Source organism: Petromyzon marinus, chromosome 15 (genome assembly GCF_048934315.1).
Source record: "Petromyzon marinus isolate PM22_M1 ecotype Great Lakes invasive population chromosome 15, UKy_Petmar_22M1.pri1.0, whole genome shotgun sequence".
Lineage (NCBI taxonomy): Eukaryota > Metazoa > Chordata > Hyperoartia > Petromyzontiformes > Petromyzontidae > Petromyzon > Petromyzon marinus.
The window spans coordinates 7,131,598-7,203,686 of record NC_133681.1 but is presented as its reverse complement, the minus strand read 5'-3'; the positions used below and the strand labels follow the sequence as shown (position 1 = coordinate 7,203,686).

At 43.7% G+C, this 72,089-nt stretch overlaps 1 protein-coding gene across 2 annotated transcripts; it reads right to left on the bottom strand.

The window, feature by feature from the left end:
• Positions 1-29,962: 29,962 nt before the first annotated feature.
• LOC116942632 (KH domain-containing, RNA-binding, signal transduction-associated protein 2-like) lies at positions 29,963-67,589 on the bottom strand. Of its 2 annotated transcripts, none has more exons than XM_032954771.2 (13): positions 67,226-67,589; positions 66,614-66,742; positions 48,765-48,886; positions 47,084-47,200; positions 46,680-46,826; positions 39,252-39,394; positions 37,614-37,812; positions 36,058-36,128; positions 35,719-35,768; positions 35,156-35,242; positions 32,714-32,784; positions 32,422-32,485; positions 29,963-31,023 (listed from the first exon to the last, which is right to left on the bottom strand). In XM_032954771.2, the coding sequence occupies exons 2-11, from the start codon at positions 66,711-66,713 to the stop codon at positions 32,777-32,779; spliced, it is 1,044 nt and encodes a 347-aa protein (XP_032810662.1). In that variant the 5' UTR covers positions 66,714-66,742; positions 67,226-67,589; the 3' UTR covers positions 29,963-31,023; positions 32,422-32,485; positions 32,714-32,776. The 2 variants fall into 2 exon arrangements, with proteins under 2 accessions (XP_032810662.1, XP_032810661.1); XM_032954770.2 differs by having other exon boundaries at positions 33,925-35,242; positions 67,226-67,588.
• Between the last annotated feature and the right edge of the window lie 4,500 nt (positions 67,590-72,089).

Sequence of the window (72,089 nt, the reverse complement as noted above, 5' to 3'; positions counted from 1 at the left end):
CAGGTATTGTGGTCAATGCAAACATGACTCCTTGTAAAAAAAAAAGGTGTCAGTTTTGTTGCCAGATAAAAGGGTAAAAAAACAGTTAACTATAATCGGGTCAGAGCAGCCACGTCCTGCCTTACCCACAATGTCGAAGACAGGGACGAAAACATAGATGTAGCACTTGGGTTCCACTTCACCTACAGACAGCCCGGATCTGTGCTCGGGGCTTCCCTTTTATCTCTCTCGGCGCGGTCTGACTCCACCCTCGGCCGCACCCTACGTCCAGAATATTCCGGATGGTGCCAGGCTACACCGCACCTGTTCCCTCTCTGGCTCTGCCCTTAACCACGCCTTTTTCGGGAACTTTCTAGACGTTCTTAGCTACTCCCCCCCGTGCCCCCTCGTTCACCTTTGGCCCACATTACTCACCCCGGCCCATCACGTGCTTAACCCGGTGCCGGGGTGACTCGTTCTCAAATGGCCCCTACCACCAGCCGCCCTCCACCACACTCTTCCAGTGGCGCACTCTGTGGTGATTCCCTGCGGTGCTGGTGGAGGCTGCAATCTCCTACTCTGTCGGTAGGACTCATCAGGCTTCTTCCTGCTAGCACCCAGTACCATGCCCCTAGTGGCCCCCTGAATGATACTGCATGGTATGTTAGCCTCTGCGCCTGTTTCAACGGCACTTGGCACTACGCGCCGTAGTGATCCATTTAACATCACTACACAAGTATGTGCGTAATTTGTACGCCTTGTTTAAAATGTAGATTTTCGAGTTTACCCCCTACCATCACGAATTGACCCAAACCATGGAACTCACTCAAACAAGGCACGCGATCTTGGCAAGCAAATGCTGCCAGCTTGGGCCTTCTTTATCTTTCAATAATGAAGGTAGTGTAGAATGAAACTGATGAAAATGCATGAAACTAAATTAATAGTTTTTTATGCAAAACAACGCATGCACACGTCTTATTTACCTTTCTGGATATACAGACCATTGAGTGCAGAGGTGTTTCCCTTAAATGGCAGTGCGATAAAAACAAGTTCACCCACTTCCAACTAACTACAAAAAGGTTGTGTGCCAAATATGTATGATTCAAGCCTGGTTTTGCACAAGTTTGTATGTTGAAATTCATGAGACCTTACTTTTGTGAGATTAATTTAAACATTTGTGAAAGCAACATAAACATAATCAGCAATAACACTGCCCTAAAAAAAAGAAATCATTTTTATAATAAGTGATGATTCAGGCAATGGCCCTTATCCATAGATAAACCAGAAATCTTCTCTGCAGAGATCTGCGTGCGTTGAGTTTACTCATTTTTGTATTTGCACCGAAATGTTCACACATTTTTTTGCCTGCACCTCAGATTAGCACGGTTGACTACGTATGGTGTGAAAGAAGTTAAACATACATACAAGCTGCACGTTTTAACCGTCGACATAATAACCTAAGCGAGGAACACAACATTTTTAACATTTTGCTCCACTTTTGCAAGTAGGAAAGATCGTGATTTCTATCATACACTGGAAGCTTCTCGGATAAGTAAAACCATATATATTTAAGTCTTGAAAATACTTGAATGCTCTCAGTTTAGGTAAGAAAGCTTCGTCTAAACATAGCTATATAATGCATTTACCTCACGACAACTTAGTGCCAAACGGCTGGATAAAAAATACAATTTTATTTATATCAAAACATCTCAGCGAAGCCCTTTTTTTCTACAAATTATTTAAATATACGTGGCTGGATGTTTTATTAACCATAGCATTGTTGTTTTTTTACTGCTGAAACTGAATTATGTTTCCTTCAATAAATTCCAACTGAACATAACACGTGGAGTTTTGACGTGTGCTCAGCCCCTGTGCAAAATACTTGCTTCGATTTAGGATTTCATTCCAAGCTGGCGGGCTGAATACTGGTTGACCTTCTTGCCTTTCCACTTCATTACAGGAAAATAATAGGGGCTAAAGCTTGAGCTTTGTTGACAGAGGCCTGTTGCTATAGTGGATATCTATAGGACGCAACCAAATAAAGCCCCATGGATAATGGGAAAGGCACAGAACATCAACCGTGTTCAATGAGGTTAATGTCAGACTATTTCCAAAATATAATTTGATTAAATTTAAAGAAAGAATGGCTATATGTATAAATAGCCTCCTATAATGGTAAAACGAGTCAATTGTCTCCCTCGGTTAAAAGCATAGGATATTGTGAATTCCATTCTCTGCCCTGCATCATTTGTGGTGCATATTCCACGTTCATGTGATGTGGCAGGAACGTCACTGTGAGCCATTCACAAAGTGATGCTCACTCTAAAGTAAAACTTCAGTTAACAGTTACATCGGTTAACTGTTGTCGCGGTTAACGTTTCGCCTCCCAAAGGACCCCATGGTATCAACGAACGTTGACATTGTGATGTCACGGTACGTTTACGTTGTACACGCAGGCGCCAATTTTGGCGAATCCGAGCACTCGTAATTGAGACGGAGCCATGCCCTCAGCTAATTAGTGACGCCCATTTATGAGTTTAGACTTCGCCTGCCTTTTTTCTTATATATTTTCTGTGTTGGCAGTGGAAACAGCTCTCTTGCAGACTCAGTGATTTTTACTTATTTTAAATTTATAAGTGAATTCGATTAACAGTTATTTTGGTTCACAGTAGTCTTCGAGTAACGGATTAAAAACCTTAACCGAGGGACTACTGGACAAGAAGTTGCTCCAATAAAGATTCGAAATTGCAACCTAGATTGTGAGTTAAGGACTCTGGCTACAATGCCACTCACCTGATACTAATGCACACGATGGGTTGTTTTGTTCCATAGTATACTAAACTCCGCAGCATCTTTGTGTCTCTATTGCATTAGCATCACTTTCTAAATACTGGCACTTTCATGAAAATCTAAATATATATTTTTTATGAAACACATTACGAATAATATAAAAGTAAAGTAGATGAATAAATAGATGTTGATTTAAAATTGCTTGAGCAAGTCAAATGGGTTTTATTGAATGTAATTTATATATTTTTTATTTTGTATGCACAGAGTTTATTTCTCCAATGTTTTGAAAGGCCATGTATAATTCAATAATGCAGCTATCCTGGAATAGAGTACTCACTGCATTATTAAAATTCTGTGTGCTTATGCATCGGCATTTTTCTGCACATTCAATGCATATCTAATCGGGATTTTGTATGATCCCAAAAGACGCATGATCCTGAGTTGTGTAGACTCTTGGTTCACGGTTGTTGGGTTGGAGTGAAACCAGTTTCAATTTAAGAGCAGGTATTGGGAGCATTGAAGCAAAGCAAGGCAGTCAGCACATGGGCCCGACCTAAGTTAAAATCAGTTTTGCTTGAATGGCTGATCACAGGAGGTTGTGTCTTCAAAGGAAGAGTGTCAAGGTAAAAAGAAAACTAGTTAACCCTTTGCACACAAATCCGATGTATTTGCTTACTTGGAGTTGAGACCAAGGAAAAACATTCCCTTCCTTGAAGGCAAAGCCCTGCATGTTTAAACTGCATGTCAACTCTGAAAGTGTCAATGAGACAGAATGACCTCTTCGGTCTGTGGTTTTCTACAACTCTACATGTTGCTTTTTGTTGGGGGTCGCACCTTATGCAAAGGTATTCAGTATCTCGTGTGTGCGCACAAAAAAATATGGCAGATCACATAACTGCCCCGCACACAATAACATGCAAATGGTATCCTTTTTAAGTGGCTATGCATTACCATATAGCAGATGGAGGTGCATAAGCACACTGGAGAGGTGACAGCATTCTAAATCAAAGCATACACACACAGACATGTGTAGGGTATCACTGTGTTATTATGTAATATATATATTTTCCTGTGAAATGTTACACATACCCAACCACCGACAAGAAAAGCCATACCTCTTTTGCAGTAAGCCTCAGGTGTGGCTAAGAAAAGCCAAAGCCCTTCTCTCCTCGCTCCCTTTTCAATTACCTCACTCAAAATGGGCAGTAGGAGGTCGACTTTGAAGTGATATGGCATACTGTGTGATTATTATACAAACATCTATGACTTCAGTTCACCAACTCACACTGGCCAGTGTGGTTAAATATGGTCAAACAATCCCCATGACTGATACAAGGACTTCATCCAGCAGTGGCCTGATCAAGTGCTGCCAGTGTTTTTGTGATTAGGGTTCACCTCCATCTATCCACTGCTTGACGAAGGCCTTCCCAATACGCCGCCTTCTCTGATGGTCCTGCGATGGTAAAACTCACCTGCGTCCTGCACATGAGCTGATTGGATTGCTCCATCTTCATGGTGGGTTTCCTCTCAAGCACGTTCGCTCCTCTGGTTGCCACAGAATATAGCTCTTTGTCAATCCACTGCTGGATGAAGGCCTCCTCCTCTCCACTGTTATTTGATCATACTTTATCACACTCATTAGACCGGGTTGATGCAGGGAGAGGGCCAAGCCCAGTACAGATGTCACTCACCACGGACATTTAAACTTAGGTCGCAGGTTCAAATAGTGCAGTGTGCTAACCACTGCACAACCATTCCACTTCACACATAATATAATAACCATACAGTCCAGCATTATATAATAATAGCATAACAGCTGTCACCAAATGTAATACACAAAGTACATAATTTAATAATGCGCTCCATTGCTCGGCCTGACTTTTGGCAAACACAGCCTGACCAGGCATCATCGTTTCATCTGCGTGAGCGTGTGATTGGCTACACAGTGAGCGGTTGGGAGAGGTCGGAGGTCACCTGAGTGCGAGTGGGAGCACTCCCCATGTCAGGTGTCTTCACCAACTCCCACTCATCGACGTGTTCAAGTCTGGTCACATCTTTCTGTCAAGGTTAGCCCAGCCTGATCGCCGTCTCTATTACTTGCAACTCTGCATTTTTCATGTGCAATGGCAGCAGGATTGGTATAGTCGGAAGGAACGTGAAGAATCCAGGAACACCCAATTGATTTGTTGAAATATACATATTCTCTACATGCTTGGATATATATAGGTTTGGTGCATGCATGCATGAGCATCTGTGTGTATACGCACACAGTTGGCACTGTGATGCATCTGCCAGACATCTAAGTCGGTTAATCCACAACACCTGGGTTTTGTGATCTGCCAGGGGGCCTCTGACACTTAACATGGCCTCAAAGTGCACCTAGCCTGGCACAAGTGCTGTGGTGATGTCACCACTACTTTAGGGAATATGGCAGCTGTTGTTGTGCATAAGTGAGCATCCAATCAATTGATAGCCCCGGTGGTCTGACTGGTAGTGGTGGTGGCACCTTTGGTGCCTCTGGTGATCTTATTGGTAATCCCACTTATACAAGTAGCAGGCCTTGGTGGTCCCATCCAAAATCCTAACACTCCCAGCTGTCAAAGTTGTAGCCCGAGTGGGTGCAGTGGCAGTTTTGGTGGTCCAGGTGTTCCTGCTAGTCCTAGCGGTTCCAGTAGGCCACGCGGTAGTAGGTCTTGTAGCCCATTCCAGCCTTGTGTAGGTCTACAATCTTGTCCCTGACATCCTTGGAGAGCTCTTTGGTCTTGGCCATGGTGGAGAATTTGGAATCTGATTGATTGATTGCTTCTGTGGACAGGTGTCTTTTATATAGGTAACAAGCTGAGATTAGGAGCACTCCCTTTAAGAGTGTGCTCCTAATCTCAGCTCGTTGCCTGTATAATATACACCTGGGAGCCAGAAATCTTTCTGATTGAGAGGGGGTCAAATACGTATTTCCCTCATTAAAATGCAATCAATTTATAAAAATTTTGACATGCGTTTTTCTGGATTTTTGTTGTTGTTATTCTGTCTCTCGCTGTTCAAATAAACTTACCATTACAATTATAGACTGATAATTACTTTGTCAGCGGGCAAACGTACAAAATCAGCAGGGGATCAAATACTTTTTTCCCTCACTGTACTCATTGTAATTTAAAGGCATTCATTAATCCCCCCCTCCTTCACACGTGAAGGGCTCACAAGTGACATCATCATATCTATCCCTCTATTTAAGGGTCTAAACAGGAGGAATTCTCCATAAATCTGACTGCCTGATTATGCTAGTTGTAATTACTGGCGAAACGTCGTTCTCAGATTATAAATGTTGTAGATTTGCTCTCCAACACACCGGTGTGCTGTACTAGTGTAGTGGGCTCAACTGAGTTGCAGACGTACTCTTTGGAGGCAACACATTTATTTAACACGAACACTGGTTAAACACTATACAACATATGGTGGTGACCACTAGGCTAACTACACTAATCACACAGTAACTTGCTACCACGGACAGGATCACAGCTTGGGTCCAGGTCCACGTGTTCGAGACTCTTCTTGGACGTAGAACGTAGAACATAGGTTTCTTCAGGATTACAACAGCAGCCGATCCCTCTGGGGGCCCGGCTTATATCCTGTGTGACGGGGCTCGTTCTGCCCTTAGCCACGACCACCTTCTCGAATCGTCGAACAGGATCTCGACCCAGACACGTGATCACCCCTAGCTCCCTTTTGGGGGCCCCCGTGTAGACACCACCGGTCACGTGTCCTCTGGGGTCAACCAGAGTGCTATGGCCCCTTGCAACCCTATTCCATGGCACTCTCGCACCCTCTCCTGTAGGGGCTGGCACTGCACGCCGAGCGTGGTGCCATCCATCACTGTCACTCAGTGCTCACCGAGCCCCGCTAGGGCCAGTACTGCGTACACATCCAAGTGGTGTCTGCGATGTCAATACATCACATACCGCGGCTCTCCAGGGCCGGCATTACACAGTGACATCCGAGATTTCACGACACTAGTAACGAATTGGCATGTTCTGTTTACGTGACAAACCTTACTAATTGGCTGTGTCGGGTCGTTGCGGAATTAATGACACATTTATATATTTATGCGATCTAACCAACAAAACCTTTATTATTGTGAATATTATTTGTCATGAAAGCCTACGTGTTAAACAGGGCTAAACATGTTGCATTTACAAGCAGAACAACAAAATAGAGTTCTGCTGATATACCCATCACGCTTCGCAAACAATGTGTATTGTGTTTTATATGATATAGCTTAATCCAAATGAATTTTACTTTGTTTTCTAAAATGTATAATTTTGTATAACAGTGGCAACCGCTTAACACACATTTGTAGGAACTGGATAAAAGATTTTCGTTATCCAATATTTGTGTAACATATTGACTTCAGACACAGACTGTAGGAGGGCTTCTCATTTATTTCTCGTCGACATACAGTTGCGACTTTTGATGACACAGTCACTAAAATGTATCTCTGACTGACTATATAGCTGGCTGACTATACAGCGACAAGGGTGATTTCTGACTCTACAGCTGGCAGACTATATAGCGACTGTGACGATGTTAACTATATAATGAGACAGCTATATAGTGCCGACGACGACAGCGAGGAGACAGCAGCGACGATGATGATGAAGAAGACGATGACGACGAGGACCCCGATTTCCCCGTGCGCCCAGAACCCCATTCCACTCTCCCTTATATCCTCCAAGCGCGGCTATGCCCCTCCCCTGACCACGCCCCTCTTCTTTGATCTTTGGCCTAGTTCTTCCCCCTCTTGTGGTCACTCACATATACTTAGGCTGTGTGCTGTTTTACCACCCACGATTAGTCCTTACGGCCACCAGTCGGCGCACTGACGCTACACCTTGTGTTAACTAAAATATACAGTTATGTATTTATGCATGCAGTATAAACGTAACAGCATACTGCACATACCTATACAGTCACACGTACATCAACACAGCTTAGTACTTTTGGTCGGAAAACAAATTGCCTTCTCTGAAGTTTTAGCTGGGTGTGCCACTGGTCTCTTTGCAATGAAGCCCAAATTTGTTTTCCGACCAAAAGTACTAAGCTGTGTTGATGTACGTGTGACTGTATAGGTATGTGCAGTATGCTGTTACGTTTATACTGCATGCATAAATACATAACTGTATATTTCAGTTAACACAAGGTGTAGCGTCAGTGCGCCGACTGGTGGCCGTAAGGACTAATCGTGGGTGGTAAAACAGCACACAGCCTAAGTATATGTGAGTGACCACAAGAGGGGGAAGAACTAGGCCAAAGATCAAAGAAGAGGGGCGTGGTCAGGGGAGGGGCATAGCCGCGCTTGGAGGATATAAGGGAGAGTGGAATGGGGTTCTGGGCGCACAGGGAAATCGGGGTCCTCGTCGTCATCGTCTTCTTCATCATCATCGTCGCTGCTGTCTCCTCGCTGTCGTCGTCGGCACTATATAGCTGTCTCATTATATAGTTAACATCGTCACAGTCGCTATATAGTCTGCCAGCTGTAGAGTCAGAAATCACCCTTGTCGCTGTATAGTCAGCCAGCTATATAGTCAGTCAGAGATACATTTTAGTGACTGTGTCATCAAAAGTCGCAACTGTATGTCGACGAGAAATAAATGAGAAGCCCTCCTACAGTCTGTGTCTGAAGTCAATATGTTACACAAATATTGGATAACGAAAATCTTTTATCCAGTTCCTACAAATGTGTGTTAAGCGGTTGCCACTGTTATACAAAATTATACATTTTAGAAAACAAAGTAAAATTCATTTGGATTAAGCTATATCATATAAAACACAATACACATTGTTTGCGAAGCGTGATGGGTATATCAGCAGAACTCTATTTTGTTGTTCTGCTTGTAAATGCAACATGTTTAGCCCTGTTTAACACGTAGGCTTTCATGACAAATAATATTCACAATAATAAAGGTTTTGTTGGTTAGATTGCATAAATATATAAATGTGTCATTAATTCCGCAACGACCCGACACAGCCAATTAGTAAGGTTTGTCACGTAAACAGAACATGCCAATTCGTTACTAGTGTCGTAAAATCTCGGATGTCACTGTGTAATGCCGGCCCTGGAGAGCCGCGGTATGTGATGTATTGACATCGCAGACACCACTTGGATGTGTACGCAGTACTGGCCCTAGCGGGGCTCGGTGAGCACTGAGTGACAGTGATGGATGGCACCACGCTCGGCGTGCAGTGCCAGCCCCTACAGGAGAGGGTGCGAGAGTGCCATGGAATAGGGTTGCAAGGGGCCATAGCACTCTGGTTGACCCCAGAGGACACGTGACCGGTGGTGTCTACACGGGGGCCCCCAAAAGGGAGCTAGGGGTGATCACGTGTCTGGGTCGAGATCCTGTTCGACGATTCGAGAAGGTGGTCGTGGCTAAGGGCAGAACGAGCCCCGTCACACAGGATATAAGCCGGGCCCCCAGAGGGATCGGCTGCTGTTGTAATCCTGAAGAAACCTATGTTCTACGTTCTACGTCCAAGAAGAGTCTCGAACACGTGGACCTGGACCCAAGCTGTGATCCTGTCCGTGGTAGCAAGTTACTGTGTGATTAGTGTAGTTAGCCTAGTGGTCACCACCATATGTTGTATAGTGTTTAACCAGTGTTCGTGTTAAATAAATGTGTTGCCTTCAAAGAGTACGTCTGCAACTCAGTTGAGCCCACTACACTAGTACAGCACACCGGTGTGTTGGAGAGCAAATCTACAACATTTATAATCTGAGAACGACGTTTCGCCAGTAATTACAACTAGCATAATCAGGCAGTCAGATTTATGGAGAATTCCTCCTGTTTAGACCCTTAAATAGAGGGATAGATATGATGATGTCACTTGTGAGCCCTTCACGTGTGAAGGAGGGGGGGATTAATGAATGCCTTTAAATTACAATGAGTACAGTGAGGGAAAAAAGTATTTGATCCCCTGCTGATTTTGTACGTTTGCCCGCTGACAAAGTAATTATCAGTCTATAATTGTAATGGTAAGTTTATTTGAACAGCGAGAGACAGAATAACAACAACAAAAATCCAGAAAAACGCATGTCAAAATTTTTATAAATTGATTGCATTTTAATGAGGGAAATACGTATTTGACCCCCTCTCAATCAGAAAGATTTCTGGCTCCCAGGTGTATATTATACAGGCAACGAGCTGAGATTAGGAGCACACTCTTAAAGGGAGTGCTCCTAATCTCAGCTTGTTACCTATATAAAAGACACCTGTCCACAGAAGCAATCAATCAATCAGATTCCAAATTCTCCACCATGGCCAAGACCAAAGAGCTCTCCAAGGATGTCAAGATTGTAGACCTACACAAGGCTGGAATGGGCTACAAGACCATTGCCAAGCAGCTTGGTGAGAAGGTGACAACAGTTGGTGCGATTATTCCCAAATGGAAGAAACACAAAAGAACTGTCAATCTCCCTCGGCCTGGGGCTCCATGCAAGATCTCACTTCGTGGAGTTGCAATGATCATGAGAACGGTGAGGAATCAGCCCAGAACTACATGGGAGGGTATTGTCAATGATCTCAAGGCAGCTGGGACCATAGTCACCAAGAAAACAATTGGTAACACACTACGCCGTGAAGGACTGAAATCATGCAGCACCCACAAGGTCCCCCTGATCAAGAAAGCACATATACATGCCGGTCTGAAGTTTGCCAATTTTCATCTGAATGATTCAGAGGACAACTGGGTGAAAGTGTTGTGGTCAGATGAGACCAAAATGGAGCTCTTTGGCATCAGCTCAACTCGCCGTGTTTGGAGGAGGAGGAATGCTGCCTATGACCCCAATAACACCATCCTCACCGTCAAACATGGAGGTGGAAACATTATGCCTTGGGGGTGTTTTTCTGCTAAGGGAACAGGACAACTTCACCGCATCAAAAAGACGATGGACGGGGCCATGTACCGTCCACACCTTGGGTGAGAACCTCCTTCCCTCAGCCAGGGCATTGAAAATGGGTCGTGGATGGGTATTCCAGCACGACAATGACCCAAAACACACGGCCAAGGCAACAAAGGAGTGGCTCAAGAAGAAGCACATTAAGGTCCTGGAGTGGCCTAGCCAGTCTCCAGACCTTAATCCCATAGAAAATCTGTGGAGGGAGCTGAAGGTTCGAGTTGCCAAACGTCAGCCTCGAAACCTTAATGACTTCGAGAAGATCTGCAAAGAAGAGTGGGACAAAATCCCTCCTGAGATGTGTGCAAACCTGGTGGCCAACTACAAGAAACGGCTGACCTCTGTGATTGCCAACAAGGGTTTTACCACCAAGTACTAAGTCATGTTTTGCAGAGGGGTCAAATACTTATTTCCCTCATTAAAATGCAAATCAATTGATAACATTTTTGACATGCGTTTTTCTGGATTTTTTGTTCTTATTCTGTCTCTCACTGTTCAAATAAACCTACTATTAAAATTATAGACTGATCATTTATTTGTCAGTGGGCAAACGTACAAAATCAGCAGGGGATCAAATACTGTTTTCCCTCACTGTATCCATTACCGTTTGAGTTATCCATATGGTGAACAATATGCATTCACATTGTTCTTGTACCTCCTGTCGTTTGCCTGCACTAAAATAGCAGTCCCCGTTATTCTCTGCACAAAGGTAATCCCCATTGATGTATGGTGACCTGTAAAGGAATGCATTCAAACAATGTATTATTTGATGATTTGCTTCCTAGCAGCACTAAGCCTGTAGTTATCCAATCGATTAAAATTATTTGTATTTCTATAATTTTCTATCAATTAGTCTTGGCCAGTAATAACTAGTTTTGCACAGAACTTCATCATTATCAAAACATTTATTGAGAACTCGCGTTCGGCCATTGCTGACAGTTGTATTTTGGACAATTTTTTATTCCTTTGATATTATTTTAGTGTCTTGCTGATCATTCGCCCTGTCTGCCCAACATAGCATTTGCCACAAGAACAATTAATCCGGTACACACCTTCTATTGTAAGCTTCGGTAATGCATGTGTATTACCTTAAAATTAAACGAGACCCAACCAACACCTTGGAACGTAAGACAACGGCAATCATTGCCAAGTAATCAATTCCGAAGGAAGAGCAATACTTCATCAAACCACTGGTGTCAAAATCACCAAGACTTTATGGGAAACCAAAGATTTACAAACCTGATGTCCGATTAAGACCCATAGTTAGTACAATAGGCCCTGCCCCATACAAATAAGCACAATGCGTAATGAAACAAATACAGCGCTATATCAATAGGACCTCTTCGTTCAATAAAAACTCAGAAGATCTCCTAAATATGATTGAAGATAATGATATTCTCCATAATGATATTCTCGTAAGTTTAACATGTAGGCTTTCATGACCAATATTATTCATGAGAAAGGTTTTTGGGTTCGATCGCATAATATAAATGTGTCATAACCCTCCACTACCCAACACAGCCAGCAAAGCTGGTCACGTAAACAACGCGCCAATTAGTTACGACTTCAGCCCACCGGTGTGTTACAGAGTAAATCCACAACAATTAAATTTTGAATATGACGTTTTGCTGGTAATTACATCCAGCATCATTGTGCGATTTGCCAGAATAGTGAAGCAATCCACCTGGTTCCGGTCTTAAATAGAGCAAGATGACGTCATCACTGAACCCATCCGGTGCAGAGATCAGAGGCGGAGGAGGGGAGGGATTATTGTAATTATATGATAGATTAGTAATCAGTTAATTACCATGTGTTTCCTCTATAAGGAATTGTATTTGTTAGATGTATTACTTAATCATATGCTTCCAGGCTGCACTAAGCCTGTAGCTGTCGGAGCAGTTAAAATTATTTGTATTTCTCTCAATTTCAGTTAATTACCATGTGTTTCTTCTATAAGGAATTGTATTTGTTAGATGTATTACTTAATCATATGCTTCCAGGCCGCACTAAGCCTGTAGCTGTCGGAGCAGTTAAAATTATTTGTATTTCTCTCAATTTCAATGGATTTTCGAATTAGTTTTGACCAGTAATAATTAGGTGTACACAACACTTCAACGTGATCAAATTCAATTGAGTGTCCTAGTTTTCATGTTCTGCAACTGTCGACATTTGTGTTTGAGAGTATTTAATATTTATTTGGTGTTATTTTAGTCTTACGCTAATGTTACATTCCATCTGTCCAATATAGCATCTGCCACATAAGCAATTCATCCGATATACACCCTCTGTGGATAACTTAGGCAATTCATCTTTATTACAAGATACCAGTTTTTTATTTTATGTACCGTGCCAAATCTTACTTTGATTTTTTTTCCAAAACTCTAGCTAATTTGTAAGTCACTCCCACAACATATGGTATTTTAATTGTTTTAATAACCTGATCGCTTTCAACAGTATTACTGTTCGATCTTGGTTTTGCTTTCAATGCTCTGTTAATTTGAGCATTATTGAGCCATTTAATCGTAGCGCTTCTTTAACGTGTTTGATCTCTCTCCTCAGATTTTCACCATCTGACACTGCTTTAGCCTGATGTATGAGCGTCTTGATGAGATAGGATTTCTGTGCGGGGCGATGATGCGAATCTGCGTTCAGAAAGGCATCAGTGTGGGTTTCCTTTCGGCAAATGCTGTGTGGTGTTATTTTACCGTTTAGGCCGCATCCGAGCAAAATATCCAGGCATGTGAGTGTGTTATTTAGCTCCATTTCCATGGTGAACTGGATGGCCGGATTTTGCAAATTGAGATTATTTAGAAATGCATTAAGTGTATCTTTACCATGTGGCCAGACAACCAAAGTGTCATCCACATATCTAAACCATAAAGATGATTTTACTGTACTTGAAGCAAGTGCTCTTGGTTCAAAGTTTTCCATGTACAGATTCGCTATAGCAGGAGACAAAGGAGAGCCCATTGCTGCTCCTTCATTTTGTTGAAAGAAATCACCTCTCCATAAGAAATAAGTGTTATTTAGACAATTTAAGTGACTCGTTAACCGGAACCTTCGTGAATAAGGAAGTTACATCAAAGCTCACCAGAATATCATGAGGGTTAAGTTTAATTTATTTAGAACATCTTGTGAATGTGTTGCTATCCAACACACTGGTGTACTAGTAACGAATTGGCATGTTCTGTTTACGTGACAAATCTTACTTATTGGCTGTGTTGGGTGGTGACAGGTTTAATGACACATTTATATTTACGTGATGTAACCCAAAAAACCCTATATTATGGGTGGATTTCTTTTTCACCTACTCTGTTCATATTCAACAATAACTCCACCAATATTTAATAAAAACAAGGTAAATACAGCAATAAATCCATGCATTTGATCCTTCTTTGAATATCTGTATTTCTCTGTTTATCTTGTTGTTTTGCTTTGTTTTATTCTGGGGTTCATTTGCAATAGAAACTTTGGGCTCTTAAATTGGAAACAAAATGATACTGAACACTTTTAGGTAACATTTTAAAGCTATTTTCAATTATTCTAATAATTTCACAACAAAACTATTTTTAAAAAAATATCTATGTACGTAAAAATGAATTGTCACTTCAACTTACATGTACAGATATATGGGATAAGCTAATGGATTTGCACTTTGAGTATATAGTCGTTAAGAGAGGATAACTGATGATGTGTCCATTACAGATGAAGCTCTGTGGACCCAGCAGCCTCTGCACAGGCTGTAGAAATACCTCTAAAGATTGCTCCTTTAACACGTGAAAAATGATGATAATTATGAACGACCCCTGATACATATCAGCATGCAGTTGTGTCTCTTATAGCCCCTCTGGGTTGTTTTACTTGGCTGATGTTCCATCTCCCTGGCACGTTTTCCATCCTTTCTCAGCGAATTGCACGACTCGAAATGGCATCCTCCTAATAAGCTGGCACGAATCCCCATCACTTCGCAATAAGCACCATTATATGCATTAGATAAGGGTTCGTTGCTTTGCTCTGATCTTTGCTGAGACCTTCATGAGTTGATAATATCAGGAAGTTTCAGGTACATTACCCATTCACAATGTTTTTCTTTTTTGTGAAAATGTACAGGTAGTCAATCGGTTTTTCATAATGAAATGTAAAATTATGTTCTGATACACGAAGCGACTTCATCATTTGTCTCTCGACTGCTGGATGATGAACTCCCCACACAGTCGCTATCCCTTATGGTGATGCAATGGCACAAATCATCTTGCACATGAACTGATATCGTCGCTCCATCTTTGTGAGAGCCGTCCTCTTGGGGCAGGCTCGCTCCTTTTGCTGCCATTCTATCGCCAATCTTGAACCCCATTCCTTATCGCGGTGTATCTGCGCTCAATTCCACTTACTCTCCTTTGCAGTGAAAAGGATGTCTCTGATTTGTCCGTGTCTCAATATCTATGTGCTCTTCTTTCTGTCTCTCTGAGTAATTCCCAGCGTGGACCTCGCCATGTTGTTTTTTTTTCTCTCCCACATTTCAACTTTTCTTCCATCTACTCTGTCAGACCCCATTTTTGTTGTCATGGTTGGCAACATCCACTATAACGGAAATCTGCATTATTCTTCAACATACATTGGTTTCATAATACATTGGTTTGTCGCATTTTTTTTGAAAATTCCATTTTCCTCTGCATTTCATCATTTTTATTCTGAATATTTATTCAGTAATTACGCTGGCTATATATATATTCTGCCATGTAATTGTCAACACTAGGCAGACAAAAGCGGCCGGGCATGGTTCTGGCCACCCAACCCCCCCTCATGTGCCATGCCACCCTTCATAGTTGCCCGTGAACTGCACTTGCCCCAACAGTCTGTTAAAGCTGTATGGCAGATTATCATAAAGATGCTCCTTAGAATGTTTGGCAGATCCCATTTGGTGTATTTTTATATGTGATTGAAAGCTGTAATTCCCATAAAAACCCATGATGAGGTGACACTGCAATATATACGTATCAAGCCTACTTCCTGGACTTCTGCTGATAGGCACCTCATTGCCTAATTGAATTGTACACCAACTTCAACATCAAAAAACGTAGGCTACTTGAAATATGTTTCGTGGAAGTGACAATTTAAATGACACAAGTCTAAAGTTAGACTTATTTGTGTGAGGTCAATAGGTCATAACGGCCAACGTTAATGACACCATCACTTCATTCTGCTGGCTACAGATTCTGTAGTAAATGTGCTAGTGGTCGCTCAGCCAGTGTCCCACCATCTGGCTCTTTTCTTTGGTCACCGACCTCTGGATGTTGCTCTAATCCCTCTCTACGAAAATTTTAAAAAATGTTGGTTATGCTGCATTGGCAGTGGTGCACAATTACAATAAAATGCTCAACTCTTTCGTCAATAATGCTTGCCTTAACATAAAAAAATGTATAATCGGTGACGTTTTGGGCAATGGCCCTACTCCAAGGCACATAAACAAAAGGACATAATCCAATACCTGCTGGATAATGATCTGCCTTCCTCCATCTTGCACTATACACGGGCTCGTTCCACAAAACACACTTCCGTAACTGGTGGCAAAAACATTACAAAAGAAAGTGCCCATATTAATGTGAACTCTGAATAGTTTCACCTCAATGCTTTATACAACTGGCCACTGGCACTAATCGTCATTGATAGATCTGGGTCAGCATTTTAAATGACACATTTTCAATTGTAGGGGGCAAGTCTCCCCACATGGACACAGCTGATGTTGACTTTCAGCCTAAAAACACTCCTCATAGTGTCTGATCTGACCAATGGGGGGAGAAAATAATATACACCCTGAAATAGCCAAAGTTTTTACATTGCCTTCTCAAGATGTGTATAAACTCTTAGAAAGCTCCACGAATTTATTCGTACGTATCCAACTCTTTACGCAAGTGGAAAAATGCAGGAGCACAAAATAAATCCATGACAAAATGGTTTACTTATTTCATGACAGCACATCTAAACATTTTTTTTCAGTTCAGCTTACTTTAAAATGCTGTTGCCAGTTGAACATTTACAACAGGGACCTGCAATTTTCTCTTATATAAGGGGAAATCTTGCAAACAATATTGGTTTATTTTCTTTATAGTGTCAAGTGCGTTTCATAAAATCTAAATCCGTCTAAATCAGCTGAGGGTAGCAAAATATATTGAAGCAAGAAAAGCTACGTGTCAACATGAACTGTATTTCATATTTATTTTGTTATTGAAAAGTTTAGTGGGAAAAATAATGAAAACTAATAATTGTAGAAGAAACGTAACTGATCTACAGAGAATCGCTCGTGGAGATGCGAGCTATAAATCCTCCAATAGATTTGAAGCCAAGTCCAGCTGATATTTTCAAAATCACGCCTCTGGGAGGCAAACCTTTGATTAAAAACAGCCATGGGTGTTGACATTATTGCTTTTCTCAGGGACTCGTATAGTCTAAATTAAGAAAACACGTTGCAACTAAATTAAGTTGCCCTTGAGAATGGCTATGTTCAGCAGACCATCGCAATGCAGATCCTCATTGTGAAATGCTTATGAAGACAAACGCTCCGTTGTTTTACTAGATTGCGTTTACGATGGCTGGATATGATGGAATGGCTGCCGCGGCAGCCAGAGGAAGCTCCGAGGCAGCGTGTTCCGTCTTCGGGTCCAACAGTCAATGACGTAAAATCTAATCACGGCAGATGAGCAGCATCGTCGCTTGATGTGGAACGGAGGGGATCCATGAAATGCCCCTTCAGTGTGTGGATGCTACTGATCCTGCAGCGCTCGTTGCAAGTACAGGCCTTTCAGAATTGATATTATGTATATATGTTGAATTTATTTCGCACCTTATGTAGCCAACTGTGCATATCGAAGGTGGGGGGGGGGGGGAAGAACAAGAAACGAAACACAAAAAAGCAGTTCAGCATAGCCAAATTGCACACACCAAATCCTTCCTCCCCTAAATAACCCACTATGCAACGTATATAGAGCACAAATGTTGCACACGTATGAAAATTATGGGGGGTTTTTTAACCAGAAATTATCAACCTTTTAATTCCTTTGCACAAGTTTAAGTTAATTTATGTGTTACATGAATGATCCCGTTTACCTTGTTTCCCATCTATGTTACAAGGGAGATACATAGTGTGTGAGCACAGCAGCAACAAAGAAAAGACAAAAAAACATTGACATTGTAGAGAACGAGTACAGGGTCCTTAAGGAAGATTCACACCTAACAAAATAGGTGTTTAACTGTCATAAACAAAATACACGCGAGTAGAAAAAACTATGCAAATATAATATGAGAGCAAGAGGTGCCAGAAGAGGTTAGGTACAGGTGCAATTAAGCTCTATATGTGAGTCTCACAGTGCAATAAAGAGAGGGGGTTGGGAGAAAGGGAGGGAGCCAAGTTGAGAATCAGCAGCGAGGCTGTTCCGTCAACGTAGAGCAGCAAACCAGAAATGCCTTTTTTAACAAAGTTTTAGCAAAAGGAATGTTTTTGCAGGAATAAGGAGGCACTTGTACGAGACCATTATGAATGCAAAACGTCCAGCTGGAATGATGGCAGAGCAAAACCTTTGTCTTGGCTAACACGTTATGCTTCATCAGAACGATAAATAATTTTCCTGCTGTAAATGTCCAAATGATGGGCCACTTTGTTAAGCTATCATTTGTGGTCAGGTCGCTTCTGAAAAATAAGTTCATAACTCAGTGAGCTTTGCCTGGTGGAATGGTTTAGTTGTCATTTGTATGTGTTTGGGTCATTTGTTGACCTTTCTTGTACTTTGCACTCCTGTCATATTTTCGTATTGTTTGTTTGTGTAACGTTCTTACCCACCCCTACTGGATATCTGTGAAGAAGGGCTTCATAGCTCATCGGATTCCTCCAGTATAAACCTAATATTCTGATTCTGAAAGAGACAGTAAGGGAATGGAAAGGACTCCAATCCTCAGGCCCGCCTGGACGTAAAATAGAATCATGAAAAAAATGTTTTGGGCCTTACATCTGTGACCATTGTTGAATGATTTGAGAGCTTGCATTGTTTTGTGCCTGTGTGTAAAAAAAACTGTATGTGTATTACATTTGTCTACACTGTTACATGTGTGTACTCTTTTATCATGTAGTAATAATATATATTTTTTTAACCATAGAACTTTATTCGTCGTGTGATTGTCATGTAGAATTCTTAATTACAGTGTTGGTTTTCATTTGTTTTAATAAGTTTAAAATATGCAGAACATTTTTAAATGTAATTGTTGTTTCTCTTGAGCTCAACCACAAAACAATGGAAACAACAGAAGCTGAAAATTATGAACATAGCAAGAGCATTCACCATCAGATGCTCATAAACTATATTTTTCAAGACTCGTTCAATGAGGTTTTGCAAATCAGTCCTTTCTCTATGCTATATTATTTGGAACCTTCATGTTTTTTTTTTGCAAAAAAATGAAGGTAACGACACCAAACCTGTGATACCACATACCAACAGGCAAAAATCCAATTTTAGGAATTGAACTTGGCTGAAGACCAATGCTATTTGTCAAGATGTATGGCAGACGGTTTATTTTGTTGGAAGTAAAATAAATTAATCCGTAATATTTATGGATATATTTCGCTTAAATGATGGCTAATCATAACATTGTAAAACTTAATTGTATCCAGTTGTACAAAACGTTACATGTTTTATGTCACCCCCAAATTGAATCCACATATAATGAATTCTTGTGAAATATTGTTCTTTGTTTTGTAACAGTTGTAACGTCTATGCTCTGCAAGGAGTGATGTATCCTTGAGGGGAGCAGTTTAAATTTTGACTTAAAGCTTTCGTGACTGCAGGAATTTATATTCATGGGTCTTTCGGTAAAGTCACGTAGATAGGTTCAAAGAAAAGAACAAAAAAATTAAAAATAGTTTTTTGTTAAAATAAAATAAAAAATAAAGTTTTTTGTTGTTGTTTTTTATTTTCTTTGAACCTATCTACGTGACTTTACCGAAAGACCCAAGAATATGGGAGCAGTTTAATATGGAGCTTCCCAAAGTGTGCATTCCTCTTTTCCTATCCAAATGTGTTGAACTACAGCCATATTCCTGGGGCGAAAATTATTGTGCCTTTTAAGCAGTGCAGGCATTAACCTAATTTGCAAGGATGGTGGACTATTTTCTTCTCAGTATGGCTCATTTTTTTAAACATTCTTGAGTATTCCATTGCACACCTTCCACCGTCTCTGTACAGAAATGTGTTTTACCGTTGCAGTTGTGGCACACAGAGCTATTCTTTACATCTCCTGATCCCATAATCAACAGCGAGCTTGGATGAAACAAACGCACTCTGCTCTGTGGTTGTTGTGTTATGAGCTGGATCGATTTTCTGTCAGGTCAACGGGACACTTATCAGACCGCATCACATGAGCAGATTTTTGTGGAATGGCCGGTTTCACCTGAGTGTTCTGTTGTTGGAGCCTGGGTTCCCCAGCGTGGTCTGAGCACTGGGAAGGGTGTCTGTATGCATGTTTTCTAAAGTCAATTCCAAAAAAACGAGAGCGGCTGTGTGACACTTACATTCGACCACAGAAAAAAACATTATTTGCAATGTTGTGAAATATCTTGCTACAAGTGTTGAGTGTGTGCTGCTTCACATTAACCGCATGCATTAATATTCAATGGTGTAAATTGATTTGAAGCTTTCGTGACTTGCAGGAATTAATCTTAGTTCTTTCGGTAAAGTCACGTAGAAATAAAAAAAAAATACGACGTTTCGATCGCAACATAAGCAACCGTCATCAGGTAGAAAACAAACCTAGTGAACTTAGAAATACAATGCAATACAACAAGGAGAGTCGGCCAACACAAGTCATAACATAGACGTTACAACTGTTACAAAGCAAATAACATTTCTTTCTTTGCTTTGTTGTGTTGGCCGACTCTCTTTGTTGTATTGCATTGTATTTCTAAGTTCACTAGGTTTTAGATTTAAAGCTTTCGTGACTGCTAGGATCCATACTCTTTGGTTCTATTGGGTAAAGTCACGTAGGTGAAAATAAAATAACAAAAAATCACGACGTTTCGGCCACAACACAAGCGGCCTTCATCAGGTGAAGGGATGAGCCTGTCTGGAGGACAGCGCTGGAGTGGAAGAAGCCACGCTTAGATCACGACATTTAAGCTGTGTGAGAAGAAGAAGACCACGGGCTTTGACAAAGGAATTAACATATAATTTAGCATTGAAATGGCTCATTGAAATAGCTAAGTTAAAGTATACACATCCGCAGAGGTGCCCCTTGACAAAGGAATTAGCATCGAATTTAGCATTTAAATAGCTGAGTGATTAGCTAGTAACTGGTCACAGAAATAGCTATGTTAAAGTCAGAGTATATACATTCACCGAGGCACCTAGTACTCATCAAACAGGATAATTTAGCGAAACACAACCACGCTCAGACATCGGACCTGTGTGCGAGCAAAGAGGTGGTGTACGTGCCGGTGGACTTGCAGTTTGGCGAGGGGGGGGGGGGGGGAGGGGGAGTTTACCTATTGATGGGGTGAAAAGGGAATTTTTAAGAGCTGCGAAAGTTTGGGGTACCACTACTCGAAAAATATACTGTACCATTGAAATTAGTTTAATGTTTAGTTCGATTTAGAACATCTTTCCAATGGTTGCTTAATTTGAAACCATCCTCTCGGTTGAAATTGTGTCTGTGTTTGTAGATCTGAATTGCTTCATGAACAAATCTCTGATAAAAGCCCGTGGGTTTGCAAATAACCTTTGAACCTTTCCTCCAGACAGGCTCGTCCCTTCACCTGATGAAGGCCACTTGTGTTGTGGCCGAAACGTCGTGATTTTTTGTTATTTTATTTTCACCTACGTGACTTTACCCAATAGAACCAAAGAGTATTCACTAGGTTTGTTTTATACCTGATAACGGTTGCTTGTGTTGCGATCAAAACGTCGTATTCTATTATTTTATTAATTTTATATCTACTTGACTTCACCGAAAGAACCAAAGAGTAATTCCTGCAGTCACGAAAGCTTCAAATCAAGCTTGAACCACCTCTACGGGGAGGATGTAAGTTTGTTTTCTCTCTCTGTGTCTCTGTTTGCCAAATTTCACACTTAACTTCTAATTTAGCAATCTTTGGAGAACGTAATCAACCAGGCAATGCGTTAACTGTGTGTTAGCCGACTCTCTGTTTTGCATTACATTACATTTCCAAAAAATTGCTAAGTTTGTTTTCTCAAACTGCCTATTTCTCTCTCTAAAATTTACCAGGGTCTCATAGGTCCATTCGCTCTTTCTCTCCCCCGGCCGCTTCGGGGTGGATTTCCACACAACTCGCTCTAAAATTTATCAGGCTTTTTTTTGTGCCAGATAAAAGGGTGGAGATTGGGCTCTAAGAAAAGCCGTCTCGGGTGTGGACCAATCAAATTCAAGGACAGTGCATATTATCAGAGTTGTCTTATTTGTTTGCATTTTGACGACTGGTGTTGTGGTTATTGCAAACATGATCCCTTGTATAAAGGTGTGAGTTTTTGTGCCAGATAAAAGGGTAAAAACCTATTACTATACTTTACCAGGCTTGTTGGGTATTTCTCTCCCCAGGCCGCCGCGGGGTGGATTTCCACACAGCTCTCTGATTGACATGCTAATTTCTCTGCTCCAGCAGACCTACCTCTCTCTTTGCTCCCCCTCTCTCCCTACAGTGAGGGAAAAAAGTATTTGATCCCCTGCTGATTTTGTACGTTTGCCCACTGACAAAGAAATGATCAGTCTATAATTTTAATGTTAGGTTTATTTGAACAGTGAGAGACAGAATAACAACAACAAAAATCCAGAAAAACGCATGTCAAAAATGTTATAAATTGATTTGCATTTTAATGAGGGAAATAAGTATTAGACCTCTCTGCAAAACATGACTTAGTACTTGGTGGCAAAACCCTTGTTGGCAATCACAGAGGTCAGACATTTCTTGTAGTTGGCCACCAGGTTTGCACACATCTCAGGAGGGATTTTGTCCCACTCCTCTTTGCAGATCTTCTCCAAGTCATTAAGGTTTCGAGGCTGACGTTTGGCAACTCGAACCTTCAGCTCCCTCCACAGATTTTCTATGGGATTAAGGTCTGGAGACTGGCTAGGCCACTCCAGGACCTTAATGTGCTTCTTCTTGAGCCACTCCTTTGTTGCCTTGACCGTGTGTTTTGGGTCATTGTCACGCTGGAATATCCATCCACGACCCATTTTCAATGCCCTGGCTGAGGGAAAGAGGTTCTCACCCAAGATTTGACGGTACATGGCCCCATCCATCGTCCCTTTGATGCGGTGAAGTTGTCCTGTCTCCTTCGCAGAAAAACACCCCCAAAGCATAGTTCCACCTCCATGTTTGACGGTGGGGATGGTGTTCTTGGGGTCATAGGCAGCATTCCTCCTCCTCCAAACACGGCGAGTTGAGTTGATGCCAAAGAGCTCCATTTTGGTCTCATCTGACCACAACACTTTCACCCAGTTGTCCTCTGAATCATTCAGATGTTCATTGGCAAACTTCAGACGTGCATGTATATGTGCTTTCTTGAGGAGGGGGACCTTGCGGGCGCTGCAGGATTTCAGTCCTTCACGGTGTAGTGTATTACCAATTGTTTTATTGGTGACTATCGTCCCAGCTGCCTTGAGATCATTGACAAGATCCTCCCGTGTAGTTCTGGGCTGATTCCTCACCGTTCTCATGATCATTGCAACTCCACGAGGTGAGATCTTGCATGGAGCCCCAGGCCGAGGGAGATTGACAGTTCTTTTGTGTTTCTTCCATTTGCGAATAATCGCACCAACTGTTGTCACCTTCTCACCAAGCTGCTTGGCAATGGTCTTGTAGCCCATTTCAGCCTTGTGTAGGTCTACAATCTTATCCCTGACATCCTTGGAGAGCTCTTTGGTCTTGGCCATGGTGGAGAGTTTGGAATCTGATTGATTGATTGCTTCTGTGGACAGGTGTCTTTTATACAGGTAACAAGATGCTCGTTACCTGTATAAAAGACACCTGGGAGCCAGAAATCTTTCTGATTGAGAGGGGGTCAAATACTTATTAAAATGCATATCAATTAATACAATTTTTGACATGCGTTTTTCTGGATGTTTTTGTTGTTATTCTGTCTCTCACTGTTCAAATAAACCTACCATTAAAATTATAGACTGATAATTTATTTGTCAGTGGGCAAACGTACAAAATCAGCAGGGGATCAAATACTTTTTTCCCTCACTGTATTTAAGGCCTCGGCATAGAGGCGTTGGGTCGTTGTGTGTGTATGTTGTGTGTCTCTCTCTGTGTGTCTCTGTGTTGTCTCTCTCTGCTTGTGAGTCTGTCTGTGTATCTCCGTATCTGTGTTTTGTCTCTCTCTCAAATTTAGCAATTTTTGGAAGAATGTAATCAACCAGGTGAGGTGCTAACTGTTGTGTTGGCCGACTCTCTTTGTTGTGTTGCATTGTGTTTCTAAGTTCACTAGGTTTGTTTTCTACCTGATGGCGGTTGCTGGTGTTGCGATCGAAACGTCGTATTCTATTCTTTAATTTATTTTCTTTCTACGTGACTTTACCGAAAGAACCAAAGAGTAATTAAATGGTGTGTTAACATTCACATAACTGTCCTCCCGGTGCTCTGGCGCAATGTCTCATGTTTTCTAAACAAATAGTGTAAATCCACCAGTTGATTTGAGATCCAATATCTAACCTCTCGAGCACGCTCGTGGTTTTATTGTACTTTATATACGGTGTATAAGAGCAGGTCAAAAGTAATGAGTGCAATACAGCAAACACATGCAACTGAGAATATTACAAATACCTATCCTTGTCTAGTGCTCATGAATGAACTGTATCCCACTTACCTGGAGAAACTTCCCGAGGAATTTCCACTGGCATTTTATTCACATTTTTATTACTGCCCCTGTTGAATACAAGGTCGAATAGACTGCTCACGCAGTGACGATGTTTAATCGCTGTCGTCATTGACGTACAACATTTGCTGTGTTGTGCGGTGGTGCTGCTCGTCTGGATTGGCAGTGCTGAACCAGTGCAGGAAATTCTGCATTCCTATGACTGGGACTTTGTTTTCAACAGATCTGACATGGATAATTGCTTTGCAATTCATGTCTGTGCCTCTGTGACAAACGTATATCGTTAGTTGCTGTCTTTTATGCAATCTCATACGCAGTGGGTTATATGTTAGCACGTGGTTCTTTTGTAATATCTATGTATTGTTTTGAGGTTCGGTGAAACCTTGGATGACTGAAGGAGTTTTCAAATAATAATAATACGCTTTTTCATATTTTAGAGAATGCAGGAGTAATGGTTTTGATGCTTGTTTTTTTTGGGATCTGATTCATACTATGTATGCATGTGGTCAACTGTAAAAAAAAAACTATCTAATTTTTGCATGGGATTGGTTGACCTCTAAATTTGCCATTATTCAATTGTTTCAGGTCTTTATGAAGATGTTATATATGTGTCGTAGGAGCCTGATAGGTCCAAAAAGTGTTTCAATCTTTAATTCTACAGTTTACTTTTATTATATATGTTAACATTTTTGTATGTAAGTTGGCTGAATGATGTTCACGGTTATTCCACCAAGCTTCGGAGATCTCCCCTTGTTTCATATTGCAAAGGGCAGTCTTTACTTGTTCAGTAGTGACATCAGGTGATTTAATTATTATTCTATTGATCAGTAAAACTATGGGAAATTATCGAATAACTGCACAATGACAGTTGCAAATTTGAACTCGGAAGGATTGCCAGGCGATTAAAAAAACGTTATATTATAACAAGGAATTTGTTGAACTGAATAACATAACTGAGTCATTTATAATGTAACAAAAGCTGAAGAGTGTGCAAATAAAGATGTAGCGATACAAACTCGAAATTTCACAGTGAAACCTGCAGAGGAGCACACGGATCGTGAAAATATCACTTGCGTTATACATTCACGAGTAATACATTCAAGTGGGCTTAGAAAGTACACATTGGGATACATTTTGATTGAATGGTGCAACGAGCAATGGAACGGCAATCAAATCAGAGGTGCTAATGGCGAGGAGATGTTACAAATAAGATCAAGTCATGTGCAAGAGTGAGACAAATTGTGGCTAGCTAGACTATAAGGGATAGTGCCGGCATAGGGACGCCTGTTAAATACACGTCGGTTTAGATAATGTGATGAATCACACTATGCAGTGTTGTTAGTCGTTTAAATAAATGTTGGAGTAACGCAGAAGTGGTTGTTATGTAATTAACGCACCTCCAGATAATGACTAACGTATACAAGGTTACAATCACCACGCCGTTGGCATGCGTTTGTAAAAATCTGCTCCGCTGAACAATGCACCCACACAACGATACCGCCAGTGCTGTGTTAGACAGTTTGTATTTGTCAAAATGTAGTCTACATTGATGCACAGCAGATACCGTTTTTTTAGATACAAATTAAGGCACCTGGGATTTGAACGAGCCAGAGGACCACCTATGGTGTATTTATTGACATGAAATGTGAACAAGTTTTATCTTTTGTCTAGAGTTGAGAACAATTCTCCCTCTCCTGGATGAAGCTACCCTTTATTTTGTCTTCCTGCAGGTGTCAATTGAGCAATGTAACAGTCACGTTTACGTGTACGATGTGATGTTATGCATTCAGAGTTATGCTAGCTATCTCTAAAGCATTGGAAATAAGCGAGCACTAAATGCCACTTCAGGTTTTTTTCTCTCTCTTTAAAACATCTATCATTGCGAGCAAAGAAATTGGTAAATGTCAACCATGGCTATACGGTGGCTCGGTTTTGGGAATACGTCGTAAAAAAGGCACTGCTACGTGCCATTGTGAAGGTTTAACTTGTCTCCCTCTGTGATTTAACCGCTTCGCCACTTTCGAACGCTCCTGAGTGGCACAGACCGGCCGACGCACGTGGCACTCAGAGGGACCCCGTCTGTGACTGCAGAGCGGCACAGTGCCATGTATCAGCGATCAGGCGTTTCTGAATGTGGCCCGTCAACCAAACCAGCGTACAAATCCTCCAGCGGACTCGGAAAAGTTTGGATCACATATGAGGAACTCAATATTTTGTAAAAAAAAAAATTCGGTTAATGAACGCTATGAATATGTAGTAATATATGTAATATATGTTATGTATGTCGCTATTGTTAACTTTCAATCACATTTCTTATGATCACTGTTACATTGATTTTATAGCATTATTTTAGTAATTTCTAGAAAGGTTTAGTTTTAGCCAGATATTTTTTTTTATGTAGTATAGAGTTAGACTTAAAATTTTTATCTAAATTGTGTTATGATTGTTATTGTGATCTAAACATCAAAATGGGATTTTTTTTCCACAGTTTAGTACGCAGCATAAAACAAATGGTGCTTTTTCTGGAAGATTGTATTGTTTTTGTAGGGGATGTCTCAATTTGTGTACAATAAATTATAAATGTATCTTGTAATTTTATTGTTTGTTGCGGTTGCACCCAAATCAAGAGCCGAATGGCTCACAGGATTATTCCAAATTAATGAAACTGAAACAAATCTTGAGCTGTTTATTTTTGTCTGCCCGTCCATCAGCAGCCATAAGTTCACATGACGGGTGAACACGGGATACATTTTGAAAAAATGGTTTAATGAGGTGACTGAGATCCTTCCGAAGCCAACACTGCTAAACACGTGGGTTTTAATTGCGGCAGTCACTCATGATAACACTCAGCTCTCACGTGTATCAAGGTAGTTTCAGCCCAAAAGACTGGATTATAAAGAGGAAACAACATCTGGAATGGGCATGCGGTGGTAGTGAGAGGGAACGAGGCTTGCTGAAGGAGTTGACCGAGGGAAGATTGTTTGGCAAAGTCCACGAGGAAGGAAGAGAACAGCGATGCTGGAGGGCGTTCAACAAGGACGGACGTACGGACAGGTGAAGAAAGCAGCGGGGGACAGAGCGACACGGAGGAGAGAATCGTGTCGCGCGCCTGTCTATGCACAGGCCATTAATAAATGAATCCCTTAATGACTGCACAAAAAATATCTATTTTCATTTAGTTCAGCATATTCGAGCTCAAAATGATCACAATGTTTGCGCCATACTGCGAGCATTGTTTTCAGGGAATGAGCGCGATGCCTCGTCTATTGCTTGCAAGTGAGTGGGATGTTAAAGTGGCAAGGAGTGGTGATGTATTTTCATCTTCCAGGGCCCCGCACTGCCGTTCGATGCGCCAATCGCTAGGCGCTCACCGTCGAACCCCAAGCACACAAATGTACCAACACATATCATGAAGCTGTACAAATCGCAGAGACGTACGGGTTCGAGGCAGTTGCGAAGAGGGGGCGGTTGCTTTAAGTTATTTTTATGAGGTGTTCGGGAGCTGCAGGGCAGAGAGCGGATTGATAGGAAAGGCAGGGTAAATGTGGTGATGAAGACACCTCACAGAGCGAGGGTGTTTTTGGCCTCACAACTTCCATTGTATATGGCCCGCAGCTACATGAAGCCTACAACTTATTAACGGCCGACAAACGAAATTTATCCTTCACAGCCCAGGCGTTGTTGCTGCACTAATTGGGTACTTGAGGGGGAATGTGTTCGACCTGGCAACAATGGCTTTCTAATGTTAGTGTCTCACGACAAGGGTGCTTTATTTTTCCATGACAAGTGCCTGAAGGTGTGTATGTGTGTTAATGGAGTGGCCCACCAAAGAAATGTTGTTATTCCTATTGGGCTCTCGGTTCAATAAAAAGTTCCCCAACCCGATTATAGTCGCTTGCAATAATGCATTGCTTCATCTATTTAACATTCTTAAGTTAGAAAAAATATGCGTAGGATTGTTTGTGAGAATCAATTGTTGGCTAAGTTATGTAAATGATATAATTATATGTTATCGTTATTTGAAGGCTCATTAAGCCAACATGACTGTACCAATGGGACAATAATACAAGAAAACAATGTGGAAAGGAAAGAGTTAAAAACGAGGCAAAAAATAATTGATTGCATCCAATCACTATCCAGAAGTGAGTCAATATATTGAATCCGTGGATTGGGGTGGGGGAGAGCTTAAATCATGATTGTTAGAAAGAAGAGGAAGGCCGTTGAGTCTTGAGCCTAGGATTGATCTAGAACTGGAGTCTGCAGCACATGCAGCCAGGAGGAGGGAAGTCTAGAATGCCGCCGGCAGCTTTGGAGAAGGAGTTACCTCCCATTTAACAGATGCTGATGGGAGGCTTCGACAGGAGAGACCTCAGTTACCGGAGCAGAGGACAAATGGAGGGGAGGGCGCGTGATGAGAGTTGCGTGAGGTGAAGTGTCCATGAAGGATATTCCGTGGAGTGCTATCCAATGCTTTGTTGGGGATCTTCCCCGCGTTCCTTGGCATGATGTTCGATGTTTTGGTCTTAGTGCTGGAAGCTCCAGTTCTCTGGATACCCATCGCAGAGATGTGCAAGCACAACCACAAAAATCCCACGTAGTAGTGGTACCATCTGTCATTGATCTGCATCTGGATTGGTAGCCAGTGAATGGAGTGTTTGTATTAGGGTGATGTGGTCATATTTACTGGTGCGGGCGAGAAGTCTGGCGGTGGAATTTTGGAATCATGTGGAGTTTCCAGGTGAGGGAATCTGGGTGGCCGTAGGGAACACAGCAGTCATATGCGATGATGGTTGAAGGGTCTCAATAGCAGAAAGGGTAAGCAAGTGACTGATCTGGGAGACGGACAGGTAGAGGTGGGAGGAGATCCTGCAGAGTGGAGAGACGTGAAAAGAATATGAGAGCTCCAAATCAATGACTCCCAAGTTTTCGGACATTTTCATCAATGTGATGTCAGAATTTAAAAGCAGAAACTGATGGCTTTACTGAGGCTATGGTGGAGTTAACGAAATTTGAGCTGGGAATAAAAACGATTACATTTTTGGTTGTTCTGTGTAGTCATATTACTCCCAGTCACTTGACGATGTGTGACAGCTGACGTAATGAAAAGCTTACACTTTTCTGCACAGGAGGTGAGGCCTTAGGTTAGAGTTTGTGGAATTCACAGGTGAATTTTGCTTCACATGAACAAAGTGTGCATGGTCTAATGATGCACGTAGTCTTATTTATTTAATTAAAATCCAAATTACAGAGTAAACACGGAATTCGCTTCCTGTAAAATTGTTCTGTCTTTGAAATAAGTATGTGTTCAGGGAGCATATCACATTCGGATATTTAAAAAAAAGAAATAACGTGAAGAATGTTATTTTAAACGTTTCATTATTTCCATGTTTTTTTTATTCGTCCGTATAATGCATTCGCTAAATAAAAACTCGCAAAAGATTTGCATTAGGTATCCTGTAACATCACTTTTCTCCTCCCCGTGTGATCACATCAAAGTGGAAAAGCAATCTGACACCTGCCGAAAGTGAGTGCAAGTGACTGCATAGATGGTCATAGCGGATTGCATAACATCATTCACGTCAACGTTTAATACAGTTTCTGCATTCGAATGATGTAAAAACTAAAACTTGAGATCAACGATATAAATTCCAAGGACTGTGTTGGGAGTTCGTATTTTCCTTCTTTTTTTGTCATAAAAATACTGTTGTATACTATACAATGTACATGATATGCAGCTTCCAAAGGTGTGCAATTACTGCACTTTCAGATACACTCATGCATCAGGTTAACAGTATTCTGTCCACAAGAAAAACACAGCGCATCCCTCCTCTGATTACACTCTCAACTATATAAAGTGTTTGACGCACAGCCAAATACAGAGCCTACAAAACACAGCACACACGTCTCCCCAACTCTCTCTCTCCCTAATTTAAATATTCCCATAACCCTCCCTTCCGTGTCAACCCCAAGTATGCATAGTCAGTTTCAAATTGTTAATGTTTATTCATGAACAGCGTGATAATGATGCTTCGTGCATTTGTAAACTTTCAAAAAGATGTTACCACTTTAAAAATATCTGTCAAATATATAGCACAATAGGCTTCCGGTGTATTCATGCTAATTGTGCTATATTGTCATACGACTGTTTAACTACAGAGTAAAAATTCACAAATTATAATCGTTAACTGCTGTACCGCTAGCTTACACGTGCAATGTTGTGTTAACAGTCTGTTACATTTTGCATCTTTATTCGTAAAAAAAACACACACTGGTGGTAGTTCATCCTGAAACACACCGTATGTATAGTTTCATTTCAGTAGCCGGTCTCAAATGATTGAACTTATTGCAAGGCTGCTTCGACGCATAACGCCGGCATCATTTCAGCATCGGTGAGGCTTCCAAAGGGCATCTTCTTCATCTTGCATGAAAACCCTGCGAAGAAAAAAAATCAATTAAATATATCTGGTTTGGCAAATGTAAATACAGACATATGCCCTACATGCAAATATGAAAGCAGACAAATACAGATTAACACGAGAGTGGCATTTATGATGAGCTCCCTAATGTGTTTGCGATGCAACATTTGGACTAAAACGTGTTTTACATCACGCCGTAGTCTTTCTCTATTTTACATGATTTTCCAGGAAGCCACTTTGAAGACGAGCTTCACGGCATGGCGGATCAATGCCACACTCCTGGTCACCGTCCTCATGTGCGTGACGTGAGGAGCGCACTTGTAGCAACACGATTAAGAGCACTGCAATCAAATGCTGTCGGAACACTGAGGCTGGCACGAGATCGTCGGTTGTATTCTGGGCAGCAACTTAAGAATAACACCGCGTCCTCGAGGCGAGCGAGTTTTGGAGGTCACCAAGGACTGCACAAAGTGGCACACAAAAAAAAGTAGTGGAATATTGTTTTTGTTTATTTATTTATTTAAGCGGACCTCGATAAAGACGTGACACTGAGTGGCTCCATCGTGTCGTATTGCAGGCAGGTGTCGTGGCCGTGATGTGGGGCTGCACTGACTGTAAAGGATTTCCAAGAAGCAAGAATCGTTTTTCCCCTTCGTGACGTGACTCCAGCGACACAATTTGGTAATAATTTGTGATTATTATATATTATTATTAATACATGTATTATATACAGAACCTGCATTTAGGGGTTTAAGAACACTTCATTTTGCTCATACATCATACAAATCCCTGCTGTAAGCCAGACCAGCGTCATAAGCAAAATATGCTCAAAACTGTGAGGTTAATTAAATATTAACACTCATTCTCCCTCCTCCAAAAAGGTTGATTGGAGGGATAAAGCATTGTGAACTGGCGCACAACAGAAATGATTGCGCCATGGTCTCCTTAGCGTCTCCCCGTAGTGCCGTGCGCTGCAGCTGTGTGGTTTCGGGAAGCAATCAGAGAGGACACTGCAGTCTCAACGTCATCGGCCTTGCAAGGTCATGTGCTCCTCAAGCAACAAAGTAGTAAAATAGTGTAAATACGTATGTTCTAAACTCAAATTACGGGACATTTAGGAGAAAACACAAAATGTATAACAGATGTATGTTTCATAAAAATGGCAGATGCCAAGCACAATAAAACAAGGCTGCGCGAATATATGGCATGTACAGTATGTTGGTAGTGATCACACTTCCAAATTAAAACGTTCAAAGTGTCACCATGTGTAAACAAGCATAGGGGTGGCGCGCATCTCTCTGTCGCGCACAGTGTAACTTACTTTGTTGGGACGAGTCAATTTGAACGATTAACTTTATTTGTAATACCAGAATTATGATTGCAGTACCACTCCATGTATTTTGTATATACTCACTTGCATACGACGAGTGAAATCCTATATGTGCATTGTCCAAACCCAGTAGGATTTATCATCTAGTCTATAATGAAAACAAAAACGACAATATCCCAAATTTACCATTTGCATTACAGCCAATGACAAAATAAACATAACTTTTTGCTATTTGCAAACTCGAAAGTAACATTTTAAAGACATAACACAATTTTCATTAAAATAAATACCGTACACAAATTTTTGTTATTGTTATCGTTCATGATAGTTCACATTTTTTTTGTACAGAATTCGTAATTTTTTCAGGCCTTCATACCTTGTAGTGCAGTCTCTGTGTTGCATGAGGAAATTCCCTGCTGTATGAGGTCATCTCAAGATATCAGATTCCTGTAAATAAAAATAGACTTGAGTGACTTCCAATTCTTCAGCACGCAAAACAGGCCAGGGAAAGATATATGGCCAATAACTACACAATTATATTTGCAGTAACAACCCATATATATATACAATTAACACCTTTTTACGTGAAATTGCACACCTTTTCAAACGTATGATCACACCTGGTGAACACAAAAATACTTGTGATTTAGATTCAAACATTTCTGATTGACGTAATTTACATCAACGGAGGTTGAAAGAGAGAAAACGTCCTTTTAATCGAATCCGTGTTTTCATGGCTTGTATAAATTATCCCATTCGTTTGTGTCAGTGTTGTGTGCATACTTATCAGCTCTATTACTGCAGCCTAACAGAGCGTTAAGCCACCATAACTGTCGCAGATTGAATTCGGAGACATGGTTATGCACCGTGGAAATTAATCGCAGCCTCTTTGTTATTTATAAAACGTTGCAACTTTTCCTTCATCACGGCTCGTCTTTAACTATCATAATCGAATAACACCCGAAGTTCACTTATCGTCCACAACATTGATGTGTTGTATATCAAGCATAAAATACTGAGCAAACATTGACGTGCAAGAATACATCATGCATCAGACTTGTAGCATGCAGACATTTGTATTGTATCCATTTAGCAAAACATCAAAGCACATATGGTTGCATTTGTAGGTGTCATGTGTCAGATAATGAAGCTAACGCCGTAGCATTACCATTGAGGATGGCGGTAAATATTGGGTTCTTTTGGTGTCTCTTCTAACATTAGCTTCGGCATGTAATGCTTTAAAACGTTAGAAGGTAAACTCACGCATACTTTAAAACGCCACTTTAGAAGGAAATTTTAAGAATTGCTATGAGCACACATTAATTCTTTTATGTACGTTTAACGTATGAAAGGTATGTTATTTATCAATTATTTATTTACTTAAAAAAAAAATGTTATAATTGTTGGGTGTTGTTATTATTATAATTGAGCGAAACCGGTCTGTAAAACTGGTGTTAAATTGTTTCAAATCAGTCTCAGTTGCTATCGGTTTAACCGTAAACAAAACAACTTTAGAGTGCAGATTTAGGGCATTTAAACAGAGCAATAAGTATTAGTAAATGGTTTATTGTACTGCATTATGGTTACCTTGCTAATGCTGGGCTGCTCAACATTTAGGGGCCATCCTTTGACTCCTTCAGATGGGCGCTACAAATCATTCCTTATGAACAGCTCACTTAAAGAGAACTTAACAAGTTATTTGTTTGAAGCATGGCATGCAACCACTTGTGTATAACTTCCCTTTGTAAGAAGCTACTTATTAACAGTTTCGCTTAAACAGAGCAAGAAAGCAATAGGTTATATTCCATATCTTACTCGAACAGTTAACATTTTAAGCACATGCTTGTATGTGTTAACATTCACTTTCTTAGAGAGGGCCAACAAATGGAATGTTTGAAAACAATTTATCTTTTTATTTTATTAATTATAATTAATTATAATATTATTTAGGAATGCTTTAGAATAAATTTAGAATTATGATGAGCTTAAAATGTTTTAGCTTTATAGTGTGACAAAACCTTCCGAGTTATATTTTTTATAACAGCATTATCTTTTTGAAGTCACAATAATACATTGTAAAAGTACAGTCCATTCCATTTAGTTTGTAGCTTTTAAACGTCTGCTTTATTTACATGTTATGTGTTTACAGCTCTCTTCCGCGTCAATGATCAGCTACAACACTTACAACAGCTAGGCAGGTATATTACTTCTAAAACTGCAGACATTGAATTTTTGCATAAAAAAATTCTAGCTTTAGTTTAAACCGTAAAAATTATATTTTACCACAACAATAAGTTCATGTTTTAAGCTGAATTTAAAGTGATTATGTACAATTTAGAGCTTTGCAGTACCACTGTACTTTAACCGGAGTAGACCGAACAACTATGTAATCAACACGTTTCATATTACCATTGAAACTGCTTATACTGCATTATGCTTCCGATTGTTCTTATAGAAAAACACAAGTCGGAGAAAAATCATCAAAAACATTGGGCACACAGTTATTTATTAAAATATATGTTTGAATGTGATGGAACACTCTGTAATGAAATGGACTAATTTTACCAAATCGAGTTCACATTGACATCGCATGGAAAAGAAGAATTATAAAAAAAACTCTAAAAACAAATACATATATCAATAACCAAGTAGAAAGGGAATAAAATACGACAATAGTGCGCCTCTGCCACTGTCTGTATCGGCCTGTGTGCGTGTGTGTGTGTGCACGCAAGAGTGCATACAAGATCGACATTGTGTGTGTCTATGTAAGTGTTGGAACAGCGGTAATGTTCGCGAGCACACGAGCATCATTATCTACCATACGGATGCTCTCTGAAAGCAGCTTTCACTGCTCTGGCTGGCAGGGCTTTCAGATGGCCATTGGACCCTGCCCAACCATTTTCTCCTACAAGGCACAGAAATGATAAAAAAAAAACAATTATTGTCTTTGCAATGCTCCACTGCTGGGCTTTACAAAACTTTCCATTTCAAATTCAGCAGCTGCTCAGATTTTATATCGCTTGAAGGTGCAGTTGCACACAAGGGACGAGCCACATTGCCGAGTGTTGCAGTTAACATAAAGCGATTTGTTAAAGCAACGTGGATATTCACTCGTTTCGGACAGACAGGAAACTTAACTCACTCGGTCGAGGACCCATTGCTGTGTCTTATGCTTAGGGTTTCCAACCATTAATAACGTTAGTCTCTTGGGCGAATATGAGCCCCCGCCGTTTTTAAACCTCCGGTCAATCGGCGTGGGTACTTATTAATGTTTTAATAGGATTACAGTGGGTTTTTTTTCTCACAACATCCTGATTCATTTGTTACTGAAGGAGCATTTTATATTCCAGCACATTCGTCTTGTTTTACCGTGGTCCTTACCGTAAGACCCGTACTCCTCTTGCCCATATCCTGCGTAGTATTCACTGGCACTGTTTCACAACAATGGGTGCGCACGCCACATTTTCACGTTCGGATTAAAAGGCACAATCGTGAACGTGCAATCGCCTAATGCAACTTATAAAATCAACATGCATTTAGAGTATTTGGCCGCTATAAATGTCCACGTGATAAGCTACTTCGTTGGGCTAGCATTTGTGATTGTCGGGTCGCTTCTGAAAAAGAGCTACATAGCTCAGTGGGCCTTACCTGGTGAAATAAAACGTAGTTTTTTAAAAATATATAATAAATATTTTGCACAAAAAAGCATGCTTTACTTGCCTTTGTGTCTGCGAGGGGAAAGTGCCGTCAAACGAATCTTCGTACTCAGCGATATATCCATTTTCGTAATCCTGACGAACATAAAAAGGGGAGAAATCTGCGTAAGGGGCCTCAAAGCAGAATGCAAGGTAAGTTTGCATATCACAACAGTGAGTTGTTGTGCATATCATTATGTTGAACAAGCCGAGTTCAAAAACCAAAGACTGTCCATGTCAATGGAATATTAACAGCAGCAATAATAGAACAGGTTTAAGACTAAAACATTATATTTACACCAACAAAAGAGTGAATCATACTTATATGGAAAGACTGTCCCAAAAAATATAGTATGCAGTGTATTATATAGCTATTGGGCATCACTAATTAACATCTACATAAGCAGTTGCCAATCATTATGAAGAGCTAAACGGTCCAATTGCTGAAAGATACAATATTCCAACTCTGATACCTGGTCCCTCCACATCAATGTTTCTCATGAGTGTTTGTTTGAACAAAGCAACCTTGGGCAAGTTCCAGTTTCACGGGGTCTCATCAACAAGCTATGGCCTCGTGCAAATGCTACCCGGTGCCCTAGCGTTTTGGACAGACAACGTCCGTGATTAACGTACAAAAAATAATAAAGTCGTTGGAATGCGCATCACACATGCTCCTATTCTGCTTCAAAGATCTATGCAAACAGTAGAAGGGAGGAATTGATCTAACTGCTCAGAGGAAATAACATTTCAACTATGTAGAGGCCCGATTTGGTGCTTTCATGACTGCAGGAATTACTCTTTGTTTTTTTCGGTAAAGTCACGTAGACTTTACCGAAAAAACCAAAGAGTATGTAGAGGCCGTCGGGAAGGTGACCCCTTAACGTGTTTATTCAAGGTGTCGTTCGAAAGGCGTGGGGAGCCTCTCATTGACTCAGCAGTGAACCCGATTTATTCTAATTGGCTGAGCAACACAACTAATTGGCGGAGAAGTGGCGGAGGGAACCTGCGGGAGGTGAGGGGCCTCAGGGTAGTTAAGACAGAAGCGGAGGGAACTCAGACTGTTTGGCTCAGGGGACTGGACACTGTGCGCATGGTCAGTATAATTTTTATTTACCAGGTAAGGCCCACTGAGGTATGCAGCTCTTTTTCAGAAGTGACCTGCCCACAAATGATAGCTCAACGAAGTGGGATGTTTCTAAATGTGGAGAGTAGGACCCGGAGAAAAATCCACACGACCACAGGGAGAGAGATATGAAAACACAAAATATACAGGCGTTAGGGTCGGGATCGAAACCCCACGACCTGCATACCAGGTGAGGTAGTTAACATCTCGCCACCACGGGCGCCCCTAATAAAAGTCGTATCCATGACTCGACTCAGGTGCGCCACACTCCCTTGCGTGAGGTAGTTAACATCTCGCCACCACGGGCGCCCCTAATAAAAGTCGTATCCATGACTCGACTCAGGTGCGCCACACTCCCTTGCGTTGTCTCCACACGGTGCCTCTCAACAAGCGCCGCTGCTCCGGCGACGCACGTCGAGCCTGGGAAACGCGGGTCGGCACCGGGCCCGTTCACTCACGTAGTCTTCCTCGTAGGCCTCCTGAGCCAACGGAGGTGGCGGGGGAGGAGGAGGCGGCGGGGGTGGCGGCGCCGCTCGGTACGCGGCTGCCGGCCGAGTTCGAGGAGGGGCCGGGGCTCCCCTGCCGACAGAGAGGGGGGGCGGGAGCCCCCGGGCCAGGGGGAGGCCCCGCGGGGCGGCCGCCACTCGCAAGACGGCCCTGGGGCCACACGGGTGAGGAGCAAACAAGGAGAGGCACACGAGGGTTCGGGTCATGATGGTAACAACAACAAAAACACAACGGCCTAATGCAGCCGCAAAGGACTGTCGTGGCAGTGCTCTCCGTAGCTTTCTCCCGACATGTCACATTGTGGCCGCGTGCTCTGCCATCTCACTCCACGTGCTGGGAGCATCTTCACGAGCTGAACTAAAAAAACGACGGACACCGTGCCGAATAATGCACGCTGCAAGCGGTGTCGCCAAATGTCACTTGAACGTCACTCCTTGTTATAAAATACTTCGAATAGCAATATCGAGCAATTGTTACTTTTTGCTATCTGGCATACTTTGACATTTTTCGGCCGACTTTTTTTGGCAACTTTCGCATGTCAAAATAATGACATCTAGCGACTTTTTGATGTTTATCTGGCGACTTCCGGCTTTGTGGATTTGACAACGCCGGTTACAACTCAAAAAACATCGGAGCTATGCAGTCCACAATTGTCCCTGTGCTCAAACAAACGTTGAGTGGTGCTCATCGCCACTGGTGGTCATTAATAGTGGGGGAAATTCTACATTCATATGGCAAGGATAACTCAATTTTAAATATATGACTTAAGTGTCCATTCGGCGGTGCTCATCTGGTAGTATTAATTATATTAAACCCGGGAAGGGCTCAGTTAGCCTTGGTTGGAGTTTGAACTCAAAATCTCATTTTCATGAGATCATTATTCTGCCAGCTGAGCTAAATCCTTACATTGGTATTATTAATTGGCCAACTTCCATGATTAAGTTCCAGAATCAGGAAGTCAGCATCAGATGTTCATACAACATAATGCAGTATAGTACCGAGACCAATATAAATTCCCAGTGCAGAATCACTGTCAATATCAGGGTTCAGATGTATATATATGAGACTGTGTTCTTTATCTCAGACCAACTCAACAATTATTCTCTTGGTTCCTTGCCTTCATATGTGTGACACGCCGATTGTTTAATTGACACGGATGTTTTGCCCACCTTTGTTCACTATTGCATAAATTTTCAGGATCTTCAATTGACGAAGTGGGTGATATATATGATTGGTCCTGGATACACCGATCACTGATGTATCCCCATTCCTTTATTTCAGTGCCTTGACTGACATTTGGTTATTTTCTGCGATAAGCTTGTGTTTTTATTTTCTTATATAGTGTGGAAATCCCTTCATTGGTAACTTATGCAAAGTAATACCTGGGATGATCATGATGACGGTCGATGATGATAACATCGATGTCTAATAATGATAATGATGATGGGTGATAATTATCATTATAATGAGAATGGCTGCTGATGATAATGATATGGATGATGATGGCTGATGATGCTATGGTAATAATACTATGGCTGATGATAATCGTGATGATGAAAGGTGATGATGATGGTGCCATGGCCGGGTACCTGCCATGCGTGGGCATGGAAGGCAGGGGGCCCCGACTGTGACCCCCTCTGCTGAGGGTGTCGGCTCCCACTTCCACGTCATCCTCGCCCTTCAAGAAGCTGAGTTCCCGCAGCTGCTCCTGACGGATCTCGTCGTTATAGTCCTGCCCACGCCACACGTGGACTCAAGCTGAGCATCGTATCTGACACGGATTCCATGGCGCACATTTTCGTTGAAAGTGCCGGATCGCACTTGTACTTGTCAAAAATATATAGCCTGTAAATGTGTTTGAACGTAATGGTCCTTGCCATTATCCCAGAGATGTGGACGCAGTTCTGGTGGACCACGTAGAAGTTGAGCTATTTTGTAATACGGCTACCGATAGATCAGTGACTTGCAGGTGGGGGTGGGGACACGACCCAGCGGTTTGTTTTGCAGAGGTCCACAGGTAGAATCAAGTGGCGGCCCTGGTTATTACTGCGGGTGTATTAATCGTAAAATACGCTTAGAATCTGCTTCACAGTGGACATTAAAGATCGCGCAACAACAATCGCAAAAGTAGGCTATTGTGTGCCAGCGTCATCCAGATTTGCCGAATTTTAAGTTACCCGCAACTTACTCAATTGGGGGAAACATAGCAATTATTACTCCCTCCTGCAAAAAGAGTAATGAGACTCAGTGATGCTTTCCTCTGTAAACAGGCATAACAATATTGAATGGCCTGTAGGAGGCAATTTTGCAGAGAGTATACCATTACCTTACAATTTGGATTTACATAGCATCTAAACGTAATTGCATCTCACGAATGTGTAATGGTGATCTTTGTTCATCAGAGGGAATTAGGAAGTATAATGTAATATTTTGCAGACAGGAGGCAGTTGTAAGCAGCAGAGAAAGAAAAGGTATTTGCATAGACGGAGATGTATGGGACTAGTCTTGCTAACATGGAAGGGGTGGGTCAGCAATTAACCTGAAGTTTCCTAACCTCTCTTGCAGAGTGCAAGTGTTATCCCCTCATTGGTGTGGGTTTTCTCCACGCACCCCCATGTCCTCCACTCATGTCCAAAAACATTGAAATATTAATTAGCCACCATACATCCCAAATAGAAAACCCTGAAAGTGTTCTTGAGACTAAGTGAGATTTTTCCTGGTCAAGTAAATAGAGAAAATGTGGAATTAGTTCATTTTATTATAATTATTATGCACTTTTTTTACAACATTATAACTTTAGCAATATAATGATTTTTTTTTCAAAACCTACATTCGGGTGAAATTACGATTTTCTGTTATGGTCACTAAAATGTTCTAAGTTTGTGATCAACATAACCCGGAATGGTGAACCTCTGATTTAATTTTCACTATCAACATTTGACTGACAATTTTTTTATACCATTTTAAACGTATGACATTGTGCTGCATTCAAACATGTGGGACGGTACAGCGTTAATGCACTTAAAGCATAAAGGGAAGCAAAACATCTAAAGAAGAGTCATTTAATGCACACAGACTGACGCTTCATCCAGCACCTATGTTTATCACGATAGACAAAAAAACATCGAAGTGCACATTATGATGCTGGGTGAGTCAACAAAATTTGCCCGTCCCGATGTTTGCATGAAAGGGTAGCGTCATATTTACAACGGGATTGTTTTGCCTCCCCCGTGTAGTTGATGTGCTTAGTAACCCCGAACCACAACTGTAAGTGTTATAGGTTCATATCCCAGTTGGGCCTCAACTCATCCTCCACATTTGGCTAAATGATTTCCAATCTGTGGGAAGTTAATAAAACAGATGTTCTATCCAAGACTGGTTCGCTCCACAGGAATGTGGAATTTCAACCACTGGCTCAGGGCTGCCATTGCAGATGAGCACCACTCTCTGATATTTTTTTAGTAAGGAGACACTTATTATATGTAAATTCTATGATTATTATCCGTTACACAGGGAAGTCTCAATTTAGTCTCAAGAATATTATTGGTAGGGTCCTGCTTCGAGATGTGGGACCTTATTTTGTTGTTGAATATGTTTCTGTGTCTGACGAAACGAAAGCACCAGAAAGCCCTGACATGCAAAGGATCCACGTTGAAAAAAGTGCACTTTTACATCAGTAACAAAAGTAACCAGGTATACCTTTGTCTTACATATCATGCTTATGTTACATCGTAACGATTCGGCCAACTTCATCATTTGATAGTCTGATATTATGCTATTAGGCTTAAATATGAATGTATTAGGTTAGGTTGTTTGGGGGCGCCTTTGGTGCCCCTCAAATCCATTTACGGCCTTCGCCCAGGAAAGTCACAAAATTTGCACACGAACGATGTCTTCACACAAGCACCCGATGCTCCGTTTTGAAGTTTTGAAATGAAACATCTTTGAATTGTATTATGTTTTGCATTAGATAATTTAATTTCTTCATTAAAAGCTTATATAATTTTACATCTGGAAGACTTAATTGAAAACGGGCGTTCGGTTCAATGCGGACTTTCACCTGTTGGGATTGCGGGATCAAGATAAGGAGACATAGAGCTAGCCGTGCGAGAAGACCGCCATCTGCAGATCGATTCCAATGTAATCGAAGGTCTGTCCCTGCAACTTCTTGATTGTGATAGCGTATGCGGGGATAATGGGAAATTGTCGTCGCAAAACAAATGACAAAGTCGTGTCGGTGGGGGTCAAGTCGATTCTGGGAATCAACACCGAATCACCTCGGTTATACTGGGAGATGATCTGTGCCTCGATGAAATTTCTCACGAACTCCTCGACAATCAGTCGCGTGCCATTGCAAAGTCCTTTCTTTGGATCGACATTCCACAGAAGCATGATGACACCCTTCTTCAGCAGCAGGACGTGTGGTGGCATTCCCGATGGCGTCTGGTCATTGAGAAACTCGATTGTAAAATGTATTGTGTCACTGGGATCTTAGCTCACGACTTAATCGGCGCTGTAGTAGATGGCGGGCTCGCCAGGCATCTGTCCGATGCTCTTGCAGTTAATTTCGAGTGTCTGTGCATTTGTCGGTGCGACACTGACTCGCTTCGAAAGGTCGTCTATAGACATATCTCCAATGCTGGCGAAGATGGATTCGATTAGATCCTCCGGTGCCACCATCTGCTCCATGATTTGAATTGTGCTCTCTTCAAAGATTCCCGGCACTGGGGGCAAGCTGCCTGTTCCAACTTTAAGCAGCCATTCGTTGTGCTCATTTTGTTCCTCGCTGCGCATGTTTGTCGTAAGTATGAGCTGCGTGAAGTTCCTCCACAACCGGCTTGCCTTGATACAGCACTCAATGATGTCCATTCACGATCCTCGCGGCACAATGGGAAGAGTCTGTCGGAAGTCGCCGCCTACAACGAAGACTTTGCCACCGAATGGTTTCTCGTTGCCCATCACCTCGCGCAAGAGCTTGTCGATGCAGTGAAGTCCATTCTTCGGCAGCATAGTAATTTCGTCGATGATGATTGAAGCTTTGCGCAGAACTTCGGCTTGTGGCGATGCAGGCCGCATGGAAGAGACTGAAGTGTCGAGCAAGGGAACTGGAAGTTTTAATCCGCTGTGAACAGTACGTCCTCCTTTGAGCATTGTTTCGGCGATGCCTGCCATTTCAAATGGCCCCAGATGTACGCCATTGTGTAGAGGAAGGTCTTGCCCGAACCTCCAGGACCATCGAGATAGAAGCATTGGTTCATCACATTCTCGTCATCGACAGCCATGATGATCTTATTGAACGCGTCGAGCTGCTTCTCGTTGGAGCAACGCGAGACGTCGTGCACCCTCGTTTGCTTCCTCAACTTGGTCATACACACCTTCTTATGGTGGGCTTCCCTTTGGTGTTGGCAAGCCAATTGCTTTGCAAGAGAATCCGTGCTGCTAAAGAACGCTGTTCATGTCGTGAAGTGCTTTGTTGATCGGGGTGTCGTCGGCATCTCTTCACATGTAGTCGAGAATTAAGTCCAATTTGTGGTCCTCCCACAGCTTAAGAGGTGATGCGGGCTAAGAGAAGCAGCAGATGAAAGTAAACATCTCACACAACTGCTTCGGCATCATGTAGGTGCCGGCATCCGTCAGGCAGCAATCCCACTCGTCGTCCGAATCAAGAAGACCTCGCGCTGAAGCTGCTGCCTTGAAGCTCTCGCACACTACTCCGTCGACGGTCCGCAGTGACTCAAAACTGGTCGCACCTCGAACATGCAACAGCAGCATTCGAAGATAGAAACGTTCTTCATATTTGATGCTGACTGTGTACATGCGGGACACGATCTTGTCGGCTCCTCTCTGCCACTTCTGCCAATTGCCTCGAACGTAGATGTAGTGCTGTGGGATGTCCGTATAGAGCCACTGGCATGCGTCTTGATCGCTTCCGTTCAGCAAGAACCACGATTCCAGCTTTGTGAGACTGGTCTGTGCTGCTAGCAGAGCTTCCTCCTCATGTCCGGCTTCAAACATTATCGTCTGTTGGTTGGGCAGATGGACTGGCAGTCTCATCACCGTGTGCGAGCGATCGTGCATCATCGACTCGAGGAGCCGCCACATTGCCTCTGTTGTACAGCACGACGTATTGATTGTCCATCAAAACGCCTCTGATTTCTGCCTGCTCAGCGTATCGACGATGGTAGAGTGGGTAGCCGCTCACATTCGGGATTGTCGTGTTTTTGAAAACTTTTGCTGCACTTTCCGTCGTTCATGCAGGGGGCGCATAGGTTTGCAGCGCCGCACGGACCGTGCATCATGCATCTCGTGACAATATCGCACAGTCGTAGATTATCCCGTGTTGGAATTTCGGCGCACACAAATTGGTCAATCTGTTCGGCAGTTGTGAACTTGTGCTGAGCTCACAGAGTCACCAAGATGTGGGCGTGTGGAAGGCCTCGATTCTGGAACTCGATGGCGTAGACGTGCGCCTTCAAGTCTCCAAACACGCTGTGTTTGGTCAGATCGTTGATGAGAGCGTCCAACTTGATTTTGAATACACGCGCCACCAAGTCGGGTCAAGCTGATGGCTGATCACCCGGTCGAAGGTTGCCGGTGATTTCTGGCCAGCTTGGATTTGCGGTGAACGTTATGAAGAGGTCGGGTGCACCCCATCTCACAAAGATCGACAATGCATCGCAGCATCGCTTTGCGCATGTTTCTCGGCGATCCCTCGAAGCTCGAAGGGAGGATGACTGCGACGCCAGCTGCAATGTTTGCATTTTGGGCTAAGTTTGCGACGTGGTCTGCGAGACCTTGGTACTGCTCTGTTCGCGGACGCTGCTGATTTTGGCAGTTATAGTTGAGATTGTTGGCCTCGACTTGCAGGTCCGAATCCACCAACCATTGTTGAGTCAACTTTCCGGCACTCATGACTAGATTGAAGTAGCCTCGAATCACCATTTCAGCTGCTTTACCCTGAAGCATGCTGACGTTGTTCCAAACTCTATACAGTTGTGCACCCTCGTAAGCCTCGCACTGTCAGTTCGGTTGCCATCCGGGCTCGCCGTACGTAAACAGAATTGCATACGTATTGAGGTTGATGAACTGCTGATTGGGATTCTGTGGATTCCTCGGGTAGATGTGAATGTCACGCTCGAACGGCGGCTCGCCATCCTCGTTGACGAAGACCATCGCGACTTCATTTGATGTTGGTGCGTTGTATCGTCGTTGATGCAACTGACTATCACGTATCAGCACCATGCTGACCAACGGAATTTCTTCTCCTGCTTGAAGTGCACGGTAAACTTCTCATGCTTCGAATTTGTGCATCAACTGGTAGCTGTTGGCGAATCTGCTGTGCCGGTGGAAAAAGCAATCAATTTCGTCCAGGATAGGTTGACAACACTGAGCATTCGCGGTATGCTCTTGATGGATCTCCGTTGCTTGCGTGCTGTCAAGCAGGTACAGCTGCACGTATTGCGGTGCTTGATTGTCAAGCAGCTGCAGGTGAGATGTGCGGTGACATGTCTGGCCGTGGACCTTGAAGACATATGAGCCTCGTTTTGGCAAATCCACGATCTTCGCTCCCATCGACGCGAAGGAGACCGTGCTGTTGTAGGATCGTATATGATCGCGGAAGTGAGCATGATTCGGACGAGTTGGATCAGTCAGCAATGCGCGGAAAATCTCAGGATATTCCAGCTCAACTCCGTTGATGCCCTTTGGCTTTAGCAACTGGAATTTACCTTTACGGCAGGACGAAATGAATTTCCGATCAACATGGCGTTCTGAGATGAAGTTCCTCGAGCCGCAGAACTGGCAGATGATGTTCAGTGGACTGAAATTGTGCGCCTCTACTCGAGTGTCATCGAAATTGATGGCTTCTTTGCGGATCGATTGTTCAGGAGTTCCTGCCGTGATCCGAAGTCGATGGGCTGCGGCATCTTCACGCCGCGACTGCGATTGCTCAGTAGTAAGTCGATTGATGTAACATTGTTGAGATTCACAATGTGCTGCACAAATTCTCTCGAGCGACTCCTGACTTTGCTTGGCCAACCATCTTTGCTTTCGTTCGTTTGCCTTTCGATGCTTGTTTGCGATGGGATCTTCGTCCTCGTCCATAATTTGTTACTGGCATTGAAAAAATCTTTAGGGAACATTATGAAGGCAAATAGAGAGAGAAGAGCAGCCGCCTCTCCTTGGCCTCTCCTCGCTCTTCTCTCTCACTTTCTCAAGCATTCATCATAGAAAGATAGATACAGTAGTGCGCTTACCAACGTAATCGAACATCTGTCCTTGCGACTTGTTGATTGTGATAGCGTATGCGGGGAGAATGGGAAATTGTGGTCGTCGCAAAACAAATGGCAAAGTTGTGTCGGTGGGGGCCAAGTCGATTCTGGGAATCGATTCTGGAAATCAACACCGAATCGCCTCGTTCTCTCTCTCTCAAGCATTCATCATGTTCACAAAAATAGATAAAGTTGGGCGTTTATATTATTATTTGAATGTATGTTTATTATCCAGTATCCACTGACTATGCAACAGGGATTTCAAAATGTTTTTTGGCCTAGCAGCAGAAGCAGTCGCTAGTTTGGAGTGCGGTTGTAAAGCGCATGTGCATAGGAGTCGCATGCTACTACAGGCTTAAATATGATATCATTAAATATTATATAAAATAAATCGTAATAAACTAATATTTAATGCATTCTTAGTCAATTGAGAATTCTCCTAAATTAGAAATAGGTAAATATTAATAAATATATATAGTATTAATAAATATTAAATACATCAAATATTCAATATGATCTAATTCAATGTCATTATGACAAAATGTTAACGTATCCACCGACTATGCAACGGGGGTTTCCAAATACTTTTTTGCTGAGGAGCAGGAGAAGTCTCTAGTTTGGAGTGTGGTTGTAAAGTGCATGCGGAGGAGTCGCACACTACTACACGCGTTCTGTCTCTCTGTTAGAAGGCTCGCACGGGGCCTGCGTACGCAATTTAAGCATGGGTCTCTCATGCGCGGTTCTTACTGGGACGAGGTACTTTTTCACTTCATCCAGGGCATGACCCATGCGACTGTAGGCCTCAGACGGTGGAGCAAACACCTCAATCAAGACGTGCAGCTCCTCGCTCAGGTGTGCGTATTTGTTTTCACCACTCTTTCTCATTTCCTCCTCCTGCCAAATAATGAAATCACGGTCAGAGTCGCGAACACGCACTACAGCGCCAGACGCCAATCGACTGCACATTTCGGTTATTATGATTTGGGTCCATGTTACATCACATCACTGTCTGAATATTTAATATATGTTTGCAAAGTCTCGCTTTATAAATGGTTGGTGTTAAAGTAAAGCGGTGGTTATGTTGTAGCTAAACGTGGTTTTTGCCAATGTGCCTGTTTAAAAAAGTCCTTATTCATGCCATTTTGACTTACCAAAGCTTTGTCCCTCATTGATCCTTTTCCCAAAATTGACATTTTGGTTCCGGTTTCTTCCTGCATTCTTTTGAGAGAATTACCTCGTGGCCCCAGCAACTTCCCCACAAAATTGAACTGCAAAGCAAAAGATAAAATATTTCAAATGAGGACACGCACAATCCAATTGTTGCTCCTCGAGATCCAGTTGCAATTGGACGTCATATGAATCCAAATTATCTCAGCATCCACGTTTTTCTTTTTTCATCCGATCTGAAATGGCTCCGTTATGAAGTTAAGCATCGAAAATAAACGGGAAAACAATCAATTAACTGTTGAAATAAATTATGCTCGGTGATTCAAAGTGTCCCTCAGCCTCACCCCACAGAAGTATGTGGATGTGTGAATGCTTTTGAGCCAGTAATATTCGTAGCGAAAGCAAGCCGTGCTCTGGCCATATTCATGAGATTGGAAACCATTAAAGCTCGATTCTGTGCATGATTGCTGGGGAAAGAGGCCATTGTACCGAACAAGGAAGAATCTCTACAGCCGCAATACCACAGGCACGCAGGTGATGAGAATGAATGCAATGCATGGTGGGATTCATATACAAATTACACATTGCATGACAACACAAATCAGGAAATGCACAGTGTTCTCTGTAAAACAAAGTAAAAAACGCGGTACTTCCCATTATCCTAGAACCACAAATTACTTATTTGATGTATAAACATTACCATATATTTCATGGACTCAGAGAACTGTTAACAAGACTTAAGACCCCATATGCAGGGACGTGGCTATTGTAACATTGCTATAGTGATGTCACTGCTCACAAAAAATAGGAAATCATGAAGTCGGGAGTGAATGAGCCACGGTGACAGTATGCATGCACGTATTCAGCATGCAGTCAGTGGCGCCTGGTCTCTATGGGCGCTGGGGCGGCACTCTACCTAACAAAAATGTTTAAACGTGAAACAAATGGCTAATTTAGGTAGTTTTCTTAATGTTTTTGACATTTTTTATTTAGATAAAATCTATTTTAAAATAATTGCAATTTTTGGCCAGGTTTCTCTGCCCCAATGGGATGCATATTCCACCACCATCTCATTGGCCAATTCAAACCAATCCCACAGACTACTGCCACCCTTTTAACAAAATGAGGCAAAAGAAGTGCAAATACATTAAAAACAAGCTTGGCCAGGAACAAGCCTGGCCAGGAACAAGCCTGGTCAATAACAAGCCTGGTCAATAACAAGCCTGGCCAATAACAAGCCTGGTCAGTAACAAGCCTGGCCAATAACAAACCTGACCGATAACAAGCCTGGCCACTAGCATGCCTGGTCAATAACAAAATAGGCCAATAACAAAATAGGCCAATAACAGGCCTGGACAATAACATGCCTGGCCAATAACAAGTCTGGCCAGTAACAAGTCTGGCCAGTAACAAGCCTGGCCGATAACAAGCCAGGCCAGTAACAAGCCAGGCCAGTAACAAGCCTGGCCACTAACATGCCTGACTAATAACAAGCCTGGCCAATAACAAACTTTGCCAATAACAAGCTTGGCCAATAACAACCCTGGCCACGAACAAGCCTACCCAATAACACACCGCCATTCCAAGGACATTTGCATAGAGACAACCCGCCCCTCCCCATCAGACACTATGATGCAGTGTCTTAAACAATCAACGTTGTTGTACCTTTGGATGCTGTTTTGCTGGAATGATGACCCGTTCAGCCAACTTCATATTCTTATTGCTGACCAAGTCCAAGAATTTTCTCTCCTCATCTACAGCATTATCCCTTTTGCACACTTCAGTTTCTGTTAAGCAGAAAAGAGTTGTAAGATGTTAAGCACAACCTAATATAACCACATATGAATGTGTGATTCTTTTTGGTGCGTGCATTTTTAAAAGAGGCCATCGCATAGTATTTTAGCCACGATTTGCAATGAGCTTATTCCTACATCTGGCTTGTTGTGGAGGTGCAGGCAGTCGGCCTCTTTATAAATAAAATGTGACAAGTCAGACAAATCCCCATTCTCCAGCACATTTGCTCCCATATAGAGCGGTGTTGTATTGAAGCGGCAGCATCTGTTACCTTTACAGGACTAATCTGATACCAACACAGAACGTGCCACTTTCACTAAATAGCTCCTTACATGGACGAGCCTGGCTCTAACTCAAGGACACTGACCCCTTGTTGCCTATTTAAAGAGAATATCGCAATTCCAATTTGCGATGCGAGCGCTGACACACGATCCAATTAATGAGGTGCGATGTTTATTTTATAGGGGGTGGGGGGGCCTGTTGCATCAGAATGCAGTATAAACCGCTTTGAAGACGGTCCCCCAATCTCGGAGCTAATATGTAGATGCAATTATAATGCGGGTTACTATTTACGTAATTGAATCGGGTAGCAGGAATTTGAATGTCGAGAAATGTCCACTGTGCTCGACCTGCGTTGTTTTTTTTATGCCCCCCCCACTCGCCTCGCAGAAGTGCAAGGGTCTCGTTTTTGGTCGTCGCACGCTGAGCTCCGCGACTTACCATCGGTGTCTGAAGGTTCCCTGTGTCTACGTTACCGCGCCGCGTGCTAATACCCTCCCGGGATCTCGTGATGAGTCAACAATCCTACCAGCTGCTATTACACATTCACTTCACGTCTTGTTTTTTTTCTATTCTTTGGGTCTTTCGGTAAAGCCACGTCGATAGGTTCAAAGAAAATAACAAAAAACTCCGACTTTTGATTGCAACACAAGCGGTCATCATCAGGAAAAGGGGGTGGGGGAGGAACGTCGTAGTTTTTGGTAATTTTAAAATTTTATTTGAACCTATCTACGTGACTTTACCGAAAAACCCAAATAATATTAATTCCTGCAGTCACGAAAGCTTTAAGTCAAGATTAGCTTTATTTCGTTTGCAACTTTATACTCTTTCCATTGGGTGCCACGGTGGCGAGATGTCAATTACCTCTCCTGTGGGTTAGATTCCGACCCTGACACCTGTATAGGTGGAGTTTGCATGTTCTCCCCGTGGTCGCGTGGATTTTTCACCAGGTCCTCCGTTTTTTCCCTCCATATTTAGAAACATGCGTTTAGAGTATTTGGCTGCTATACACTCCCACATGATAAGCCACTTCGTTGAGCTGTCATTTGTGGCCAGGTCACTTCTGAAAAAGAGCTATATAGTTCAATGGGCCTGACCTGGTCAAATGAAAATAGTAAATAGTTATTTTACTATGAAAGGAAATTATTGAAATAGCACGCTGTGAACACGAGGAGCAACGTCGAAGGAGGAGCGTTGATGTAATGTCAAAGGTGGTCCCCTCATCACATTCACCATTAATGTATTATACTGCACATTCAATAGACTTATCCCCGAACTGAATTAAAACAGGAACTAATGTAGATCGCCATTCACAGCAGGGCACTTAGAAAAGGCTGCTGCTTGTTCGTTATGAGAACAAGTGGCTTCTTCTCACAGCCGCACCTTGCTCTTTACAAACACCGAGCTCTTGTTACCCCCCCCCCGCACTCATTTGAGGTCTGGTCGAGGTACAAGCAAATGTCGCTGCTGTAAACAGAGGTGTGGTGAATTAAAGATGGGCAGCATTTGTAAAAGGAAAATGTAGATATTTATTTAAATGTTTTTTTTTTACCAAAGTTCAATACTGAATGTACCAAAACACCAATATTATATTTTTTTGTAAAACGTCAAATGGAAGCTATGGTTACTTAATACAGTGAGGGAAAAAAAGAATTTGATTCCCTGCTGATTTTGTATGTTTGACCACTGACAAATAAATTATCAGTCTGTAATTTTAATGGTAGGTTTGTTTGAACATTGAGAGACAGAATAACAACAACAAAATCCAGAAAAACGAATGTCAAAAATGTTATAAATTGATTTGCATTTTAATGAGGGAAATAAGTATTTGACCCCCTCTCAATCAGAAAGATTTCTGGCTCCCAGGTGTCTTTTATACAGGTAACAAGCTGAGATTAGGAGCACACTATTAAAGGGAGTGCTCCTAATCTCAGCTTGTTACCTGTGTAGTGCCTTGGGTTCACTCGGACGACAATCGCTTTTCTTCCATCGTCACTTTTATTTCCATCGTTCCGCACACACTATAATTTCTCCTCTCCGCGCTCCGCCAACTCGAACACTCGAATTCCCCTCAGCACCGTCCGCTCATACTCCTTGTCTCCCCACACAGTCTCTTCTCTCCCCACACACACAGTGGTTCTATCTCTATCTCCTCACACACAGTGACTCGTCTATCTCTTCACACGCAGTGACTCTGTCTATCTCTTCACACACAGTGACTTGTCTATATCTTCACACACAGTGACTTATCTATCGCTAACTCTCCCTGTACCTACCTATAACGTAATCTCCACTCTGCTAACGCTAACTCTCGCTAACGCTATTTTTTGTCCTCTGGGTTCGGCTCTCAATCTATTTCCCACTAACACTTGCCGGCTTCCCTCTTCGCATCTCTCTCTACCCGCTGCTGTCTCCACTTCTCGCCAACAACTCCTTTGCCGTCCAAATCACCTAGCGTTTTTATCCCCTTTCCAATCAGCCTTAATTAATTGCCACGTGCCTCGCTGGCATTTTCCCGCCAGCTCCGCACCTGTCTAACGGCCCAGACTCCGTGACCCGCCACTTAACGCTAACAGCCTCTCGACCAATCACAGCCCTCGTCCCTTGACTCCCTTAATTACTTTAGCTTGCTTACGCCACCCGTGACTTCATCACCTGCCCGACCTTACATGACCCACACTGTTTGTATGTACTGTATATGGCCAATTTACCCATGTGTAACTTCTACTCCACTACATCACCCCCCCCCCCCCCCCCCCCGTGATGAAAGAACCTAGCCGTCCCCGGCTACGCTATACTCGAAGTGGAGTAGTGGAGTGAAGCGGATGGAATGATGATAACATATATACAGAACGCACTCGCAACACATAACCATTTTGTACAACCACCCGACACGCACCACACAACGACACTCACACAACACCTTTATACAGAATCCCCAAACCCCCCAAAGTCAACGTAGTGTACTTCTCCTGGAACGGGTTCCCGCTGCCGGCCCATCTCCCCTGCACGGGACACCCTGCGGTAAGGGAGGGCCTCGCTCGTCTCGCCAACGAGGGGCGCTCCTGGGCTCCACCCTGCGCCCATCCCTGTCCCAGCGACACTCTGCTGGTGGGGCTGTCCGTCGTTCCCGGTCGGGACGGACATTGGTCCGGATCTGTGGCCGTTCAGTCGGCGTCCGGTCAGCAACCCTGCCCAAAAGGGGCGATCCTGCAGGCACACGGGGGGTAGATCTCTGGGACACGCGCACTTGTGACCTCCCCACAGGTTCATCGGACGCATCCAATACAGGCCACTCTCGGATGGGGGATGACGCTTTACTTTAACACCAACCACAAATTTCTTCAGGCACGACGGGTGAACAAACCATGTCCGACGACCGAATTTTATTCTCACACTCTGATCCCGTAAAACCTCCACAATATCAACGGGCCCCTGCCAGGGGCGGTGAAACTTTGGGGATTATCCCATCGGCACCATGGGACAGTGCAACCAGGCTTTATCTCCAACACTCCACGGCTCCCGTGGCTGCTGCCTGCCGTACAATCTTCTGGTTCCCGTCCATACATTAGAAAAAATGGCGAGTACCCTGTTGAGGCATGCGGGGCCAATCTATACGCGACCAGTGTCACTGCAACATGTAGGTCCCAATCATCTTGAGCGGTGTTTACTTGGTGACAAAGCATGGACGTCAGCATCCTATGCAGCCGCTCGACCATCCCGTCAGTCTGTGGGTGGTACGGGGACGTCCGGATCTTTTTGGTCGCCAGCGAGTCACACACGTCTTTAATCAATTTCGATGAAAAATTTCTGCCTTGGTCAGTAAGCAATTGTTCCGGGGCCCCCTTATCTAAGACGTACCCTTTCAATTAAGCCTCAGCGATCGACGTCGCTGACTGGTCTACTAGCGGCCAGGCCATCGGCCAACGAGTTAAGTATTCCACCCCGACGAGCAAATATTTGTGCCCTCGGGGGGTGACGGGGAACGCACCCAAAATATCTAGTGCCACAATTTCCTTCACTCTCGAAACTTGAATCGATTGCAATGGGACACGATATGGCCGTGCCGGCGCTTTCCTCCGCACACATTCCTGGCACGCTTTTACATGCTGTTTCACATCATTACACATTCACGGCCAGTAAAATTCATTCCCCACTGTCAACGCGGTCTTCTTCTCCCCCAAATGCATCAATTTCTCATGTATCTCGTTAATGAGTTTCCCCCGAAACACCCTCGGGACAGCAATACAAAATTTTTATGCTTCCACATACCAGCGAACAAGCAACCCCTCCGTCAACATCAAAAATGGGCGATCCTCCGATCCCCTTGAACGAGAGGCACGCAGCCTCATCCTGGTCAGCGAAGAAATCTTCTACCTGCAGTTGCTTCCACTGTTTCAATGACAACCCCAACAATCCAATTTCTGCTCCAGGGATTATCCCTGGCACTCCCAAACCCGCTGCAGCGACCGTTTGCGGAACCTCCTGCAGCGGCGGGCCGCAACGCAGCGAGCCCTCTGCGCACCGACACGTCTCAGCCGGTCGCGGAAACCTCGACAAAACATCTGCGTTTACATGGCGTGTTCCTTTCCTATGTTGGATCGTGAAAGAGTACTCCTGGAGGGTCTCAAGCCAGCGAGCCATCTGCCCTGACGGCTGATCCACACGCAGCGAGTACTGTAGTGCCGCGTGATCAGTGCGGATCAAAAATTCCCTGCCGTACAGATATGGTCGGTACTGCCGAACAAAATGGACAATCGCCAACAATTATCTACGCGTCACACAGTATTTTTGCTCCGCCAGCGATAACACCCAGCTGCCATATGCCACCACTCTCTCGACGCCCTCAACCATCTGTGACAAAACCGCGACTATGCCCGTATCACTGGCATCCGTTTCAAGTATAAATCGCTTCGTAAAATCCGGGTATCCCAACGGCGGTGCGTCCGCCAGTGCGGCCCGCAACGCTTCGAACGATTTTTGTTCTGCAATCCCCCATTGAAACTTCACACCTTTCCCGGTCAGCGTATGCAATGGTCGAGCAATCGTGGCAAAATCTTTAATGAACCGCCGATAATACGACGCAAAGCCCACAAAGCTACGCACTTCCCCTGCTGTTCTCGGCACTGGCCATGTTCGCACACAACTCGTCTTTTCCGGATCAGTGGCCACTCGTGACGCGCTAACAACGTGCCCCAAATACTTCACCGATGTTCTTAACAATTGGCACTTCTGTGGTTTAAATTTCAATCCGGCGCGCAGCACTCTGCCAAAAACGGCGCGCAGTCGTTGCAAATGTTCATCGAAATTCCTGCTGAAAACAATCACATCATCTAGATATATCAAGCATGACTCCCACTGCAGGCCCAACAACACGAGTTCCATTAATCGCTGGAAGGTCGCCGGCGCGGAGTGGAGTCCCATCGGGAGCACGTTAAATTGATACAATCCTTGTGGTGTCCGAAATGCCGTTTTAGGTCTTGACTCCTCATCCAGGGGAAATTGCCAAAAGCCCGACAACAGATCGAGGGTCGAAACGATTCTGGCGCCGGACAGGGCGTCCAGTGAATCATCAATTCGTGGAACCGGGTACGCTTCCGCCACCGAAACTTTATTCAATTTCCGATAGTCAACACAAAATCGCATGGTTCCATCACGTTTTTTAACGAGGACAATAGGGGCTTCCCACGGGCTGGACGATGGGGCAATAATATCTTGCTCTAGCATTTCATCAACAGATCGTCGAATACATTCTTTCTCAAGAGGACCTACACGATGCGAATTTAACCTGATCGGGGGTGCGTTTCCTGTGTCAATACGATGCCACAACAACGTCGTTCGACCCACGTCGTATTTCACTGAACTGAACACATCTTTAAATTCCACTAGCAACGCATGCAAACTCGACCGTTGTACAGGCGATAACTCTGGGTTTTGTTTGTAAAGATCCCTTAACCATTCCGGATCGTCTGCCTCCCTTGACAACATTTCATCCTGTCCCATAGCAAAACATGTTTTCGTTTCTGGACCCGGCGCACCCATCGCGTGCGCCAACGTAGTGCCCTCTTGAATAACAACCTCTTCGTGCCCCGCGTTTACAATTTGAATGAAAGGGTCGCAATATGTTGGTATTATGGTAAAAGCCCCTACCACGGTGGGCATTCTCGATACAGCATTTGAGGGTGTTAACAGCACTCCCTCCTGCAGCTCATCCCAAGGCAATTCCTTCTTTAACCATAGCGGCACCAATATTTGCGATGCAGGTGGGACGCGCACGGTGCGGCTCACCACGGCCTGCACCACAGCGTTCGCCACCGCAAATTTTGAAGGCGTCCCCAAAAATTTCATACATCTCCCCGACGGTAATTCCAAACAACCTTTTTCCACTGAAATCTTAATCGGCATCTTTCACAAAAAATCCGTGCCCAACAAACACGGTACCGCCAAGGCCGTTGAAACCAAAACACTTCCCGTCACAATCACCTCCCCAATATGAATTGTCGCAACCACGCAGCCCATAATGCCCAAACTACCCCCGTTTGCCGCTACGCATGGCCCTTCCACCGGCCCCAGCGATCCAGGCGACGTCGGCAGCGACCAAAAAGTTTGCAACGAAATGATAGTCGCCGACGCCCTGGTATCTACAATAACCCGTACTATAACACCTTGAATGCATGCCATCTCATCCGACGATCCTGGCGCGGTCCCCAACACACAATGTACCAACGCGCCCCACGTATCCCGGCCATGCGTACTATCCGAACCCGATGAATACGGGTGAGATGACGCGGATGAGTGATGTGGATACGGCGGCCCTGTATTGAATGCATCTCGACTCACCCGGGATCCTTGGTCTTGGGGGAACCGCCCGCTGTAGTTGTTCGGCGCCCTTGGAGGACCACCTCTCCGTCTCCAGCAGTCGCGGGCGAGATGACCCCTCCGCCCGCACTCGTAGCATGTCCGATGCACGCCGTCTCCATCTACCCTGGGACGACGCCGTCATTCTCCGGTCGACACCCCGGCCGCTGCTGCCATCGGCGGCGTCTCGTTCACCACCCCCGCCACCGTGCTCCCGGCCCCGGCAGGGGTCATCAGCGACGGCTGCACCACCGCCGCCGCTGGTTCGTCTCATATGTCAAGGTTGACTTGTATGTTCCTGGCGATCAGCAACGACGACACGTCGTCGTCATCATCCTTGTCCGGGAGTGACAAGATGACTTTCAGCTCCTTCGCCAGCTGTAGCATCTTCTCCTGCAGCAGGGAGTCCCAGCCCTCCTCGTCCATCGCCGGGTACGCAACCTGGGCGAGGGCCAGCAAGGCGCTGCGGAATGCCAGGGGGGACTCCGTGGCCTCCCGTTTCCTCTGTTGAAATCGACGTTTGGCGACCGACCGCGGCTCGTAGACTTTCCTCATTGCCAAAATAGCACCGTCCAATGTTTTTCTGACAGCGGCAGGGAGTCCGTTAAAAGTTGCTAAGGAGTCATCATCCAATGCCGTTGGCAGTGCTCGTAACGCGGCACTCTCCGTCGAATTCAGGGACTCGTAAGCCGCACGGAATCTTCGTATGAACGCCGTCCAATCTCCCACTTTGGCCTCAAATCGTTGTACGTGTAGCCGTCGTGGCGGTCCTGCCGACCGGTCGTCTTCGTCGTCAGAGTCCTCCTCCCGCTCCGGCTGAGCAGCAACCTCCGGCGGTAGACCCGGTACGGGTTGTTGAATGCGGTTCTCCGTCAAAAAGTTCTGGAACTCCTCCGACAACTTCTCCATCCTGGCCTCCCACTGGGTCATGAGGACTCGCCAATCCTCTGGCGATCCCGGGCCTTCAACACCACCCGAACCGCTGTCCCGGTCAGGAGTACTGCCGGTCATCTGGCCGGGCTGTACATCGTCGTTGTTGCTGTCGCCGCCTGAGTCCACTAGCACATTTGTTTCCTTTGCCGCTTTTTTTGACATCGTAGCGTGTTACGTACTTTTTCTGACACCAAATGTGGTGCCTTGGATTCACTCGGACGACAATCGCCTTTCTTCCACCGTCACTTTTATTTCCATCGTTCCGCACACACACACACATTATATATAATTTCACACACACACTATATAATTTCACACACACTATATATAATTTCTCCTCTCCGCGCTCCGCCAACTCGAACACTCGAATTCCCCTCAGCACCGTCCGCTCATACTCCTTGTCTCCCCACACAGTCTCTTCTCTCCCCACACACACAGTGGTTCTATCTCTATCTCCTCACACACAGTGACTCGTCTATCTCTTCACACGCAGTGACTCTGTCTATCTCTTCACACACAGTGACCTGTCTATCTCCTCACACACAGTGACTTGTCTATCTCTTCACACACAGTGACTTGTCTATCTCTTCACACACAGTGACTTATCTATCGCTAACTCTCCCTGTACCTACCTATACCGTAATCTCCACTCTGCTAACGCTAACTCTCGCTATTTATTGTCCTCTGGGTTCGGCTCTCAACCTATTTCCCACTAACACTTGACGGCTTCCCTCTTCGCATCTCTCTCTACCCGCTGCTGTCTCCACTTCTCGCCAACAACTCCTTCGCCGTCCAATCACCTAGCGTTTTTATCCCCTTTCCAATCAGCCTTAATTAATTGCCACGTGCCTCGCTGGCATTTTCCCGCCAGCTCCACACCTGTCCAACGGCCCAGACTCCGTGACGCCGCCACTTAACGCTAACAGCCTCTCGACCAATCACAGCCCTCGTCCCTTGACTCCCTTAATTACTTTGGCTAGGTTATGCCACCCGTGACTTCATCACCTGCCCGACCTTACATGACCGACACTGTTTGTATGTACTGTATATGGCCAATTTACCCATGTGTATCTTCTACTCCACTACATCTGTATAAAAGGCACCTGTACACAGAAGCAATCAATCAGATTCCAAACTCTCCACCATGGCCAAGACCAAAGAGCTCTCCAAGGATGTCAGGGACAAGATTGTAGACCTACACAAGGCTAGAATGGGCTACAAGGCCATTGCCAAGCAGCTTGGTGAGAAGGTGACAACAGTTGGTGCGATTATTCGCAAATGGAAGAAACACAAAAGAACTGTCAATCTCCCTCGGCCTGGGGCTCCATGCAAGATCTCACCTCGTGGAGTTGCAATGATCATGAGAACGGTGAGGAATCAGCCCAGAACTACACGGAAGGATCTTGACAATGATCTCAAGGCAGCTGGGACCATAGTCACCAAGAAAACAATTGGTAACACACTACGCCGTGAAGGACTGAAATCCTGCAGCGCCCGCAAGGTCCCCCTCCTCAAGAAAGCACATATACATGCCCGTCTGAAGTTTGCCAATGCACATCTGAATAATTCAGAGGACAACTGGGTGAAAGTGTTGTGGTCAGATGAGACCAAAATGGAGCTCTTTGGCATCAACTCAACTCGCCGTCTTCTTTGGTTCTTTCGGTAAAGTCACGTAGAATGAGAATAAAATAATAAATTGATAAAATAAAATAACACAATAATATTCTCACGACGTTTCGGCCACAACACAAGCGGCCTTCATCAGGTGAAGGGAGCGAGACTGTCTGGTAGGACAGCGCTGGAGTGAGAGAGCCACGTTCAGATCACGGCTTTTAAGCTGTGTGAGAGGAACAAAGAGCCTTGACGAAGGAATTAGCATAAAATTTAGCATTGAAATGGCTGAATGATTAGCTTGTGACTGGTCACAGAAATAGCTATGTTAAAAGTTAAAGCATACACATCCGCAGAGGCACCCATTGCTATGTTAAAAGTTAAAGCATACACATCCGCAGAGGCACCCATTGTTAAAAGGGTTCCTCTGCGGATGTGTATGCTTTAACTTTTAACATAGCTATTTCTGTGACCAGTCACAAGCTAATCATTCAGCCATTTCAATGCTAAATTTTATGCTAATTCCTTCGTCAAGGCTCTTTGTTCCTCTCACACAGCTTAAAAGCCGTGATCTGAACGTGGCTCTCTCACTCCAGCGCTGTCCTACCAGACAGTCTCGCTCCCTTCACCTGATGAAGGCCGCTTGTGTTGTGGCCGAAACGTCGTGAGAATATTATTGTGTTATTTTATTTTATCAATTTATTATTTTATTCTCATTCTACGTGACTTTACCGAAAGAACCAAAGAAGATTAATCATTGCAGTCACGAAAGCTTTAAATCGAAATTCAACTCGCCGTGTTTGGAGGAGGAATGCTGCTTATGACCCCAAGAACACCATCCCCACCATCAAACATGGAGGTGGAAACATTATGCTTTGGGGGTGTTTTTCTGCTAAGGGGACAGGACAACTTCACCGCATCAAAGGGACAATGGACGGGGCCATGTACCGTTAAATCTTGGGTGAAAAGCTCCTTCCCTCAGCCAGGGCATTGAAAATGGGTCGTGGATGGGTATTCCAGCATGACAATGACCCAAAACACACGGCTAAGGCAACAAAGGAGTGGCTCAAGAAGAAGTACATTAACGTCCTGGAGTGGCCTAGCCAGTCTCCAGACCTTAATCCCATAGAAAATCTGTGGAGGGAGCTGAAGGTTCGAGTTGCCAAACGTCAGCCTCGAAACCTTAATGACTTGGAGAAGATCTGCAAAGAGGAGTGGGACAAAATCCCTCCTGAGATGTGTGCAAACCTGGTGGCCAACTACAAGAAACGTCTGACCTCTGTGATTGCCAACAAGGGTTTTGCCACCAAGTACTAAGTCATGTTTTGCAGAGGGGTCAAATACTTATTTCCCTCATTAAAATGCAAATCAATTTACAACATTTTTGACACACGTTTTTCCGGATTTTTTTGTTGTTATTCTGTCTCTCACTGTTCAAATAAACCTACCATTAAAATTATAGACTGATAATTTCTTTGTCAGTGGGCAAACGTACAAAATCAGCAGGGGATCAAATTCTTTTTTCCCTCACTGTACATGCAAAAGATGCAAATGATTTCAAAGGATTAACATCTCCCACGTTTAATTTGCACACTTTGTTTTTGAAATAAAAAGCGGCTGGCAAAATGTTTGTAAGCAAGTAAATAAGCATGATTTGTTTCCTTGGCCCCGTTTATGGATAGGTCACCAAGCAGCCAGGAAATGTTCCCTTGAGATTGTTTTCACGAAACACAAGCGTTGAGCCTCGCCAGTTGAATATTAATACAAATCATTAATGTTGCAGATAGCACGATAGAAAACATTATATATGTGTGTACGTTGCCTGTAATACATGCCATCCTTGAAAAAATAGTCATAAACATACACGTTGCAGCGATATAACATAGTTACAATATTGTACAAAATACTATCCACAATAATCTAATTGGTTTTTTTTTGTAAAATATTTTTAATCGGTTTGTTTTATTTCCTGACCCCTTCAAAAAAAATAAAATAATCACAACAAAGATTAATAAAATAACACTACATATTAGATTAGTGCTCTATGTCATTATTTCCAGATACATTGACGGCAGAGTGGTTACATCATGTCGTAATTTTATGACAGCATTTGCCAAATTTCAATGATTAAATCATCAAGCTGAACTGCAATTTGAAGATGTTTTTCAACAATATTTCATCATACTAGAAATACATCCACGAACACCAAACAAGATGTAGTTAAGGGAAACTGACATCACGGTAATGGTCATATCGTGAAACGTCGTAGAGCATGGTGTGAGAAGTGATTCTGTGCCCACCCGAGCTAACGGTGCAGCTGAACAGCGCTTTCACCATTTCTATTGCACTAGTATGTATCCTAACCTTATTTTCTTTTATTTTCACAGTCCTTTGTCAATCGACTGCTGGATAAATACCTAACCTCACACCGGGTTGATCGTGTGGGTTATTTGACCATACTTCACCGCACCGGTCAATGCAGGGAGAGGGCTCAGGACCGGTTCAGTTATCCCTTGCCACAGAAGTTATCTATTACCCTGGAATCGAACTCGGCCGTCTTGTACATCGCACGGTGGTACGCCAACCACTGCACCTTCACTCCACTCCCTCGTGTATGATATTCGAGAAGTGACCAACCCCATACACCGAGTGACATTTACTTAACGGTGAAACTAAGTGGTCTTGCCTTTAAATACAAACCCAATGTAACCACGTGGCTTGAACTTTGTTGATGCCGTAAAGGCAGAGGGTGATGTGAATGTAAAGCGACCAGACTTGCAGGTCTGCAAGACTGACGTTTTTTGTGACTGGAAGCAGTGCATTGAAGGGAAACACAGCAGCGCCACCTAGCGAGATGCGACGGTTACATGAAAGAAATCATCTGACAAATGCTCCCTTGCCATCCACATATGTCGTCGTCCCTCTGCATAAAAACTAAAATACACTTATTTTTTACACATCTCATCAGCCACACCGCCTTCTGGGAGCACATAATTTCAGCAGCACTGTATCAACACAAGAAAAACTAGACATTCGGTCTCTCATCGGCAGTACTCTGTGAAATTCCCTGTGATTAATAATACAGGACGATGCATTTATAGATACCCCGTTGAAATATTGCGGCGAAAATTCAATGAAAATAAGATTTTACTTTAAAAGTTTCTACACGTCTGATACCAATCTCAATACAATTACTATATATTTTAGTTCTCTCCTCTGTAAGACAAGGAGCCATCACTCTCGCAATGTTCCATAATATGTCAAGATATAATACACATCAGAAATTATGTTATTTCTAAATTAATCACCCTACATATATTTTGTAAAAATGTGCACAATGTACTTATATTACTGTTCTTTTCAAATACAATAAGGGTCATAACTATGAATTGTAAAGTTAGTGTAATTGTATTTAATACAAATCCTTTTTGTATTAACCGCATATTAAATGTACCACTGTGTGCCTTAAATACTAAAAATGCCCAATCACTGCCAATAAATAAATGTAATGGTGCATTCGAGATAAAACACATCTTCAATGTGCTATGATTGAATATTCACTATAAACAACCTGAAAATTAAATCATTACCCATTCAGCGGGTGGTAATGTTAAATTGCAATCTCAATAAATACCAGCATGAATAAATAACCCAATTCATTTCCAGCAATTGCTCTTCATACCCAAGCAACTGCAGGGCATCTCTCCTAAGTTGAGGTGAGCAGAAGTAGAGGGCTAGGATAGTATTTAAATCCCACATCCCGAGGGGGCTAAGTTTTATCTGCAGCCTCTGCCAAACAATTATATCCAGTTACCCTTTTTTAGCATTCCTTTGGAAACACCACAGCACAAGTAACCCTCCTCCTCCAGGGAAGGGCACATTGCCCTCACGACAATGAAATTTCACATGTGACAGCTTATCTGAAAAACAAAACCATTTCAATGGGAAAAAAACGTCATATTTGTGTACGTAGGAATATGAATCACCAACACGATTTTAGCTCTTAAAATATTGACTTCCCCCGTTGCACAATTTTGTAATTGCCATCAAGCTAATCACCTCAAGTTATTTACTCATGCTCCCACTATTAATTAGCCATGCATATGTTTCGTTTTAAAGGAATATGTTAATATTAAATAGGTTGCATGAATTATGTACTCACTGCATATAATTCTTAGTTGTTTAATATTGGAATCCCAACATATTACATATTGAAAGGGCCTTATTTCAAATTAGCTTACTGTATCACAATAACAAATCAAAATTGTGCTCACTAACACATTTTTCATGGCCTGTATGGAGGTAATGCATATTTCTAGTTAAATCTTAAAGGTTGGCAAACATATTCTTGGTTCCTTCGGTAAAGTCACGTAGAAGGGAAACAATAAAATATTTTTTTAAAAACATGACAAACATGTTTTTTTGTAAAGAAAATGAATTATAAATTCAAAATATTAAACTTAAAGCGTGAAATAATTGCCGTGTTTGTTTTTTACTGTGTATAAAAAATATAACAATAGGTCTGGAAAGTTAAGGAGTTATTCATGATCCAGAATACGTGTTCCCTCTTTTTTTATCCAGTCTTTAATTGAAAATAAACACTGATGTGACTACAGTGGAACGTTTCTAATCAGTGTATATCACTTGCTGTGACCCAAGAGTATGTACATATGGGCACTGACAGAGAAGATTGAATTAAAACCTGAAAAGTGTACGAACGTCTCGGTGAGTTGCATACGAGGAATGATACCGAGAAAGGAACACTCAGATTAGTGAACAACATAAGCAAGTTAGAAAAGATGTTATTGGAGGTTGACAACTAAATGGGCTTGGGCAGGACACGTCACTCGTAGGGATGATGGCCAGTGGTCAAGAATTACGACGTAGTGGAAGGGAGAGAGCATAGCCTAAGAGGATCACGTCTACAGAGATGGAGTAGTGAGATTAGCTCGCTCTGGATGGATTCTTACATCACATGACTGCGGCTTCAGCGAAGACGAAATGTTCATATCGATCTTGAAGACTACGAGAGATGGCAACGACTTGTGAATGCCTTCATCCAGCAGTGCATAGATCATGGATGATGATGATGATGAAATAAATATCACAACGTATCTGAACAAGGTTAGCTTTTGAATTATGAGCTCCAATTGAGAAAAAAAACATTGATAACAAAACTACATATTAAAATTGTCTACGAATGCCGATCACATGTTTATAACTCTGTTGTGAAAGTGGGCCATTGTGATCTGGAACTATTTTGTGAAATTCAAATGAATTGCAGTGTTTGACTAAATCGCGCCTCTGTGGGCTGGGTGTGCCTCATCGGAGGATTGTGGTGGTCTCAACGGATCAATGCAGCATAAATATGGGAATGTGCTTGAAGTGAATTAAAAAATAAAATTGCGTGAGCTTAATGAAATAAAAATCCTACAGAAAACTGCATTTCAGTACAAAACTGAATTAAGTTGTAATACAACAAACGATTAATAGGCAATTATGAACACAGGAATGGAGGCGGTATGGGAATTAATGGAGTGGAACCCGTGTCCATATTCGGTGTTATACTTGACCAAGTTGGGATGCTTTTTAAGAGCGTGCAATTATTTCAGTTGCCATGAATTACACCGCGAGTCACAATCAGTTGTATACCACCAGCCTGCTCACGGTGTTTACTCAGCAAATGCAAGTGGGGGCGTGAGTCCTGAAATACACATATTTCCGGAGTGAGAAAATACACTAATAAGCAAAAAATACACCATGTCCCTCCGCATTTAAGTTTTTTTGTACATGCCATCATCAGCCGCACGGTGTATGACTGATGGGGGCGTGTGGCTGGTGGGATGCAATCTTTACGTGGAGGGTCAGATATGGGAAGGCGAATGGCTGCTTTATCTGTGTTGGTATGTGATCTACGTGCTTAACAACGCCAATGAGTATTGTGTTTTTTTTTCTCGGCGTATGTCCGCTTCATCTTTATCGGTACATATCAAACCGAACACTCAATCACAACGCATTATGCGCAGTAGGTTTTCACGAGCGGGATTGATGCAGTTGCTGTCCTTAAAACCCATTCATTACCTTCATTGTCCAGCATTCCATTTACATACATTTGCTGCATTACGGCCCTCCCAGACGCCACAGCAGCAGTGCACGTGCGCGCCCTCCAATACAACAAGCCTTCATTACGAGCGTATGAGATGGTAATGCAAATTCCATTTGCTGATCCTATAAATGCGTGACCTTTTTGCACCGCTACTATGCCCACAGGCAAAAAATAAGACAGTGAGTGCGGTCACTACGAGCCAAGAAAATGAGCAACTACATTCTCACTCGGTGCTTTTTCTTGTAATAATTACGCAGCCCAGAGGCACCACCGTTAGTTAGTGCACTGCACACACACAAAGGTTATGAGTTCGATTCTCGGTCGGGGTTCCCACTCAGTCCTTTTATACCCAGAGTTTATCCAGAGTTACCAGTCAAACCAACATTGGTCGTCCTACAAAGAGTTTGGGCCCAGCCATGTAAATGTGACATTTCTTACCATTGGCTCAGTTATGATGACTTCACTGTATTAACTCAAAACGAGTATACCAAAAGTCCGATTAGCAGGGTTGGCTATGTAAGGTGCGAAATAAGTTCAACATACATGCATACACAACTGCGATAATAAATTGTTTTATCTTTGCAAAGTAGACTTTTGGAAATTCCAAACTTCTATAAATTTGCAGCAGTCATGCTCGGGAACTAACGCATGATGTGTTATCACCAGTGTAGCACGAAGATAACGGCAACAGGGAAATCGTGTATCAGCAACATCGTAATGTAAGCTGTGCTACATCGTAACGCAGATGCCGTGCGCAACTGGCACGCGCCTTCTTAAACAGGGCCTCGGTTTGGAAAGCACGGTTCACTGGCTCACTTTAGCATACGGTGTACCTGTGCGTCAGGAGGTCAACTAATACATTGAACATTTTTTTTATTTCACCAGATCAGGCCCACTGAGCGATATAGCTTTTCTTCAGAAACGACCTTGCCGTCACAAATTATAGCTCAATGCGGGGTCGCCAAATACTCGAAACACGCGTCTCTAAATGTGGAGGGCTCCACAGGCTATAGTTGCTGCGAACAGATGATCGCTTACTCTTTGGTTCTTTCGGTAAAGTCACGTAGGTATAAAATAAAATAAATTATATCACGACGTTTCGGGCGCAACACAAGCGTCCGTCATCAGGTGGGACAACCACAGCAATAAACAATTGCTGAAGTGGGAAAAAGGGCTGCTGCAACAAGAGGCTAAATAGGCATAAGCCAGCCTACAATATATGCATTGTAATAAAACTAAGTTCACAACGCCCGGCCGTCTCATTTGTCGTTTAAATCATACAATACTCTGTAGTTCGTATATCTTATTCTTATTGCGCTGCGGGGTGTAATTATTTAAACTGCATATTATCGTCTTCATTATGCAGAAAGAAAAAAAAACAAAAGTTTAAATTACAAAACCAATCGGAATATATTGCAACATTATTCCGTGACTGGGATAAAACCGGATGATGACTCTATTGCTCAGTTTGCAGGACAGCAGTTTTCTGATCTAAGAGTTCGGCATCCCCCGCCTTGAATACACTCGGCCCATCATTCCGCAGGCTAGCCCTAGCCAAGCAGCGCATTATCGCAACATGTCACTTAATGCATGGGACATCAGCAGTGGTGTGTGTGTGTGCACTATGGACTTACTTGCCATGCTACAGAAACGTGACTTTGGCAGCACAGATGGAAATTGGCACAATATGAGCACTCGGACGCTGGCATGATCGATACCGCTTATGTTATTACACTATGGAGCATATTCATAAATCATTACGCAGCAATAAACGGAATGGGAGGCAACAGAGTGGCAAATACTTGGAATGGCGCGACTACTGTGATAAGTAGAGGCAGTAAAATAGCGCTCAGCACTAGGCACGCAAATGTGACCCCCCATGCCACAGAGTGAGACAGGGGTGAGTGGGTGAGTGGTGTGCGCCGTCTTGTACCTGCTGCTCCTGCGGTCACAGTACTACCGCTGCGTTCCAGCTGCAGCTCCGCCAGAGGAGCGCCCTGTACCAGGAGGGCACTGCTGCTGATGATCTCCATGGCAAGCGGGGATGGGCAGGGAAGGCGCTCTGTAGATGCGGGATGTGGGGGGTGGGATAGCGGACGGACAGACTGAGTCGCCTCGCTGAGTGTCGGTAGCGTGGTCTTGCATCCGCTCTGCCTCGCGTGCGTGGGTCCGGCTGTCCTAAAGAGTGTCCTATAGTGTGCTGCGCGATAGAGTATGCTGTCCTATAGAGTGTGCTGTCATATAGAGTGTGCTGTCCTATAGAGTGTGCTGTCCTATAGAGTGTGCTGTCCTATAGAGTGTCCTATAGTGTGCTGTCCTATAGAGTGTGCTGTCCTATGGAGTGTGCTGTCCTATAGAGTGTGCTGTCCTATAGAGTGTGCTGTCCTATAGAGTGTGCTGTCCTATATAGTGTGCTGTCCTATAGAGTGTGCTGTCCTATAGAGTGTGCTGTCCTATAGAGTGTGCTGTCCTATAGAGTGTGCTGTCCTATATAGTGTGCTGCGCTATAGAGTGTGCTGTCCGATAGTGTGCTTTGCTGTAGAACCTTTCGCCACTCGGTTGAGCGTAGTCTCCACGAGCCTGCTGTGCCTTGCGCGTGTAACGTAGCGATGATGCTGCTGCTGCGTCCGTGTGATGTCGTCCACAGCTGCTGCTGCTGCCCTCCTATGCGCGATGTTCCGCGGAGGCTCGAGATTGCTCCTCCCTGCGCGTTATTTAAACGGGTGTGTGGTCCCTACGCCTCTTGTGCTCGGCGGGGCTTGCCTACCTATCTCCCCTCTGTCCGTGTCTCTCTCTCTGTATTTGCCCCGTTTGGGCCGTGCCCGACTGCCGCTGCTACTGCCGCTCTGGTCCCAGGCAGTGCCGCGCGTTTCGTTATAAACGCCGCGAGGAGCTACCGCTCAGTACGCACGCGCCGTGCCCCCACCGACTCCCCCGATCCGCCCCACACACAGAGACGCACGCGCGCACACAGAGACACACACAGACACTCACACGCATAGACACACAGGAACACAAAGACCCCCCCGTATAGCCTTAACAGACTGTTGGGGCAAGTGCTGTTAGCGAGCACCTATAAAGGCCGGCACGGCACACGAGGGGGTGGGTGGCCAGCACCACGCCCGACCGCCTTTGTCTCCCCAGTGGCGATGGTTACTACACACCGCGCCAGGTACTCATTTGAGGCTGAGTCGACCTCGGGGGAGGCCCAGGACCGGTTCAGATAATCGTCACCGGTGTTGGCCGTGAGCGGGGATCGAACTCGGGGAGGCCGGGTTCGGAGCGCAGCGCGCTGACCGCTACAATACACACACAGACACTCACACAGACAGACACACACGAACACACAGAGACGCACACACACACACTCACACACAGAGACACACATACACACTCACAGACACTCACACAACCACTCACACAAACACAGAGACGCGCACACACACACTCTCACACATAAATACACATAAACACAGACAGAGACACACACACACGAACACACAGAGACGCGCACACACACACAGAGACACACACTCACACACAGAGACACACATACACACTCACAGACACTCACACAACCACTCACACAAACACAGAGACGCGCACACACACACTCTCACACATAAATACACATAAACACAGACAGAGACACACACACGAACACACAGAGACGCGCACACACACACACAGAGACACACACTCACACAGAGACACACATACACACTCACAGACACTCACACAACCACTCACACAAACACAGAGACGCGCACACACTCACACATATATACACAAACACACACAGACACTCACACAAAGAAAACAAAGACAAATATCCCCCGTGTAGCCTTACCAGACTGCAGGGGCAAGTGATGTTAGCGAGCACCTATGAAGGCCGGAGCGGTACACGAGGGGGTGGGTGTCCAGCACCACTCCCGACCGCCTTTGTCTCCCCAGTGGCAAAGTTTTTTACAGACCACGCTAGGTACTCATTTGAGGCTGAGTCGACCTAGGAGAGGCCCAGGGCCGGTTCAGATAATCGTCACTGGCGTTATCCGTGAGTGGGAATCGAACTCGGGTTCGTAGCGCATCGCGCGAACCGCTACACTACCGCTCCCCACAACCACAGACACGCACATACACAGAGACACACACACATACACACAGACAGAAAATGATCCCCGTATAGCCTTAACAGACTATTGGGGCAAGTGCTGTTAGTGAGCGCCTATGAAGGCCGGCACGGCATACAAATGGGTGGGTGGCCAGCACCAAAAACACACGCACACACACGATACCCACACGACAGAAAAAGACATGTGCCCCTATAATACAGTGAGGGAAAAAAGTATTTGATCCCCCCTGCTGATTTTGTACGTTTGCCCACTGACAAAGAAATGATCAGTCTATAATTTTAATGGTGGGTTCATTTGAACAGTGAGAGACAGATTAACAACAACAAAAATCCAGAAAAAACGCATGAAAATTGATTTGCATTTTAATGAGGGAAATAAGTATTTGACCCCCTCTCAATCAGAAAGATTTCTGGCTCCCAGGTGTCTTTAATACAGGTAACGAGCTGAGATTAGGAGCACACTCTTAAAGGGAGTGCTCCTAATCTCAGCTTGTTACCGGTATAAAAGACACCTGTCCACAGACGCAATCAATCAATCAGATTCCAAACTCTCCAACATGACCAAGACCAAAGAGCTCTCCAAGGATGTCAGGGACAAGATTGTAGACCTACACAAGGCTGGAATGGGCTACAAGACCATTGCCAAGCAGCTTGATGAGAAGGTGACAACAGTTGGTGCGATTATTCACAAATGGAAGAAACACAAAAGAACTGTCAATTTTCCTCGGCCTGGGGCTCCATGCAAGATCTCACCTCGTGGAGTTGCAATGATCATGGGAACGGTGAGGAATCAGCCCAGAACTACATGGGAGGATCTTGTCATTGATCTCAATGCAGCTGGGACCAGAGTCACCAAGAAAACAATTGGTAACACACTACGCCGTGAAGGACTGAAATCCTGCAGCGCCCGTCAAGGTCCCCCTGCTCAAGAAAGCACATATACATGCCCGTCTGAAGTTTGCGAATGAACATCTGAATGATTCAGAGGACAACTGAGTGAAAGTGTTGTGGTCAGATGAGACCAAAATGTAGCTCTTTGGCATCAACTCAACTCGCCATGTTTGGAGGAGGAGGAGGAGGAGGAATGCTGCCTATGACCCCAAGAATACCATCCCCACCGTCAAACATGGAGGTGGAAACTATGCTTTGGGGATGTTTTTCTGCTAAAGGGACAGGACAACTTCACCGCATCAAAGGGACGATGAACGGGGCCATGTACCGTCAAATCTTGGGTGAAAACCTCCTTCCCTCAGCCAGGCATTAAAAATGGGTCGTGGATGGGTATTCCAGCATGACAATGACCCAAAACACACGGCCAAGGCAACAAAGGAGTGGCTCAAGAAGAAGCACATTAAGGTCCTGGAGTGGCCTAGCCAGTCTCCAGACCTTAATCCCATAGAAAATCTGTGGAGGGAGCTGAAGGTTCGAGGTGCCAAACGTCAGCCTCGAAACATTAATGACTTGGAGAAAATCTGCAAAGAGGAGTGGGACAAAATCCCTCCTGAGATGTGTGCAAACCTGGTGGCCAACTACAAGAAACGTCTGACCTCTGTGATTGCCAACAAGGGTTTTGCCACCAAGTACTAAGCCATGTTTTGCAGAGGGGTCAAATACTTATTTCCCTCATTAAAATGCAAATCAATTTATAACATTTTTGACATGTGGTTTTCTGGATTTTGTTGTTGTTATTCTGTCTCTCACTGTTCAAATAAACCTACCATTAAAATTATAGACTGATCATTTCTTTGTCAGTGGGCAAACGTACAAAATCAGCAGGGGATCAAATACCTTTTTCCCTCACTGTAGACGCTCGCTAACATCAAGTGCTGTTAGCCAGCACCCATTAAGGCTATATACAGCCATATTTGCAAATGTGAGGTGTCACTTTGATCCTTCCTATTTATCGAGGGACTGTGTGTTGTCTTGGTATAGTCTGGGACTGTTTTGGTTGTTGTTTTACTGGCTTTCCCAAGCTTGGGGTTTGATGTACTTTAACCTATTTAATTGTATTAAAGCGGCGTCAAGGTGGCATGATGTTGTCTTCCTCGCCTGGTATTCAGGAAGTCGGGGTTCGATCCCGACCCTGACGCCTGTATGTTTGGAGTTGGCGTGTCTCTCTCCCGTGGTCGCATGGATTTTTTTTCCTCCGGTGCCTCCGGTTTTTCCCTCCATATTTCGATTGTAGTATTTAGATTATTTGGCTGCTATACTTTTCCACATGATAAGCCACTTCGTTGAGCTATCATTTAGTGACCAGGTCGCTTCTGATAAAGACGCTAATAGCTCAGTGGGCTTCACCTGATAAAATAAACATAGACGTACGTTTTTTTGTGATTTGCTTACCTTCCCTATACTATGCACTCCTAATGTGTTTTTGTATTGTTTGTTGTTGTACTTTTCTGCCCCGCCCCTACTGGATATCAGTGAAAAGAGCTTTATAGCTCATGGGATTCCTCCAGTATAAATAAAGATTCTGTTTCTGAAGGCCGGGATGGCACACGAGGTGGTAGGTGGCCAGCACCACGCTCGACCGCCTTTGTCTCTCCCGTGGCGATGTTTACTACACACCGCACCAGGTGCTCATTTGAGGCTGAGTCGATATAGGGGAGGCCCAGGACCGGTTCAGATAATTGTCACTGGTTTTGACCATGAGCGGGTATCGAAACACGTGTCACCGGGTTCGTAGCACAGCACGCTAACCGCTGCACCACCGTTCCCCAGAGCCAAAGACAAACATACACACACATGCTGATATATACGGTGAACGCATCCGCGCACAGCCCGCGCCGTGTTATCTCATTAACACCGACATAAATAAATACAGACATATACAATTCATACTCTTAGGTTCTTTCTGTAAAGGCACGTAGGTATAAAATACCGAAAAATACCGAAAGAACCAAAGAGAATGGATTCCTGGAGTCATGAAAACTTCAAATCAAGATATACACTTCATGCTTACACATGCACCCGCAAGCAAGCACACGCACATGCTTTACAAACAGACAAAGATCCCCCGTATAGCCTTAACAGACTATTTGGGAAAGTGCTATTAACGACCACCTATGAAGGCCGGCAGAATACACGGGGGGAAAGGTGGCCAGCACCACGCTGGGCCGCCTTTGTCTCCCCAGTGACGATGTTTACACACCGTACAAGGTACTCATTTAAGGCTGAGTCGACCTCGGGGAGGCCCAGGAGCGGTTCAGATATTCATCATCTATGTTGGCCGTGAGTAGCGGGGTTCAGAGAGGAGCATGCAAAACACTACACGACC

Bases quoted from the DNA above. Each gene is read 5' to 3' on its own strand.
- LOC116942632 (XM_032954771.2), bottom strand. From the start codon at position 66,713: ATGGAGATCATCAGCAGCAGTGCCCTCCTGGTACAGGGCGCTCCTCTG. The intron at 36,129-37,613 runs GTGAGTGAACGG...TATGTTCGTCAG, and splicing joins AGGCCTACGAGGAAGACTAC to GATTACGAAAATGGATATAT. The intron at 35,769-36,057 runs GCAAGTAAAGCA...GTTGTGAAACAG, and splicing joins TTCCCCTCGCAGACACAAAG to TGCCAGTGAATACTACGCAG.